Source organism: Python bivittatus, unplaced genomic scaffold, assembly GCF_059951505.1.
Source record: "Python bivittatus isolate LINGU-HERP-01145 unplaced genomic scaffold, Pbiv_v1 ctg000070_np1212, whole genome shotgun sequence".
In the NCBI taxonomy this organism is placed as follows: domain Eukaryota; kingdom Metazoa; phylum Chordata; class Lepidosauria; order Squamata; family Pythonidae; genus Python; species Python bivittatus.
This window is the reverse complement of record NW_028277034.1, coordinates 18,900,980-18,966,483: the sequence shown is the minus strand read 5'-3', so window position 1 is coordinate 18,966,483 and position 65,504 is coordinate 18,900,980. Positions and strand designations below refer to the sequence as shown.

Below are 65,504 nucleotides of genomic sequence, written 5' to 3'. Positions count from 1 at the left end.
TAAAATATTATTACAATATATATTGCAATATATTCATAAAATACAATACAATAAAAAGAATACAATAACATATTATTTCATACAATAAAAAAGCTAAGAAGGGAAAAAAAAGACCAGAACACATCCTCTCCAGCAGCCTACATCCAGATAATCAGTGATTAACACCAGACAAACATTCAAGCAAAAAACAATACCTTAATCAAGGAACTACCAAGGAGAAAACCACACCCCAACCAACACTGGCAGGATAAGATACTGTATATAAACAGGGAGCAAACTCCACACTCACTAGCACTGACGATGTTACCTAGTTGGGTAATGAAACGTCTGCAAGCAAACAACCAAGCCCAGAGGGCACCAAGGACTCCATGATAGATCCTTCTGCCTGTGCACTCAGGTAACTGGGACATCTGCTTTGAGTGTCTGTTTGAATGTTGGGGAGGGAAGCACTTGCTGTACCATGCCTGAGAGCCAGTTTTGTGTAGTAGCTGAGGCATCACGCTAGAAACCAGGAGACTGTAAGTTCTAGTCCTGCTTTAGGCACGATACCAGCTAGATGACCTTGGTCACTCTCTCTCAGGCCTAGGAAACTGGCAATGGCAAACCACTTCTGAAATCTTGGTAAGAAAACTGCAGGGACTTGTTCAGGCAGTTGCCAGGAGTCAATACTGATTTGAAGGCACACACACACACACACACACAGAGTTGTATTAATTAAGAAGTTAAGAAACTTCATGTGAGCATTATGTAAGGCAGTAGTTTCTGTGAATCTTCAAATGCTGTGTCTATAACTATTCATGGGTTCCAGGATACAATTCATGCATTTTATTTACACAACTGAGTTTCAGAGAATTCTGAATTGTCAATCTTTATCAACACAAACAAGAAAACTAAAACTGTTTTGCTCTTACACCATTACTGACTTTGACTCTTACACCATTACTGATTGTTTGCAGATCCTTCTATAAAGAATAGAGATGACCATTCTTCTTCCAAATAACAATTCTGCTATTGTTTATATCAGCCTTCTCTGCAGATGTTTGGGAATTCTCAGGGTTGGGAAGAATGCCATGCATCAGATACTGATGTTGTCTCATCTGTATCTGCAGCTGGGGGTAGAGCACTTTCCAGTAAATGATATTTTTCAAGAATAGGTAGTATATTCACTTTTCCACACTATGCATATTTCTAAAAATCTCTGCCATGTCTCCTCATTTTACTTTTCTAAATTAAAAAGCTCCAGTGGTGGGAGCATTTCTATGGGTTGTATTACATTTAAAAAGATAATCTGAGCAAGGAAAAAAAAAGAATTTAGCACTTAAAAGCTATGATTACACATAACATTTTGAGATATGGGAACAGTTTCCAGTGTTAAACATAGAAACATCCACGCTGGACGAGATTAGCATTCATCTGGTCCAGTCTCTTATTTCCACAATGGCCTTAGCTGCTTCTGAGAAGATTGCAAAAAGGCAATCGGTTTCTTCTCCTTTGTTTCAGCAACTCATATTAGAAACACACTGACTCTGAAAATTGGCATTTCCTTTGGGCTATCGTGATCCTGTCTTCTTTCCTGAATTTATATAATTCCTTTTAACCCACCTAACGTAGTGGCTGTTGCCTTACATTCAGAAACTGGTTTCTATGCATTCCAGAATGCAAACTGACCAAAGGACTGACACATATATATATAGCCTTTACACAATCGATAGAGAAGTAATTTTTTTTCTTGTCCTAAGTCTGCTAACATTCAATTTCTGGTTGATGAAAAGGCAGGGCCTGTCTGTCTCAAAGTGCAGCTACCGTCGATGTCAAAGTAGTTTGACTGCTCTGCTGATAAGAAATGAGGCACAGTTTTGCTTCACAAAATCACTTTGAAAAGGTACTTCTTTTGCAACTCTGATGAAGCAAAATGTCCCTTCCAAGATCTGCAGTGCCCCAAGGATAAGCCTCTGATCTGATTTTCTTACGTTTTTAGGCAAGAGGCACTGGGAGAAATGTGATTTTTTTGAACCACTATTTATAAGTGTTTAAGTGTTTATAATTTTTATAATTCCTATTACATGTCTCCTTAGTTGTCTTTTTTCTTCTTAAACTAAGAATTCCAGTAGGCCTTTTTTCCTAAGGGTCAAAATGCCACTTTGATGTGAAGCAGCCAGGAAGTATTTCAGTGCAGATGCACCATCAGTTTGTATCAGTGCCTTACAATATTGGCCACTTTTTTTTTAACCTGTATCCTAAATAATTCCCAATTAAGTACTATTTTCTACGATTTTAGTATAGATTTACTGTCCTCTACTGAAATTGTTGGAACTGAAAATGTTACTTTGAAAAACCCATGGATTCTATTTAGAAACACATTTTTCTTCCACAGTAATACATGATCAAGTGGACATTAAGCTACAACCATCAGTGAGTGCTTGGAAAGTTTGGGATCTCTTCAGAAGTCAAGATTTTGTGTAGAGAGGCCTCTTTTAAAAAGCAGCAATTGTGCTTACAGGTAGTCCTCATTTAGCAACCACAATTGGGACTGGCAACTCGGTCATTAAGCAAAGTGGTTGCTAAGTGAAACCACAACTGTGCGTACAAACTTCAGCTTTCCTTTGCTTTACAGACCTATGAAGGTCATAAATGGGGAGGATTGGTCAGCAAGTTACTTTTTCATCACTGTCATAACTGCGAATGGGCACTGTCTGAGGCAGTTGCTAAATGAGGACTACCTCTATTAGCTGTTCTGACAGAATTAGAGGGATACATTTCCCTATTTTCATAACTTTGCTTCTGCTGGGTTAAAGTAATAGCAGTCCTTTTTCGGTCTTTGACTTTAAATCAATAAAAGTCAGTCCTACAGTGTTGCTTATGGCTATCATGCTTTTTTAATACTGGGAATTAAAAGAGAAAGATGAGTAGGACATCTGCTGGCAATACATTGTAATTAGAGATGCTTAAATCTACTTCAGTTTTAGTTACATTTCCCTCTTGTTATCTGTGAAAATACGTATATTTGTATATTTATATATCAAATTATGCTTAATAAAAAGCCTTGTCACCACATGAAGTTCTTTAGACAGCTTTTATTATGGGCATAAAGATGCATGTAGATAGTTGGGTGCAAAAGAGCGTACATTTGTAGTAGTTAATTGCTTTATAAAACGAATGTATTAAAAGAACTTCATTTCAGAGGAATAACTGAATACAAAATCCATATTTCAGGAAAAGTTCTGCCCAAGTAAAATTTTTTTGTTTAAAAAAATACAAAGGAAAGTTGATAAAATTAATAAAAATTAATATATGGAAATGAACCAAATTTCTCATTTCTAATCTACATGTACCAATGGAGGTGAATAATCTACATGTTCCTGGCCAAAAAAGATTCCTTTAGGTGGCAGTCTTACAATCTGTCTGTCAGCTTCCAAAGTACAGGCATAATGCCCCACAAGTCAAGGAAATCCATCTGTGCAGCCCACTTATTCCTCTGGGGCAGTTTTCATTCTGCCACCACATTCATTCTGGAAAGGGACATTTCCGTCCACACCCCTGCTGTCCTCACTGTTGCAAGGCAAAAAAAAAAAAAAAGAGTAGGAGGTTTGTCACAGGTTCTTTTTAAAACCATACCCAGTTAGATTGACTCACACTCAAGACAGACACAAAAGCATTGAACCCTGGACCAGGTAGTTTCCTTATATCTCTCTATAAGGAATGGGGAGACTTTTGATTTTGTAAAACAAAGATATTTTTAAAAAGTGATGTATTAAACATATAAATATGTATGTGAGTGCTTCTTATTACCTCTATACTATACTCTATTTCTAGTACTATTACTTCTACACTATGATTATGACAATTAAAATTACCTCTATACTTTATTACTATTACTTCTATACTATTACAATTGCCTCTATAGTGTATTCTATATTATTACTATTATACATCAATGTTTCCTTCTTACAGAGGCTATTCTGTCTAATTTCTTCCCTCTGGGATTTCTTCTACTTTTTTCTTCTCTGTTGTTGCTTTTTAATAGCCAGCATATAGAATTCTTGCATCTTTCCAAGTTGTGCTTTCCAAGTTGTGCTGGGCCTCTATATTTCTTTTTTCTCTGGACCATCCACCCCCTCTGAAGGAAAAGCGCCTTCTTTCTTTGGGCTGCCGGATTTCTCCATTCACTGGTGGCTGCAGAGCTCCCAAAATGCTTGTCTGGTCTCTTCCCACACCTATGCCAAGGTTGCTGCTTTACTGGCAACTCTGCTGGGCTGATGTTGGGGGAAAGGCTCAGATGGGAGGACAAGGAGGGAGCACTGATGCCTGCAGTTTTGTCAAGCAGACTGCTCTTCCACAGGTCACAGTTCTCTTCTGCAACATCTTCTACTATTATCCTAACAGCTTCTGCTCACTCCATTTAACTCTTCTATGATTCACCAAGTTCTGTGCAAGGGGGAATAGGGGAACCCAAACTGTCCAAAACTGAGTATAATATATTTTCAGTTACTAGTTCAGATAGAGGAAACCAAAAAAAAACCAAACCAGAATTGCTGATGCCTAAAGCCATGTTAGTTTATTAGATGGAACAATTTAATGGGGTACCTAAGATTCCTGCCACATGATTCTGGTTTTCCCCTTTTCCTCTTTTGTATGGAATCATAGAATATACCAAACTGCAAGTCACAGATTATTATGCAAACTCACATATTGGTTGTATTTACATGTTCCATTTAACCATAGTTAATCACAGTTTACTCAATCTTACGTTCACATGACATCCTTAACCATACACTAACCACATCCTGTCCGATCACTATTCAATAAAACTGTCAAAAGACGAATGTTTTGCAGTGATATCTAGATAAAAATATAAATTAAATACATAAAGGTAAAGAAAGATAAGGACAAAACAAAAAACAAACAATACAATAAGTATCACTCGCAGCTAAAAATAATGCAACACATTAATAAAGCAACATTAGGACTAAAAAATTTAATAAATAATTAAATCATCCCAAAAACGTTCACTTGCTGTTGAAAAGGTTATAATGTAAGTGTTGGGAAAATTGTAGGAAGGATGTTACCCCTGGAAAAGTCTCTCTATTGTATTTACCATCTCTGTACAGTTGGGAGGGATCCAAGGAGAGCCTACTATTAAATAGTAAATACAGAAGGAGAAACTTTTTGGGGTAATTTGCCCCCAGCTGTATGGAATAAGATCTCCTTTAAGAATTGAAGATTAAACCAGTATTTTGATAATGGCAACAGATTACAAAGCACACCATAATGTGATTGCAGTGACCACACCAGTTTGACTGGTCTAGCTGCTGTTTCAGACCATTTTCAAAGTATAATGTCATCCAAGTAGTAAGCTAACAGAATATAGGTAATTATTACTTACTCAGTCCAGGTAGATGCATAAAGTGGACTTTCTACCTATACTGATAAAAAATGGGTAGTGACACTAAGGCCACCTGTTCCTTTAGTAACAAAGATAGATGTTAAAAATAAATTCCATGTATACACACAAAGGGTGAAAGATCTCAACATCCCTTTTGATTTGCTTTCTGCAAGGTCTTAACATTCTTGTATTCTTCTCTTGTGTGTTTGTTCATTCTGATTTGAAGTGGTCCAATCAGGTAATTTTGGTGCTTTTAGTAGAAGAAAAACGCACATCCAACAGAAGTTGGTGAACACATATTCAACAATTTCAATGATGGTAATCATACTGGCTCCACAAAATAAGCCCAGTTGGCCACCAATATCAGCTGCAATGAAAACAAGGAACTTATGAGTCTGGTATTTTGGTTAAGTGCAATTCTACCCTTATTTAATTGGAAATAATTTCTACTGAAATCAGTATGATTTCATACCATGTATTAACAACTTGATCTCATCTGCACAGGGTATATCTCTGGACTGTGTGCAATTTATAGTTCAGAATGAAAATACAAGGCAGCTGGCCATTTCCTCCATATTAACATAGGTATCTAACACTGAGATATGATACTTGTGCCTCCGTCCTATGAACATATTTGATGTCAATGAGACCAAAACCATAAAAACTTATTTGCTGCAGGTCTATGGGTTTGATATAGTTTGCTTATTCTTATATTCTCATCTATTCTTATATTAGAGTTGAATATAAACAAATTGAAATAAAATAAGAGCAGTAATTATACATTATTTAGCCTTATCTGAACCAGCAATAACACATCTAAAATGTAATTCTAGAATACTTACCTAACAGTTCTGATACACTCAGTGCCTTCTGCTGCTGGGTCATTTTGTAATTCAAATTGTGGTATTTGATGTCAATATATACAAGATTATGCCTAAGGATTATAAAGACATTATTGTTATTGTTGTCAGTTTAACTATGCTTTTCTTTCTAGACATGGACAAAGAATCAATTAATAGCCGGCAGCACCCTGGCTATTAGTGGCCTCTTATACCCACTTGTGCCCAGTTCAGATCGTGGGAAATCTGTGAATGGAGAGGAAAATTTTAAGTTTTAACAAAGTAGGCAAGTAGACAAATAACTTGGATTAGGATATTGATGATGATGATGCTTTACACAAAGTGTGGCATCAGCCTAAGAAATTTTGCTATGTGGATGGATCAGCTTCTCCATATTGACCCAACCAAGGCATATATCATCAAAAATAAGCAAGTTTTGGATATGAGACAGTATCTCATAAGTATCTCTCCCTACTCTGGTGGTAGAAATAAAGTAATCAGTGAAATAACTATAATAATTTCCTGAGGGTGATGGGCTTAGTTAGCATAATGGTAGAGCTCAGCCAGTCTCAGGATTTTAATTAAAATGAAAATGTAGTGTCTGGCATGCTTTGGAGTGTTATTCACCTAAAATTGGTTGTTCAAACCCAAGAATTGTGTTTCTAATTCCAAACTATTTTTTTTTCTAAATTTTGAATTTAGAACCATTACATTTTATCTAATTTTTGTCTCTGTAGTGAAGATTGCCTAAGGCAATGTTTCTCAACCTTGGTAACTTTAAGATGGGTGGACTTCAATTCCCAGAATTCCCCAGCCAATTCTGGGAGTTGAAGTCCACCTGCCTTAAAGTTGCCAAGGTTGAGAAACACTGCCTTAGGCAATACAATAAAGTTGCCTACTGCTTTTAGATATTTTGCCATCAGTGGAATTAATAGTATCCCCTAACAAGAATGCTTATGTATATGTTGAGATGCTGAAATTACAGCCACACATGTACACTTGAAATTATATGTATGTATGGACATATGCATTTATTTACACATGGCCACTCATTTTGCCACAGCAATCTAGGTGGCCAACAACATATAAAAACACATCAAAACAACATTTGAAAACCTATGAAAACAGCCAAGGTAAAAACCCAATCTACAATAAATTCAAATCACAACACATAGGTTCCAACTAATTTGTTGTTGTTTAGTCGTTAAGTCATGTCCGACTCTTCGTGACCCCATGAACCATATTGCGCCAGGCCTTCCTGTCCTTCACTGCCTCCCTGAGTTTGCTCAGTTTCATGCTCATTGCTTCAGTGATGCTGTCTAACCATCTCATCCTCTGCCATCCTCTTCTCCTTTTGCCTTCAATCTTTCCCAGCATCAGGGTCTTCTCCAAAGAGATCTCTCTTCGCATTAGGTGACCAAAATATCTGAGCTTGAGCTTCATTATCGATCCTTCCAATGAGCAATCAGGGTTGATTTCCTTTAAGATTGACTGGTTTGACCTCCTAGCAGTCCAGGGGACTCTCAAGAGTCTTCTCCAGCACCACAGTTCAAAGGCATCAATTCTTCGGCGCTCGGCCTTTTTTTATGGTCCAGCTCTCACAGCCATACATTACTACTGGAAAAACCATAGCTTTGACTATGCGGATCTTTGTCGGCAAGGTGACGTCTCTGCTTTTTAATATGCTATCTAGGTTTGCCATAGCTTTCCTCCCAAGGAGCAAGCGTCTTTTAATTTCATGGCTGCAGTCTCCGTCTGCGGTGATCTTGGAGCCCAAATAAATGAAGTCTGTTACTGCTTCCATTTCTACCCCTTCTATTTGCCAGGAATTGATGGGTCCAGATGCCATGATCTTAGTTTTTTTAATGTTGAGTTTCAAGGCAGCTTTTGCACTCTCCTCTTTCACCCTCATCAAGAGGCTCTTTAGTTCTTCTTCACTTTCTGCCATTAGGGTGGTATCGTCCGCATATCTGAGGTTGTTGATGATTCTCCCTGCAATCTTAATTCCGGCTTGTGATTCTTCCAGCCTGGCATTTCTCATGATGTACTCTGCATATAGGTTAAATAAGCAGGGTGACAGTATACAGCCTTGTCGTACATCTTTCCCTATTTTGAACCAATCGGTTGTTCCATGACCGGTTCTGACTGTTGCTTCTTGGCCCGCATACAGATTTCTCAGGAGACAGGTAAGGTGGTCTGGTACTCCCATCTCTTTAAGAATTTGCCACAGTTTGTTGTGATCCACACAATCAAAGGCTTTTGCATAGTCAATGAAGCAGAAGTAGATATTTTTCTGGAACTCTCGTGCTTTCTCCATGATCCAGCGAATGTTGGCGATTTGATCTCTAGTTCCTCTGCCTCTTCGAAACCCAGCTTGTACATCCGGTAGTTCTCGGTTCATGTATTGCTGAAGCCTAGCTTGTAGGATTTTGAGCATAACCTTGCTAGCATGTGAAATGAGTGCAATTGTGCGATAGTTTGAGCATTCTTTGGCGTTGCCCTTCTTTGGAATTGGAACATAAACTGACCTTTTCCAATCCCGTGGCCACTGTTGCGTTTTCCAAACTTGCTGGCATATTGAGTGCAGCACTTTAACACCATCATCTTTTAGTATTTTAAATAACTCAGCTGGAATACTGTCATCTCCACTAGCTTTGTTGTTAGCAATGCTTCCTAAGGCCCACTTGACTTCACTCTCTAGGATGTCTGGCTCAAGGTCAGTGATCACACCAGCGTGGACATCAGGGACATTAAGATCTTTCTTGTATAGTTCTTCTGTGTATTCTTGCCACCTCTTCCTAATCTCTTCTGCTTCTGTTAGGTCCCTGCCTTTTTTGTCCTTTATCATGCCCATCTTTGCACTAAACGTTCCTTTCATATCTCCAATTTTCTTGTAGAGATCTCTAGTCTTCCCCATTCTATTGTTTTCCTCAATTTCTTTGCATTGTTCATTTAAGAAGGCCTTCTTATCTCTCCTTGCTATTCTCTGGAAATCTGCATTCAGTTGCTTATATCTTTCCCTTTCACCCTTGCTTTTCGCATTCCTTCTTTCCACAGCTATTTGTAAAGCCTCATCAGACAGCCATTTTGCTTTCTTGCATTTCTTTTTCTTTGGGATGGTTTTAGTTGCTGCCTCCTGTACAATGTTACGGACCTCCGTCCATAGTTCTTCAGGCACTCTGTCTACCAAATCTAATCCTCTAAATCTATTCATCACCTTCACTGTGTACTCACAAGGAATATGATCTAAGTCATACCTGAGTGGTCTAGTGGTTTTCCCTACATTCTTCAATTTAAGCCTAAATTTTGCAGTAAGAAGCTCATGATCTGAGCCACAGTCAGCTCCTGGTCTTGTTTTTGCTGTCTGTATAGAGCTTCTCCATCTTTCGCTGCAAAGTATATAATCAATCTGGTTTCGGTATTGACCATCTGGTGATGTCCATGTGTAGAGTCGTCTCCTGTGTTGTTGGAAAAGAGTGTTTGCTATGACTAGCTTGTTCTCTTGACAGAACTCTATTAGCCTTTGCCCTGCTTCATTTTGTACTCCAAGGCCAAACTTGCCTGTTATTCCGATTACTCCTTGACTTCCTACTTTAGCATTCCAATCCCCTATGATGAAAAGGACATCTTTTTGGTGCTAGTTCTAGAAGGTGTTGTAGGTCTTCATAGAAGCGGTCAACTTCAGCTTCTTCAGCATCAGTGGTTGGGGCATAGACTTGGATGACTGTGATATTGAATGGTTTGCCTTGGATACGCACTGAGATCATTCTGTCGTTTTTGAGGTTGTACCCCATTACTGCCTTTCCCAGTCTCTTATTGACTATGAGTGCAACTCCATTTCTTCTAAGGGTTTCTTGCCCACAGTAGTAGATATAATGGTCACCTGAATTAAATTCACCCATTCCCGTCCATTTCAGTTCGCTGATTCCCAAGATGTTGATGTTCAATCTTGTCATCTCATGTTTGACCACATCCAGCTTGCCTTGGTTCATAGATCTTACATTCCAGGTACCTATACAATATTGTTCTTTACAGCATCGGACCTTCTTTTCGCTTCCAGATACATCCACAGCTGAACGTCCTTTCGGCTTTGGCCCAGCCGCTTCACTCTTTCTGGAGCTACTTGGAATTGCCCTCCGCTCTTCCCCAGTAGCATATTGGACACCTTCCGCCCTGAGGGGCTCATCTTCCAGCGTCATATCTTTTAGCCTTTTAACATTGTCCATGGGGTTTTCTTGGCAAGGATACTGGAGTGGGTTGCCATTTCCTTCTCCAGTGGACCACATTTTGTCAGAACTCTCTGTCATGACCTGTCTGTCTTGGGTGGCCCTGCACAGTATAGCTCATGGCTTCACTGAGTTACACAAGCCCCTTCGCCACGACAAGGCAGTGATCCATGAAGGGGTCCAACTAATTACTCAACCCCAAGCCTAGGAACATATCTATGTCTTCAAAGCCTTCTGAAAAGCTGGCAGTGTCAGGACCAATCAGATCTCAGGGGCATGGTGTTCCAAAGGGCAGGTGCTGTGACAAGAAAGATCTGCTTTCTGGGTCCTGCAAGATAGCATTCTTTAATCAGTGGGACCCACAGCATGCCTGCAACTCATTGGATGGGTAGAAACAATCAGAGAGGGGTAGTCCCACAAATCACCTGGTCCCATGCCATGACAGGTTGATAGGTAACAACCTGTACCTTGAACTATACAGTGGTACCTCGGTTCATGAACTTAATTTGTTCCATGACTCTGGTCGCGACCTGAATTGGTCGCGACCCGAATCAAATTTTCTCATAAGGTTCAATGTAATTACGGTTAATCCGTTCTGACCCTTCCGAATTTGGTTGCCAACCAATTTTGGTTGTGACCCGAATCAAATTTTCCCATAAGGTTCAATGTAATTACGGTTAATCCATTCTGAACCATATGTATTTTTTTTTTAAACCACAAAAATATGACACAAAGTACAGTACGAAGAGAGAGAACGCTAACCTTGCTCGACGCAACCTCTGGCATGGAGGACAGGAAGGTGGATGGGGAGGCAATTATTGCTTGGTGGGAGAGTTCCCCTCCCTACAGGAAGCCATGACCACATGTCACGGCAGGGAAAATGGCCGCAGATCCTGTTTGTCACCCGATCCAGCGTTCGTGAACGGAAGCAAAATTTTGCAAATGGTGCTGTTCATGACCCGAATTGGTCGTGAACAGAAGCGTTCGTGACCCGAGTTACCAGTGTACCTGGAATCCCATTGGGAGCCAGCACAGCTCACAGAGCAGGGGTATAACATGCTTGTGCTGCCACATTCTGGCCAGTTGCTACTTCTGGATGCTCTTCAAGGGCAGCCCCATGTAGAGAACATTTGTAATATTCAACTCAGGAGGTGACCAAATCATGAGTGACCATAAGCAGCAACCTCCCAGTCCAAGAAAGAGTGAAATTGACAAAACGCAGTTGTGCAACAGCCCTCCGTGCAACATTTGCTACCTGCTACCCCAACAGAAGCTATGAATCCAGGAGGATGTCTAAATTGTGCACTAGTTTGAAACAGTGCAATCCATCCAGAACTAGAGATGGAAACTCCCTGGCTCTGAGGACATCTAAAATGCTCTATCAATCAACTTTGGACAGAGTTACTCTCCTTTGATCACAAACTACCAGGGCCAATCCCAGTATGCAAACAACCAATATCGCAAAGTCTCTAGGAAGGTGGCTAAATTCTGTGCCAGAGCAATGGTGATCAGAAGCCATTGGGTCTAAACACAATACAGGTATGCTTAATTCCAGTTGCGAATAGGCTTTTTAGCTTCAATATTTTGTATTTCTTTTTTTTTTGTACTTCACCTGTAGATTCTTAAATAATAAAAAGGTTGCCTAATTTTGCCTAGCTCTGAAAATTCAGGATTCATTAATGCAACCATGTCTTTTTTCAGTAACATTTTCTCTTCAGAACACTTTGTCTTACAATTACTTAATAACATTCTTAATGGACCCCATTTTTTATGACTGTTGTCACAATAGAGATGCTACTGTTCTATACCTATGGCACACAACTATATTTTAGATAAATGTGCCTTTTTGCTTTTTTTTTTTTTCAAATCAATGGATCACAATTAGACGACCATTTATAATGTTTATAATGTTTGCTCATTAATATGTTTGCTAGATTCCTGTTGGTTAAGTACTTGGGAACAGAAACATTTTCCTGTAATTTGTCAAGCTTCACTGAGTAATTGCGAGATAAAGCTCCATTTGCGGATAATCAAATTAAAGAATAAATTAAATAAAATATTGGTATGAAACTCAATCTGCAAAGAAGATCCTTGGCCGCCCTGTTTTTGACATAAAGCAGGTAGAGCTTTGTTCACAGCAGTGGCACTGGAGGATCCTTTCTCTAGAATGGTTTTTGCAACTTTTCCCTCCCCATGGTCCCCACACTGAATTTCCTCTTCTGAATAAAACACACAGCTGTCTGCACAGCACTTGATTTTCTGCTTCTAGCAGAATTAACAGCACTTGGAGGATAGCAGTAATTTAGAATTACTATGGGATTGAAGTGAGGAAACAGTTAAACATTTCATCTTCTAAAGCACATAATTCTAACAAAAATTGGGGCAAAAAAAGTGTTGGGACCATTAGACAATTTAGCTTAGCCTAAAATATTACCAACATATTGTATCCAGAGAACAAGGAAGAGATGGGAATGTTTATTTACATCCACTTCCTTCTTCCACTGTAGCTTCCAGGGTCAGAGCACACTGAGAAAGGGCTGGGATTGCACTGCCAGGTAACATCACAGTCATGACGAGTGAGTAGATTTAAGGATCCTTTATTTCAATGTCTTCATATTAAAACACAAGTAAAAACACTCTTGAGACACATTCAGATCCTGGTGACCACATGACTATATCCAAGCAGCTTTCTGGACCAAGATTGAAGTGGTTTGCCATTACTTTGATTGGGTTCTTTTTAAGTCTCTGGTGGTCTCCTATATATGTACTAACCAGGCCAAACTCTGCTTAGTTTCTGAGCTCAACAGGGTTAGGCAGGTGCTGCACACTGAGTGAAACTAAACTTGAAATCTGTCCATGGTTTGACTACTGTATATGATAAAAAGAAAAATACCTGATATATTCTGGTTTCTTCTTCAGCTTTGCAGATAGAAATTTCAGGGCTTTTGCACTTGCAAATGTAGAATAGGAGATTGTGACTGGGTAATCTGTTTCTTCACATGGTACTGGACATGTTGAATTATGTGTTCCTCCTGTACATAATCCCATGAACTCTATTTTATCTAAAATGGGGAAAAAAATAAATATTGCACACACACACACACACGTAGGTATGCTAAATTAGGGTCTGGTTTATCTTTTTAGATAATAGGTATTCTTTGGATGTTTATGTTATCTTTTAAGTAAAAATAAATATTATTTAATTCTTAAAATGAATGTACTTAAAATGAACATTAATTAATATACACTTAAATGAATATTAATTAATTAATATATTTCTTTATTTATTATTTATTATTAAACTTGTATGCCCTAATATATAATTAACCGAGTAAACTAAAGGCTTTTTTATACAGGTTTTTAAGGAGAAGTGTTACTATTTTGGATGATAATTCCTGACTGTTTCCCACACTGGCTGGAGGTTAATGCAACTTGGATTCCAAGAGGGTTCTATTCATTTATAAAACTAATGTTGGTATTCTTTATTATGTACACCCAGTCCTAATTTTAAGCTGAAAGAATTGAAACTATTTTGAGAAAACTAAGATCCTTTATCTATCTGAGCCATTGATAAGTATGTTAATAAAATATTTACTGAAGTCCAACTGCACTCGTTTCATTTTTATTCTTTGCAACCCAGCAGAACAAAATTAGGTAAAGGGGCTCAAGATTCTGTATGTCCATTAACAAGTTCACTCTCAAAAAACTAAGTGGAATAGGACCAAATTTGGTATGATGGGAGAAGCTAGCAAAACGAATAAGTTCCAAAATTGACTGGATCCTATTTGGGACTGTAAAGAAAAACACTCCAGAAAAAAAATCCCTCAATGAATCTGTATGGGAGAGGCAATTGTACAGCTTCTCCTTATGCTGCCAAATGCTCCATTCTAAATACCTATCCGTACTGGTCACAGGAACTAGGGAAGAGCATATGGAGCCACCATGTGCTGTCCAATCTATGCATACACACATGACACATAGAACATATTATTTCTTTTCCGAGAAGAAAATATAAAGGTTTCCTTTGGCCACTGCTGGTAAAAGGGTCGGAAAGAATTCAAGAAGCCATGCCCTGCATGTTTTCCTCAATTGGTTATTCCCATCAATGTAACATGCCAGACTCTTGTTAACATGTTGCCTAATTCTTATTATTCTGTCTTGACAATGATCCTGCATTTATATGATTGGGATATACATATAGTTAGGAACATCCTAACCGAATGTGCTGTTTCATTCTAGTATTACATCTTACTGAACCTCAGCAGCATTGGTGCAGGAACTCAGATCATGTACCATCATTTACCCGGTGGCCAATCTTATCATCTCCATATCATAGTGATCTGACTAGATACAATCTGGGTCAGCTACAATGGGATTTATGAACCAGTTTTTAGTTTTGTGATACTTGTTTACTGGTTATACTCACACAATGTAGGAGAAACACAGCTGTAAAATTTTTCCAAGTCACATTCTGTGCCATTTCCTTTTCAACAGGTGCATGAAACAGTTGCAGTAAATGAAAATGAGAAATATAAACCAAAATATGAACAGCACATTCAAACCTACATTTCTATTCATCTAACAATTCAGCTTTATTTCTACTCACAGGGTGTGTATAATATCTCTCTATATAGGAGAAAGAAAAAGGGTAAAAGTATTTCTATTAACCTATTCTTTTGATGTAGCAAATGGCAATTTCAGCCATTCTTCCCAGTACTTATGATTCCTTTTCAGTTTTGCCTGAAAGTGGTATGCAGAGAAGGTCTAGGTGAGGCAAAAATAATTCCAGAATGCCCACTCTCCTTCCCATAACAGAGGCACCCCTAGACTTACGTGTTGCATTCATTGTTGTATATCATAATGTGTGTATTTCTGTTTTGAGGCTCACACATTTGTATTTTAATTTAAATATGTTGTAACTTCTGCCTCTTGATAACTTTTTTCTCCAGTCATGATACAATATTATTGGCTTTTTTAAATCCCCACCCTTTATAAAATAAGAAGTACATCTGCCAAGTTGCACCTGGTAGCATAAAAGGTAAACATCCACAGTGCTTTTGTATAAGATGACTCTTGCATTCTTGTAGACATCCATAGGTACTATAGATTTGGTGATACTGAAGTTTGATGTTTGGATTGCATTCTCCCCAAGGGTATTCTTGGATAATTGTCTGAAATGGGGGGGAGGGAAAAAAAAAGGAAGTCCCATGCTATGTTTAGAAAATAACATCTATTTCAACTGTCAAGTATTGACTGACCGACTTAAAAAAAAAAATCGCTATAAAAGAAACATTTTCAGTACAAACCATCTTCAAGTGCAAAGACTTTTGGAAACCTGTTAACTGTCCTGCCAGTTGTAATGGACTGAATTTTACTGCATTGTTCTTCTGGAAAACTAAGTACAATTGTCCTTAGCAAGGCATGTGTTCACAAGCACAACTGAATATACTGTGAATTATACCCCGTGTTGAAATAAATGAAAAAGCTATAGCGGGGACATGCTCATGTTGCTGTACAGCAGAATCAAAGTCCAATCTCAATGTAACTTTTAAAAATGCTGCTTTTTTTATCCCTTCCATTCTCTAACCCTAACCCTAACTCTAACCTTATTTGTCCCTAGGTTTTATTTTAAAACAGTTCATTATCAGGATTGAATTTCATTTAACAATACAGATCAAAGATTAACATTGCAGTCCTAAATCCTAAAGCTCTACAATCTCTTTGAGACTTATTCTTTACAACTATACAAAGGATACATTTTATTATTTATTCATTTAAAATATAAGAAAGAAAATAATAAAACATGAACTCACTGAACCCCATTTTGCATATCTAATGCTAATACTTACTTTTACCTGTTGGATTGCAGCGTGGGCATGCATCCCCACTGGTGTAGATACACCTAAACCATCAAATCGGGGAGGTTCTTTAGGTGAGTGGATAGCAAAGGTTATGCCAGCATCAACAAAACCAAGACTGGGATCATCAGTGAACTGATCCTAATATGATTTATTAGAGAGAGAGATAGTGAAATAGATGGGATAAGTTCCAGTGATCTATGAATCGGTCTGATACAAGACCAACTTGCTATGATTAATTAAAACAACAACAACATAAAGTACATAGTTATGAGGCAATTGCCATATTTTGTAATATGTCATTGATCATTATTAATCATCCCTCAGCTATACCTTAGGTTAAAGTTGAAGTTCTATACACACTTACTTGACAGCAACTTCTGAGCATTATTTAAATTATCTCAATACTCTCAAAATGAATATGAATATTTTTTTATTACGGTCACTGACCAGAATTACAAACAAAAACAAATGTAAAAAGTTCACAGTATACATTTTAGGTCTTTCTGAGTATCACACAAACTTCCATTCAAACTTTTGTATACATACAGTATCTCAGTATCTGGGCTGGAAACTGAAAAAGAAGTGAGTAATGTTTGAATATCCCAAATAAGATAAGAACTGAAGGGCACTTAGACAATGGAAAATATCCTGATAAAGAACGCAGGTTAAAAATATACAACCTACTGCTTCTATTGCTCCACAACCACAAGAGCAGACTCTTTCACCACACCTGGTAGACACCAATATGTAACTAATGTCATTTGTGCAATGACATCATGATACATGTATGATGGATTGCGATGAGAAGGTTCAAGGACAGAAGAATCTCCTCAGCCCACAGCTTGAGCATGGGAAAGCAAAGTGGATGACACTGGCACCACCCTAAGGAATTCGTAGTGTTTAGTTGCTGGCTTGGGGAGTTTAGAGTTAGTCTGGTGAGATTCTGTCTAGCAGGTGTGAGCTAATAAAATAACTGAGCTGTTCCAGTACTGTCTTGTGGAGTTTCTTGGGCTTAACCTGACTCGTGATATCATTGGTGCCCCCTTGCTCCCACTGCTGGCATTCTTGTGCCTCATTATGTGGAATTTTCCTGAATTTAACATACTGCAGTTCGGAAAGAAAGATATTTCAGCTTGCTATGCTGATTTGTATACAGAAGTTGTTAAGTTACAATAATATTAACTGGTTAAGGTAAGCAATTTATTCTATCCAAATGTAACCAAAGACACAGCTATTTGTTATTCTGAATCATTAATTCTTGTTCAGTGCTCACTTTAGCATGCTCAAATCATAAACCTAAAGGTGATCTTGTTGAAAAGCCATATGATCAGAATTTAGCCTCCAAGTAACTGCACTGCAAAAATTGATAGGGGTCCGCTAGTGCTAAAGGAGCAAGTCCAGAAGGAACTAGATTTAACCTGAACTAAAAATAGAAACAATAGCCCAAATCCTCACCTCATGTTACAATAATCTAGCCTGAAGTCTTAAAATGCCATGCATTTGAATTTGGAAAATAGATCTTAAAAATTGCATTTGACTATTTCTAGGAGGAGGAGAGTAGAATATAGACCAGGTTGGCATACTTAAGCAAGGCATCATTACTTTGAAGGAAGCCTGGTAGTGCAGCAATACCCTGCTGGGTATTTTTGGACCTGTATTTGATGTGCTGTTTTAGGGCTCCAGAATGATGAAAGACAACTTTCAGATATTTGAATCCTGGTTTGCAGGTGGCCAACTGCTTCAGTAGGTGGCCACCTGCAAACCAACAATAATGGTTATGTCTTATCAGAAAAAACTCATTTTTTTTAACTTCTGATGATCAATTTTCAGCTTAATGTTCTTAATGGCGATGTCATCCAGTTGAGCAGGATTGCTAGTTGTCTTAGGATAGTGGGATTTTTTTCCCGTCACTCTCTGCACTAAGGAATTAATATAACTCTTCAAGATTGATGTGTCAAAATGTTTTATTCCTCTTTTATTTCTCAAGTCTGACTCAAATGCAGCTTTAAAATCCAGAAACAGTACATAAACTGGAACCCTAGGCCTGGAACTGTACTTCCTAATTAGGAAGAATTAGGCAATAAACAACGCTGGATCTCCCCTCATGAAAATGTACTGACTCCTCTGAAATTTCTCTCTTTCAAATCGATTTGGTAGTTTCCATAACAAATGCTCAACGTATGTCCACTAGTTAATGTGTGGAATGCAACAGAGGTGGCAGCACCCACCCAACCTTCACGGATATAAAAAGGCTAAGCAGTGTCAGAACCTGGTGAATACTTTCTGGAATTCCCAGGGCAGAAGGAAAACAAACGAACCTTGAAAAAGACAACGGCAACATCTTCATAGAGTTGCCGAGAAGTCTTAGACTATATAGTTACTAGGAGCAGAAGTCAAGTGGAGGGAGATTTTACATTAGCATGTATGTGCTTGCAGTATAGAGCTGAAGCAATATACCATCACTTTCAAACTTCGACAGCACTGAAAGGCTGAGCACTGAGTTCAAAACTGTCTGACAAATTCATACAATTTGCCAGTCCCCAATCTATATCCTCCAGGCGGGTTGGATTGCAATTCTCATCTCTTCTCATCTTATTACTCTCAACAAGATCAACATGGAGACCCACGGACTGGGAATGATAGGCACTGAATCATTCTAATATAACTGAGGTATCAAAATGGAGAAAGCTGTTATAGAGAAATCATGTGTTTTGCTATGTATGGCTGCTGGATCATCAGACATAAATGAAAGAGGGGGAAAAAGGCATTTCATAGAAGCATAGGGTGGGACAGTATTTTGAGGGTAATCTAGTCAACCCCCCTGTCCATTGGAGGAATCTATCTCATCCTGGACAAATGGCTGTCCAATCTTTTCTTGGAAACCTCCAGTGATGGGACACCCATAAATTCAGGAGACAGACAGTTCCACTGCTTAATAGCTCTGACAGTCAGGAAATTCTTCCTTATTTCAAGCTTTGATCTCTCCCTGTTAAACTTCCACCCACTGGTTCTTGTCTTACCTTCTACCCTGTAACGGCTTGTACCCCTGACCCCACCCTTGATTTTTGCCTCCCCATGCTTGCTACCCATGGCAAGGAAATAATGACAAACAAGTGATAGCAGTTCAGTAACTAGTGGAGTTGCAAAAATGTCACATTCATGAGAATATCTCTACCTGTTTGACATCAAAAAGCAAACTCAGGCCTCTTCCAGAAATGCTAACCCTTCTTCTTGTAGGAAGGTTAATATGATTAAAAGTAAAGCAGTTCCCATATTCAGTAAAGACATGCTCAAAGTCCTTCCATGAAAAAAAAAAAAAAAGCAAATGAAAAATGGAGTTAGTATTTTCTCACAGAAGTTGAAGCTTTCAAGTTTTGCTATTATATGTGGCATCTTAGTACCATGGAAATCAGTGAACGAAGAGGTTTGTACTACACACAATTTTGCAAGTATATTTCTAATTTAAAAAAAACCGAAAGGTGAATTTCAGCTCTGGCTAAAGGTCACTGTTGAAAGTAGGCAATCAGTCCAGGTCATCATGCATAGGCTTGTAGTTAGGTCCCATCAGTGAAATTGATGTTTATTATGGAATTTTCAGTCATAATGTTAATTGCTTTTGTTTAGCATAAATAAAACTGGATATTAATGATGTGGAATCTCCTTGGGAATATGGGTGTGGGAACTGTTTTTATGAGCTCAATAATTATTACAGTTTGACCTTTTTTTGGTGGATGGGTGGGAATTCATTTTTGAACTAAAACCCCAGTTTTAATTTGTGAATTAAAAACCCTAGTTTTTAATTTTTTTGCTTCCATTCCTCACTAACAACACATGGTTATGATAGGTCATTAGCCAATGTTTGTATTATATCCATTAGACAATTTTTCTCTGAAGCAAACTGACCAGAGAAAAATTGGCACAGATCTTCCCCTTCTATTTTTGTACTTGTATTTCCTAGTGTTGTGAATGTTATGTATGTTTTAGCTAATCTACACTTTATTTTCATAATATTTTAAAATACTTTATAGTACTATATTATGTTTTAAAAGGTAGACTTGGAGGGCAAATTTGTTTTGGCTGAAAATATCATTTCTTTCTTTCTTTCTTTGTTTATTTAAACATATAGCCGTCCACCTCTCAGCAGTGACTCTGGGTGGTGCACAGATTAAAATCAACAAAACATAATGCCACAAATAGAATCCCAAACAATTACTACTACTGCAACTAATGATAGTAATACACAAATGCCCAGACCTTTCATTCTGTATATAGGCTTGGGGGAAATAAATTAGGTAGGTAGGTTCCTATAACACTCTAAACAAAAAGAATTTTTCTTCATTCCTATCTTACAATTCAATAACAGCCATGTTAAGTATCATATTATATATTTCTCAATGTACATATAAATTGAAGAGCTGAGCAGAGATTTATTTTTTTGTGTGCATTCTTAAACTGTATAGTTCATGAATTCCTATTTAGCAAAAATAAATTAGAATTATTTCTTCTATTCAAGCATGCATAATTTGTTTAATTTGAAGTACTATTTCAGTCATAAATGTTGCCTTTGTGCCCAGATGAGTTGAATAAATCCCACAATAAAAAAAAAAAAGAATTTGATTGTGTATATGATAGCATCAATATTTGCTTTGTGGAGTGTTTCACTAATGTATTTCTACACTCCTATGTATTGGTGAAACATTGAGCAAAAAATCTCCAACCTTGAGATATATTAGTGTGTATTATCACATTGCATTTGCATTTATAATAGTGCATTATGATCTTTGCATATGCATAGTCCTTTGCTAAAAATAAAAATATGCATTCTGATAGCTACATATGCATTATTCTCTTACCATGGTAGAAAGCTGTCTTTCAGATTTCAGACAATATTCTTTCAGACAATATTGTGTTTCAGATCATTAGATAAAGGCTAAATTTATTTCAGCATTTGGATAACTCACCATCACAATATCTACTCATTTTTAATAAAGGCAAAAATATTACCTTTGAATTGCATTGCTTCCCAAAAAATTCACAATTCAGCAATGTGCTGTTGTTGAGATAAAAACCATTATTTCTTGTGAATTCTTTGATGCTGAAATTTTGATTCCCTTGAATAAAATCTTGTAGTTCTTGGCTAAACTTATCATCAACATTAAGCATACGAAGAACTCCTGACACTATGCTCCACAGGAAGAAAACGATGCCCAGGTTAGCTACTGCTTGAGTTTGGAACCTATGAGCATAAATCAGAAATGCAAATATAAGTTTTGAATGTTTAAGTAGCCCAAGGCTGTCCATACTTTTTTTTTCTAAGTAAAGATGGATTACAAAGAGTTTATTTCATCTTACACTTGCTATAATATTGAGATCTTTAATTCTTATTTAAATGCATACTCTAAAATGCTAGAATTGATAGCCTTGATGGCTGTCCAGTTGTGATCTTTATAGCTTAAAATCATACAGGACACAAGGAAGAAAATAGTGCCTTACCTGTTCAGATTACAGAATGTTACAGCAGGAAATTCAATCTTCTCCACATATTGAACTACAACTGAGGTGGTGGTGGGCCAGCTGAAATAATTGATGAAACGACAACAGATCTGCCAGGCAACTAAGACAATGGAGCCCATGACTACTACCATCCATAGGAACTTGCGTGTCTTGCTCTTGGTATGAACAATATTGTGCACCCCATGGAAGGAAGTGGAAGTTGCAAACTCATAATCATATTTTTTCCTTTCTTCTAAAGATGGTAGAGTCTTTCTTGTGAAATAGAACCTGGCTTTTTCCAGCAATCCTTAACATTTAACAAATAATGAAAAAGGTCTTTCAGAATGGATTTGGTAGAATAAAGGATACTGTTCTTGAAGCCCCCACCTTAATGATAACATAGTGTGGCCATTTTTCATTATTTTGTGTATTATTCTTGGGGTCTACATATTAAGCATGTCTCTCCAAACAAATATTAAGAAAATAAAGTATCAATGATAAAGGATAGCATTATTTAATGCAAAAACTTACAAGAAATAGTACAGAGACATTTTCCTGTGAATCCAGTTATTTTCCTATTATTTCATTTGTCTTCATAGTCTCCTTCTCATTCTGCAACCCAAGCTTGTGCATGATGAGTTAGATGTAAATACCGTATGGCATTCTTTTAAGTATATGAAAAGTTGCAACTGCAGTTTACCTACATATTGTACTCAAAAGAGTTAAATATTCAAGATATTTTTAACAAGACAAGTGTTTGCAATTTTCATGATGTCCATAGAAAGTGAATAATGCCAAACGGTACCCGCTAATATAACTAAGACAAGCCAACTCAGTATAATAACTGTCACAGCGTACCTTTGCCATGAAAGCACCTTAATTTTCTAAGCTTCTCCATTAGACAAATATTAGAAGACTCAGCTCTAGACCATGGGCAGTTAATTGCTTTTATAACATCAGGAAAGGGGTGGGGATTATATTAAATATACAAGGTGCAATTTGCCTGTCTCTGTTGCTACACTCATTATATATATTTTTAAAGGTCACAAGAAGGCTAAATGCAGGAGTCTGAGCACACAAAATATCAGATAAATAAAAAGGTGAGAGCCACCTTTTTAAAGGTATAAATAATATTATAATTAATGAATCAAATGTTAATTACTAGAACATCAGGCCAGAATGCAAAGATATATTTTGTATGCAACTTGGTACTTTTGATCCAGTCATTTGTTTTGTTTTTTCACTTTTTTTTCCCTTTTGAAGCTTCTTAATGCAATTGCATAGAAAGCTTTGCGTGAATTACAGTGCATTAGCTGGCAGCTTTCCCCGTGAATGCAGAATGTTCAGCTGTTGTAATTAGTACACAGGTTACCACATGATTTGCATAGATTATTATTCAGGTCACAGTTCTATCATAGAATCAGGAGAGTTTTGTGATTGGAAGAAATCTCCATGTATTCTGATGAAGTTCAGAGTCTGTTTATAAAACATGTGTGTAGATGTACAGTATGTGTAGAAATCAGTTGTCAGGTGAAAACACAGAGCAAATCTGAATAGAGTTCTGATATTTTGCATAAATAGGGATTTTTATTATACAAGAGGAAGCCTAACAGTATGCAGTGATATCACGATTGCTCTTCTTAATGCACAAAATAAATATAGGAAAGAGAGAGGAGCATTGCACTCCAAAATTCTCCCCTTTAATATCTGCAATTCATTAAAATTCATGTTGAAGATTACAACTTAATGACATTAAAATGTATTATTTATTCTACACAATTTATTTATTGAATCCAGTTGGCTTCCCTTTGATTTACTTATGAAATTTCACAAAGCTCAAACAATGAATCGAACACGAAAATTCATGGCCATGAATAACACTAGAGGGAGCTCAGTAACTACCCATTGGAAATTCACGTTTGTGTCCTATTTCATTCTGGGAAACTCAGAATGAGATGGTGATAATTTAGTGTAATTCTGAGGAGTAGTAATTATTTGCATTAAATGTATCTTTTTACTGGAATCAGGATGGTGATGGGGGAAACTCCTTTCAAGATAGGGTGTGCCTTTGGCAGCTAGAGGGAACGGAACCAACTCAGTTCGATTTACTAGCTGTGATTTTCCCGAATAGCTTAGCTATGGCAAGTTCATATCTTAACTACTTCTAATTACTATTGTTAGAAAGATAGCCTTTCCCAAGCTGGCACGTACCCATGTATGATTTCATTCTATTTCATTGATTTAATTAATTCATGTTGAAATTCATTAAATTATCTGAATAATTTAGCTTAATTACTTAACATGGACTATTGTGGATCTTTGCTAATATCGTTAACTGCTTGCAGTTGTTATGAAATAGAGCAGTATAAAAAAAAGATAAATACATAATTTCTCGGCAAATCATTTATAAATCAAACAACAACAACAACATCCCTGCCTTCAAAATCAGAACTGGCTATTGCATGGCTTCTTCCCCTGACACCCCCTGCCTGAAATGTCCATGGTGTTAATGTAGATTATGTGACTCCTCCATATATCATGACTCTCTGGATACAGAAAGCAGAAGTAGCAGCATGGGAATTGTCATAAAAGTACCTTGTAAACAATGCCATAGTTAAGTGACATTTTTATGACAAGGCATAGAAAAAGGTATGAATTGGGTATTTAAAAAATCTGTATGTGGTTTTTATCCAGGGACTCAGGATTCATAAACATAAATGCATGTTTACAACTTACATTTTTTCACTTTCTCAGCTAAAAGTTGTACTCACTCACCCATTCATACAACCAGGTATGCCTACACAATTCAGAGTCTAACAGGGTAGGCTAAGCTGAGTTTCAGAAGAATAAGGACAGGACACTCATTGTGCATAGTGACTTGTCCTAAATGATAGCTCCAAAGGACTACAGTTTCTATTCTGGCACTTTTCTCATGATAATTTTCTACCCCAGTGCCATTGCTAGTTCACATGGGAACCATCTGCTGTTTTGGGAATAATTTTTGTTTTGAAAACTATCTTGTTATGTTGTTCTCAAAGTCTTCATTCTGCTACTTTTCCAGATATTGCATAAGCTGACATCTTCCTGAACAAAACTTTCTGCCTCTATGGTCTGCTTTGAGTGAGTCTTGTGTATTTCATTCTTTACACATGCATATTCACATTATTATTACACTGTGGCATCATGCAATGATTGGTGTTACCGCTAATAACAATATACTGGCATTAATGCACTAATACTAGTTATGCATGGCTAATTGTAATTTATTTAAAAACAATTTAACCTTAATCCAGTGAGCAATCTTTCTATAGCCAGGAGCTGTATTTTCGATATTTAAATTTTATTTAGCCTCTGAAGATAGCTGGGCTTGTGGCTGGTGATGTAGTGACATCAGGAAGAATGGGATTTGAGGCTATGAGATGCAAAAGATTTTGTATCTTGGTGGCTAAAAGATATATGGCCTAATCTAACATACTTTGTGGGGGGGGGGGGACAGCAAACATTGGGAATGAGGGGCACCTGCAGAAATGTCTGTCAAAATGACTTAAGCAATGTTGCATCATTGCAATGCAAATCCCATTCCTTTTGTACCTGTGTGTACATCCTGACTTATATACAAAAGGGGTGATAGAACTTGTGCTATGATGGTGGAATTCTGGTTCTGTCATTTGCTTCCCCTTGACTCCCTGCAGGTGTCTCTGAATACCTGTAGCTGGTGCACTAAAGGCTACCAGTCCCTGAACTAACTTTTATTTTTAATGTAGCTTCCAAAAAATATTAGTTGTGCTGAAGTTTTCCAAATAAATGCTAACATACCGAAACTTTTATAATAACTTTATTAAAGTTTACAAATACAAAGATTAAAGACTATTACAAACTAAGAGAAATATAGAAGTGAGGAAAAGAAAAAGAAAAGTGCAAAGAGAGAAAAGAAAAGGAAAAAGGAAAAAAATAAGAAAAGGAGAAATATAAAAAAAAGACTTTCCCCTACCTCCAGACAAATGTAAACAACTTCAGTAACTTAACACCTTCTCTAGTGTTTCAATCATAAAAAGATCTCTTCTTCCCATATCTCATCTCTTATTAATAAACAAATTGTAAAAACTCATCATTCAGTCCTATTCAGCAAAAGTCCATTAAGAGTACCAGAAATAATAACATGTTTGTTTTGACTTTAATAAAATAAATCCATTTTGTATTCCAATTTATCACTTTCTCTAAGAAATAAAGCAAAAGAAATCTCTCTCCATTTATAAACAAATCTTTAAGGCCTTGTCATTCAGTCCTGTTTTTTTTTTAAAAAAAAATCCATTGATAGCTACCAGAAACCACAACATATATATATATTAACCCTGATCAAATAAATTCACTTTATATTCCTTCTATTTACTTTTAAAAACTTGTCTTTAATCCCATCAAATAATATCCCACAAATTGAATTCTTATCATTTTCTCTGTCTCCTCTCAGAAACTGCTTTAGTAGTTTAACATGTCCCTTTTTAAATCCAAGATAAGAATGCAATCCACGTCACTCTTCTGATTTATTATTTGTATGTCCCCTTTAGATACTAAAACATCAGCCAGTTGCATTCATAAATCCATTGAGGTATCTTTTGCCATATCACTTTTATAATCTGTATTTTTAAATCTGTTTTCAAATCCTTATCATCTTTTTCCATATCAATTCTTGTAGCCTGGCATTTTTTTAGAATCCATTTTCAAATCCACATTGCAGTCTCTATTTCGTCCAGCAGAATCTGTTTCTCTTCTATAACTTCTGTTAGATCTATTTTTATAGTGGTAGATAATCTTGAAAGTAATTTCTGAGTACATTGTTCCCAAACAGCCTCAATTTCTTCTATAGTCAAATAACATTGCTCCACTGTATTAATAGGTCTTTTCACCTTTAATTGTAATCCTTAATTCTCTCTGGTTTCCTCTAGTCAACCTTCAAAGTCCCCTCTTGTCATATGTTTATTTTCCAATCAGCAAAACTTTCTCACAGGAGGATTTCTTATAATTAATTTCAAAATCTTCATATATACTTTTATAAAATTTTAAACAACCCACAGGAAATATTCTTTCAAGTCCGTCTGGCCCCTTAACTTTCCAGAATCAATATTCTAGTTCCTTCTTTTGCTGTTTTCCAAAAATTAAAATTTTTATTTTTAATCCTTAACCTTACATGAAGCTTCTTTCATCCAGGATAGAAGGAAGCTCTCCCGGCATAGTAAAGCTTGCTCTTCAGAAGGTTCTTAATGCCCAAAAGATCAATAAGAAGCAATTTCCTAAGGTAGTTAAGAGAGGAAGTGGGTGATCCCAGTGTCCATTTGAAGGTGCCAAGCCGCGGCTTAGGCAGGATGATTTTCCCCTGGCTCGCAGAGCTCTCAAACCCACCAGAGGTTGCTATTCTGCAATCTCTTTGCAGGCAAGTCTCTGTATAGAACAAACTTGTGGGTGATCCTAGTCCTCTCCTTGATCCAGAGAGGGGTTCCGAGGAGCCGATCTATTCACTGGCTCCTCTTTCTGCTGTAGCTGTGAGCTCCGCTCTTGCAGAGCCATCTCCAGTCCTCCATTGCTTCACCGGAAGTCCACTTACATGAACTTTTAAATCTTTAAATGAAAGACAGCTGCAAAGTCTTATTTGCTGCTACTTTTCCAACAGTAGAGATTTCTTTCTTGACCAATTATAATTTGACTTAAATTCATATTGGATATTGTTTACAAACCTAGCCACACTCAAAGCATATATCAGATAATCCGTTTCTTTAGGCTTCAGTCCCATTTATTTTGTACTTATAGCCTGAAAGTTTAAAAAATCGTTGGCAGTCTTATATTGTTCAAGAATCTTTCTATTGCTGAAGAGGGAGTATGGAATCATGCTGGGGAAAATTCTGACCCATCTTCTGGAAAAGGAATGTTGAAGGAACCAGAGACCACCAGTTCCACAGCAACTAAAAGAACACACCTGAGGCTACATTATATAAGGGCCCTTATAAAAAAAAGAAGGAAAAGCCAGGGGTAACATTTCAGAACTTTCTCTGTAGCTAATGCTTTTGCTGTGTAGTTTGTTGAACCTTGCCCTTTATTCCTCCCACTGAAAATGAGTATGTGATTGGATTATTAATATTGCATCAGCTGTTATCCGTATTTGCCTAACCTTCAGTTATTGGATCTCCCATTTACTTAAAGCAGCTATTAATCGTAAATGGAGGTTAAATGTAAAGGGCAATGTGTCAGCGGAAATTACAAAATATGCAAGGAACACAGAAAGTATACACACACACACACACACACACACTATACATATAGACATATATACACATCCATACAAATTTCTATGCATGCAAGATAAGATATTTGTCTAAAACCCTCTATAAGTACTACAGGACTTTTATTTATTTTGATTGAAAATGAAAATCAACAAAAGAGACTTTGGCAAGATACGTACTTTTTTTTTTTTTTTTTTTGCCCAACTGCCAGTACAGGCCACTCACAATTTCTTAAGTGCAGAATCAAACAATGTTGTCCTCCAACCACTCCAAGCACACTACAAAGGCATCTCGTGCCTGTATTTCAAAGCTCTGTTTCAAAAGTACTGTTTTCCATCGTGAGCCATCTTAAGATTTTCTGAGCCGTGAAGTGAGTCTACTGCACTTTCCCAGCTCCAAGTGGCTGGTCTCTGCCTTATATGGCCATTTGATCCTGGGCTGTTGGGCTACTATGTCCTCAGCTGCTCAGTAGCTTCCTGTTTTTCCGCTTCCAGTTGATGTCCAGTAAAGACCATTCTCCTGGCAACCATGATTTTCTCAACATTTCTGCCAGCACACTTCTGTTCCACATTATTTCTTCCAATGGGTATACTTTCAGTTTCTGTCCAGGCTGGGTGAAACACTTTCCTTTCTTCCCCACCACATGCCCAATATACTGAAATGGTTCTCTTCTCTCCAATTCCTGCCACAATTTGCAGTGTAGGTATTTTGGAACAAAGCCTCAGCCTGAATGAATGCCACTTTTTTGCTTCTATGAGAAACCATCACTATTTCATTGCCACAAAGTTTCTATGGACTCAAAATGGTATAAAAGAACAAGATGTTTTCTTTACTTTATTCAGTGTAGCACTGACAAAGTGATGGTCACTTTGTCCTATATGGAGAGGAAGGGCAGGAAGCAGGGGAACAACCAACCAGGGCTTGCTCTGGCCATAGTCTGGACTGAGCACCTGCCTGGCCCTTGCCAACCCACTGTAATCTGGACTTTAATTTTTAAAGTTAGCTTCAGGAGGAACCAGGAGCAGCACAGAAGACCAGCAGCTTGGTGGTGTGTACAACTGCCTTTTGAGTATGCAAATGAAGAGATCAATAGCAGGCAGATTATATGAGTAATTGTTCTCTTCCCAGTTAATGACCCTTGAGAAATAATTAAATGTGTAAAGATGGAAAGTGCTTTTAAAAACATGAGAATGAACACAAGAATTTACAGTATAAAGCTTCCCACATTTCATTGGAAGCACTTGCACTCGTGGATTAATTGCAGAAAACCTATCAGTAATAAAGCATGAGATTTCAAGGTCATCACTGTATGAAGCATATAGGTAAAGAAAAGTAACTGATCTGCAATCCCTTTTCTAGTCTTCCTATTGTAGTAAATTTTAGGAAACTTTTTATGTGACCTAAAGCAGGGTTGAACAATCTGTGGCCCATGGGCTGCCTGTAGCCCTCAGGATACATTTGTGGACCCCCAGCAACCCAAGAAAAAAAATCACTTCCTAAATGGTTGATTTTCAGTAGAAAGCTTTCCCACCTTCCTCCCCTGTCCCCAAATAAGGGAGGGAAGCAGGAAATCTTTTCAATCTCCCAATGGCTCCAAAAGTGGCCCCAAACTGAATTGCTGTCATCCATCCATTTGCAGTCAAATTTCAATGGCAAGATTTTGGTCATTTGAAACATTGTGGGTGGTGTGAATGGAATGGAATAAGGATTGCTTATTAGGGTCTCCCTTTCCTACTTTATAAACCCTGAAACAGCCCTCTCCTGAAGTGGAACCAAAAATTTTTAAGCTTGCTGTTTCAAGTAATGTTGCCATGTCATAAGGACTTCAGTGGCTCTCTGTTAGAGAATCAAGATGTAGCCCCCAACCCAGTAGATATTGTCTCTCACTATGGTAGATCATCATTGTTTTTTAAAGTCACAGTTGAATCTTCTGACTTCATGTGTTTCATACAGTTTCAAGTATGACATAGTTCCAGATAGTCAATGAACTTTATCATGTATTTCCCCCTTGGATGAAGAAGTTTTCTTTCATAATAGTCAGTGTGTGTGTGTGTGTGTGTGTGTGTGTACTTTTAATCTTCTATTTACTTTACTGAAGCCAATTGTTGCTACCACTTAATAGATCTTTGACCACAAAAACAGGCATAGCCAAATACGCTACAAAAAAATACAATCCAGCCTGACTTCTCCTTTAATCTGCCTTATATGAAATAGGAATTATCTGGGAGACATCTGATCACATCAGCTGAGGAAAAGGTGATCAATCTGAATTCCCCTCTTTATGCAACTTTTTCCAGCCAATGGTGGCATTAGAAAGTGGACATGTCCATAACAAAAAAGTGGGTTGGTTCATGTATAAAAGAAAAAGAAATCAAAATAAAAAGCGGAATGCTTTCAAAGTGTTAAGGGTTTAAAACATTTTAGAGATATAATCTGTCGCTTGTTGATGGCAAACAGTGTACCAGATATCAGTAGAAAATAGTTCAAGTTGAATTTCACTTACTCTCAGAAGGAGACTCTAGGGGCCATGCTAGATCATTGGGCTGATACAAATAGCTCATGGACCATTGGTTGCCCATCCCAAGGTTGTCCCTTCCTATTTAGCCAATGTGCTGATTAGTAGTGATGAGCCTCAGCCCATCCCATGTTCCAATTTCTGTTTCCCTGGTAATATCCAATTATACTGGCTTGCTGAAGCATGTGCCTTCACACATGCCTGCATCTAATATGTTTTGGCTGAGGAACAGCAACTCATCTCTAACATTTGCCATAGAGTAAGTCTCCATCTTGCTACAAATGTCCTGGAGCATAAATGATTCTAAGATATAGGAGAAATGGAGAGGGAAATTGCATCCTATTCTTCTGGAAACAATTACTTCATTACTGAAATGAATGTCTTTTGCAAGCTGTTCAACAAGTCAGCTAAAAAGTCTCACAAAAACAAGATTACTGATGAATTGCATACATGTGTTTTCTTTAACAGAGTTATATCCTAAAAGAACTGAGAGAGAAAGAATCAACTTGATTCTTGACTAAAAGCCCAGTTTGCTTCAGTCAGACAAAATATTGAATTCAGAGTATTTCTGAAAAGGTTAGGCTGCACTTTTAATGTGAAATGTAAACAAACCCTTCAACTTAACTAAAGCAAGGAACTTGCTGTTTCTATTGGTTTAGCTGGAACATGTTTTTTTCTGCCTCTTTTACTTAACGATCAAGTCAGATGATCAAAAATGTAGGTTTACTTTGGTTTACATCCAATCAGAACCTGCCAATGCCAGAGACTTAACTTCTATGGTGAAAGTAAAGGTCCCCAAACTGGGAAAGTGTTTACTCTTTCCATTTTACAAGCAGTGCCCATAACAGGGCCAGTAGGAGATGTGGGCTGCTATTAAATGTTTTTATTTATTTACAGTTTAAGATTTGCTTTATGGCTCACAAGCAAAGGTAAAAAGGTCTTGCTCTCTTATGTAATTGCCTAATTACAAAGCAAGAGAAAAGCCAAACCCTTTCTTGGCAGCATGGGCTGAAGGTAGAGCTATGCGCACTATGAGATTTCATGGCGGAATCTTCCCATCAATCCTAATATAGGTAGTCCTTCTTTAATGACAGCCTCATTTAGCAACTGTCTGCAGTTACGATGGTGGTGAAAAAATAACTTTGCAACCAGTCCTCACATTTACAACCTTTGCAGGTCTGTAAAGCAAAGGAAAGCTGAATTAAGATCGTAAGGACAGTCACAGCTTTGCTTAATGACTGAGTTGCTGGTCCCAACTATGGCAGCTAAATGAGGACCACCTGTACTGATCTAGAGTGAAGGATTGAATCATATACTCATATAATTATAGGGTTGGAAGGGAACTTGGAGGTCTTCTAGTCCAACCCCCTGCCCAAGGCAGGAGTCCTCATACCATCTTGGACAAATGATTTTCCAATCTTTTCTTGAAAACCTCCAGCAATGGAACACCCACAACAAGCTGGAGGCAAGCTGTTCCACTGCTTAATAGTTCTCAGTGTCAGGAAATTCCTCCTTATTTCTAGGCTGGATCTCCCTCTGATGAGCTTCCACCCATTGCTTCTTGTCCTACCCCCAGGTCCTATGGAGAATACATCAATGGCCTCTTCCTTGTGGCACCCCTTCAATTATTGGAAGACTGCTATCATGCCTCCCCTCAGCCTTCTCTTCATTAAGCTAAACATACCTAGTTCTTTAGCCATTCTGCATAGGATTTAGCCTCCAGACCCCTTATCACCTTTGTTGCTCTACTCTTTCTAGGGCCTCAGTATCTTTTTTGTATTGTGGTGACCAGAGCTGGATGCAGTATTCCAAATGTGGCCTCACCAGTGCGGTGTAGAGCAGTACTATCACTTCCCTTGATCTTGATACTATCCCACTGTTGAGGCAGCCCACGAGTATGTTGGCTTTTTTGGAAGCTGCAGCATACTGCTGACTCATACTTAAATGGTGGTCCGTGGTCCACTAGGACACCTAGATCTGTCTCATAGGCACTACTGTTGAGCCAGGTACTGCCTATCCTGTACCTGTGCATCTGGTTTTTCCTGCCTAAGTGCAGGACCTTACTTTTCTCTCCACTGAACTGCATCTTGTTGGATAGGGCCCAGTGCTCAAGTCTGTCAAAATCCCTCTGAATCTTGAATTTATCTTCCAAAGTGTTAGCAATTCCCCCCCAGCTTTGTGTCATCTGCAAATTTGATGAGTGCTCCTTCAATCTCCTCATCTAGGTCATTTATGAAGATGTTGAACAGCACTGGGCCCAAGACAGAACCTTGAGTTACCCTACTGCACAATTTCTTCCATGTAGATGTAGTTCCATTAAGGACGACACGCTGAGTGAGGTTGGTCAGCCAACTGCAAATCTATCTGGTAGTGGTACTGTCTATCCCACAGTGTTACGTCTTACCAAGAAGTAGGCTGTGGTCTACTTTATCAAATGCCTTACTAAAATCTAAGTATACTATATCCACAGCATTTCCTTGGTCCACTAATTTTAGTGGTCACTTTATCAAAGAAGGCAATAAGATTTGTTTGGCATGACCTGTTCTTAACAAACCCATGCTGGCTTCTAGTCATTTCTAGGTGCTCACAAATCCACTGCTTGATTACCTTTTCCACTGCTTGATTACCTTTTCCAGAATTTTCCCAGGTATTGATGTCAAGCTGATTGGTCTGTGGTTTCCTGGATCCATATTTTTCCTCCTTTTAAAGATTGGAACCATATCAGCTCTTTTCCAGTCCTCTGGCAATTCCCCTGTGCTCCAGGAGCTCTCAAAGATTTCATTCAGTGGTTCTGAGATTACATCTGCCAGCTCCTTCAGTAACCTGGGGTATAAACCATCCAGTCCAGGAGACTTGAACTTGTTCAGAGCAGCTAGGTGTTCTCTAACCAATTCCTTACCTATCTTAACATGCATTCCTCTTCTGTCTCCCACGGTGCTGATTTTGACAGGCTGGACTATTTTTTCCTTTTGCATAAAGACAGATGCAAAAATGGAATTAAGCAGTTCCACCTTCTCCCTGCTGTTCATCATCTTCTTGCCATCTTCTCCCGCTAGCGGGCCAACCATTTCCTTGAATTTCCTCTTGCGCCTTATGTATTGAAAGAAACTTTTTTGTTGTTATTTCTGGCATTTGTTGCAAGTCTTAGCCCATTCTGAGCCTTAGCCTTCCTGACTCCATCCTTGCAGATTCGGACTATTTGCTGGTATTCTGCTCTAGTTACAAGGCCCTCTTTCCATTTTTTATAGTTGTCCTTTTTGTCCCTCAGCTTGACAGAGAGCTCTTTGTGCAATTATGCTGGTCTCGTCAGGTGTCTCTTGTTTTTCTTTCTCTGTGGTATTGTTTTTGTTTGGGCCTTATTGTTACGGGAGTAGTAAGAAAAAGAAGTTCAGTTCTGTCCTATTTCATAGTTTCCTACTGAAAATTAGCCTTCAGGTTGCTCTAACCTTTTCTGGAGATAAAATAATGTTCGTTCTTTTCAATGGTAGTGAAGTTAGTTAGAAGAAGTAATCTTCAGAGTCAAAAATACAAGAACAGAAAGAGTTAAAAAGCTCACCATATCTGGCTGAAATCTTCCACAAATAATAAGAGAACTATAGTAAATATACAAATTGACTTTGAAGGGCTGTAAATTGTGTTTCTCTAGCCTGGTTCCTTCCAACTGCTTTAGAACGGCAGTCTATAGAATTTTCCATTATTATCAACGAAGAACAAAATATTATGGCAAAGTTGCAACTTTTTTTTCAGGATAAGGTCCACATTTGAGTGATGCCAAGGACCAAATTAGAGCTAAGAACAACAACAACAAAAAATCTTATACAGTTTTATGTACATTTAAATGTAATTGAAAATAATACAATTTAATTAATAAATCCCAATTAATATACTTAATTATATATTTTTTCTGTCTTTCCTATCACATTAAACATTTCAAGCCCATTGCAACTTTCTCCAAAGCTTTCTGGTCCACAGTCAAAGTTAGGGGGTGTACCTGCAGCCCTGTGGACCTAGGTTGTGTCTCACTGCACTATGGCAATGCTTGGTTCACTTGTCAGTCTTCTCCTTTCATTTTATCTCATGTTTGGTCTCAATAGTTGCATCTCATTGAGTGGATTTTTGTAACAAAGTCCCCCGTCATTTAAGTGCAAGTCCAGCAGTCAACAAAATCTTAAACAGCTTTCCATGGAAATTTAACTGTATTCTGCAGTATCCTGCTCTCCCCTCTAACAGTCTGAAAATGACCTTGGTTCCAGACTATCTTGAGTAACTGGATAAGTGTGATCTTTCTCTAGTTGCTGAAAACCATGATATATAGGAATGATAAAGAAGTTACCTGTGACAAATAGGAGTCAGGATGACTACTGAGGCTAGCAACTTTTATCTTAGATTTATGAAATTCTATCATTTTTTGATTCTGTCTCCACACAACCACAGAACTTCTTATTAAGTAAATAGAGGATTTTGCTCTTAAAAATTACACATAAAAAAGAGCAGAGTAAAATTTTATTGTAAATTGAAATCCCTTTGTCTTAATATAATAAAATATTTCAGTATTTTGAACCACATTATTAGCCAAATGGTGTATTGTAATAATTTCAAGTCCCAATGAAATATCTAATAAGTACTGTAATAACGGCTGGAAAAATATGCTTTCATTATATGTTCTCAAGATCTCATTCAGCCTTCAGTGTTCCAGCTTTGTAGGACATTACTGGCCATGTCTATAATTTTATTAACTATTGCATAAAATTTATTATTGAATTACCAGTTGGACAACTTTTTTCACTGATTCCTAACATTCCTCATGCCAAGATTTTGAAACTACCTTCAAAATTCCCCTGATCACCATATCCTATAATGAATTTTGAGTGAATGTCTATACTATTTAATAGTTGCTGAAATTGTTGCTCCAAATCTTCTGGAGATTTGTTCATACAGATATTTCTGAGAACATTCTCTCAGACTTCATACCAACTATACCTTTGTGGACAATTAGAATATCAATCAAACATAGCTGACAAGAAAAATAACGTTTAAAAATAGTTCTTTAGAAGATGATAGATAGATAGATAGATAGATAGATAGATAGATAGATAGATAGATAGATAGATAGATAGATAGAATTGCTAATTTGGGAAGGTTACTAAATCCCTTTCTGGATTTTGCAGTGAGTAGATATTAAAATTAAAGTTGCATAAGTGTTATATAAGGTCAAAATAATAATGAATTACAGCTACGGTTGCAGAAAAGTGAATTTTATTTACTCAGTATCTGAATGTTAATTTTTTAACATAATTCCTTGTATGTTTCTCTATTTTTTGTATTCTGCATTTTTCTATTTTTAATACAATTGTTTCTTTAAAGTTGCAGTGAATTTTAAAAAATTAGGTTCATGCAGACAGCAAAGTGGGAAGAGGTGCATGGATGCTACATCTTCTGGACAATGACTGATAATGTCCCAAATGATGTCTGTATACCCCTTGATAGGTTAGAAAACAAGAGATTTTTGCGGTATGCTCATGTAATGTTATATTGAGTTTATAACAAATAACTCAATGGGATCAGGCAGTTAATATCTGATATGCTGGCTTAGGTTGCAGCTGCTTATTCTTTTTAAAATTTCTTAAAACAAAATGTAATTATTCACTTAGAAAAGTGGAACCAACATTTAACACCATAGGCCCATGTAGCTTTTGAATACATTTCACAAATAAGCAAGCTAAGTGTTCTTGCAGTTTAAGACCAATGGGATGATTGACTACTTTGGTCAATTCCTCTCTCTGTGTCTAGATAAAGAGAGGGAAAGATCAGTAGGATACTCTCTGACATATCAAATATTTAGTATAATTGAGATGTAGTGAAAGGACATGATGTATCATTTCAGCAATTGCTCTGTTAATGATTAGATGGAATTGAGTAACAATGTGTAACAACTTGGATTTGGAAAACTAGTGGAAGAACTCAAAATCTCTTTTGAAGCTGAATATTGGGGCATATTTTTGCTCAGAAAGAACTAACAAATATTCAAAATATTTTATTTCATTTAAATTTGGAAATGTGAACATTTGATTGCTTGAATTATCACTGGAAAACATTCTCGTTTCAGAGCTGCCTTCATATTTTGAACCTAGGATTTATAAACAAGACAGCTCTCTTCTCACATTTAAGTACACTGGCTTTTATGCAAAGAATTCCAGTTTATATATCATTTCCTTCAGCATTGTAGATATCTGAAAATAACTGAAGACGTGGAAATTGCAGTAAAACTACTCCTGTTACCTGTGATGCTTGTGAGTATTTTTGTAATTCTTGTTTGAGCTGAATGACTGAATTGTTCAATCAACAAGACAAATACTTCATGAAGTTAATTTCTAGATAACCACTGAAGCTGAATGGCAACAAGGGTGGGCAGTCAAGAAGGGGGTTGGTCTAAACTGTTGATCAGATTACATAAAAGAATGCATTCTAGATCATGAAATGCAATTTATTTTATCTCAGGAGATTGGAACACAGTGATATTCGATACTGGAGTCATGAGTGGATGTCCATTTTGGAAGAACAAGTACCAGTGAGTACATTTCTCTTTTTTGTGAATAATAAAGAAACCAAAACAGATATTTGGATAAATAAAAACAAACAAAATGGATATATAAGCAACTATAATAATAATTTTTAAAAACCCTAGAAGCACCTGATTTTTGGAACCGTATTTTTAATTTTTTTTTGCAGTGCTTTTAATTGACAAAAAGAAAAAAGAATCAATCTTGTTGCCTTGTTAAAATTCAAATCATCACAATAGAGTAACATACATAGTTCTCTTCTGTTGGCAGTACTTAGCTCTGTTATCATTTGTTATTTCATAGATTTAACTTTAATAAACTGTCTTTGGAAGATGAGACAGATGACAAATCACAGGAAGGATTAAACAAGGCTAGCAAAGGTGGTCTTATCTATGGAGAGTACCTACATGTAAGTATGTGACTGTGGTCCTGTTTCAAAAATGACTGGTTTGCAACTGAATATTTCTCTAGCTTCTGTAGCAGTTTAGATATTCTTTATGATTGTGAAACCCTTGATTATTGAAATGAATCTTCAAAAGACTTTCACGTTTTAGCTACAGCTACTTGATCCGTCTTGATAGCCCAAGCAAGCAAAAAGCACCTGCCCCCCCCCACCCCCAAGTGGTTCACCCAAGTGGTTGGGTGGCTATGTGTCCTACTTTATAAAGGTCAGTTTTCAGTTTGAAGACTCCCTCCATCAACTATAGTTTTTTGAAGACTCTCCATTCTAAGTCTAGTTTATAAAGAACCAACCATCAATAGCATCTTGACTGCATAATGTATAGACAAACAGGTTACCTGGCATAGTCTTCTGTGTTATGGTGAGATATATGGTATTTAACTTGTGTGTGGTAATGTATTTCCTTTCTTAAATGGTGTGAAGGCTATTTTATCTACTGTAGGTATCTTGTTCAAAAAGAATAATCAGGAATAGTCTAGCATTGTGACGTAATGTGGTCTAGCAATTTTCTCTTTTCCCCCAGCAAAATATGTTTTGATTATTAGCATATTGGAGTCATAACAGGTAGAAGAATATGTTAGACTTTGACAGTTCTACTATAGATAACAATCATGGATTATTTAAAAAACAGTAAGGAGGCAGTGAAGTCTTGATGAGGCAGGAGGGAAATACCATCTTATGCTTTTATTTTTAAATTGATCATCTTTTTTCCAGCAGGGTTTCCCTGCCAGACAAAAATCAATAGGTAAAAAGTTGATCAAAAAAGCTCTACCAGTAGATGTGCAAGTTGAAACAAACCTGTTCTTATACAAAGCCATAATTCCCTGCACTAATGTTATGGTGAAAGTCACTTTTTATTAGCTATTGGGATTTTCCCTCCTCCCTCTCTCTTCCTGAAAGTTATTTTTTTCCTGCTGCTGCTGTGGGTAAAACTACAACTGGAGAGAGAACATTTTTCAGAAGAAAACGGCCTGTTTGATACTTAATTGCATTCAAGTGGGGGGCCCTGCAATAATTTGTTCATGTTAAACAGTGCTAGCTCAAGAGTACATGGCTTCCTTAGGCCACATTGATTAACAGCACCACCTCCCTTCAATGTGAACACTTACATTTTTAGAATGATTCCGAAGAAAGGACGGCACTGACGCCTCCTAATCTCTGCTACCCTGGTCACCCTTAACCTAAGGCCAGCCCTGTGAAGCATATATGTTTAAAGACATTGTACGTGTGGGTTCTGCTTTAAGGTTGTTCTTGTTGTTTTCAAAATATAAAAGACTGAACATCAACACTGAAGGGTGCATACTTAATAAAGACGTTCATTATTTGATACCAAATTAAATGACATTATCTGCAGAACTACTGAAATATCACCTTGGTCTTCTTTCTTTTAAAGCTGGATAAAATATTGAATGCTCAGGAACTTCAGAGTGAAAATAAAGGAAACAAAATCCATGATGAACATCTCTTTATTGTGACTCACCAAGGTAAATCCTGCTGAAAAAACTATGTAGTCCTTCCAGTTCATCTTATTATCTGATGATTACAAATACGTGTTTGCTTTTTAATAAACAGTGGTGTTGCTCTACATAATGTTTTAATATAAGTAAAAGCATGTGTGCATTTAATATAACACTTTTTAGTTTCAATAACTACATCCCATCTGAAAATGCTGATGGGGGAATACTGTGAAATAGTCTTCAATTTTGGAACAATCCCTAGATTTCTTAAAACTAAAATAGGTTGAGTATAGGCAATCTTTCTAACTGATGTCAAAACTGCTAGCAGAGAAACTGAATATCCACGCAATACAAAGGAAAATGCAAATAAACTGAAATTCAATTCATTAATTAATTATCAATGTTGTGCTTATGATCCTATTTTGTCAATTTTTCTGTGATTTTTTTAAGCATGTACATCCATGCACAGGGACACCAATCTGATTTTGCATGTGTACAATTATTTTGTATTTATGTTCTATGCATGGTTCCTGGTTTCATTTAGTTTGATTCATAACTTTCCTTGGATTGGTTTACTCTGGTATGTAGGTGTTTCTAGTTTTGTTTTGCTAACTTTTAAAAAGTATTTTTAATGCAGTAAAATTCAATACATGCATTCTCTGTATTTTTAATGAAAACTACTCCTCTTGCTACATACTGCATCTGTGCATGTGCATATATGAGAGTGTGTGTGTTTATGTGTATATGTAGTGTATGCCTATTTTACAAATATTTGCAGTTTTGGACAACATTTTAACTGAGAACATGCACGTTAGGAAGCATTGACCCATAGCCAGCTGCAGAGAGGGAGGAGGAAAACGATGAAACATGCGTTATGATATCATGCTGCAAAGTCTATCCCTTTTACATTTGTGTTGTGATGTCACATGCTAGTACATAAGAGGCAAAGCTTTCATTGTGACATCACAAGATACATTTTGAAATGTTGATGAAAACATTTGCTGCCATTCTGGAATGGAGATGTTATTTGCAGAACATGTAATGTCACTCTACAGGAAAACCATGGTGAGATTCTTTTACAATCCTAACTGATAAAAAGTTGTACTGGAAAGTCTAAGGTTCAAATCTTCAATTAACTACAAAACCATCCGAATAATCTTTGGCCCAGTCATTTCTCTTCAATTAAGCTATTTCACAGAGACATTGGAGAATAAAAGAAGGGTGTGGGGAGAAAATTGTCCACACTGATTGGGAAGGAAGGTGACATAAGTGGAACTAGTTGATCCATTTGCTACTAATGTTTATTAATAAGAAAGGATATCTGTGAGAGCACCCTAGTCATTAGAGCATCTGGCCAAAATTATGCAGCCATAAAATGCATCATTTGACTAGTAACAGCAATCATACAAAATTAGTAATTTATATACAAAGTGGCAGCACCTTGAATTATCCGTCTGTTCTCAGCCTTCTCACGCTAAATTATTCTTTCAGTAAGGGCACAGGGAAAATTCATGAACTTTAAATGACAGATAGATTATTTATAACTAGGGGCACACTTCTCAGCTATATGCTTCTCGTAGTGACAAACTTTTTCATATTATAATTTGTCTATATAGCAATATTTGTATAGGGGACTGCAATGCAAATTATGGATGGTGATTACAGGATGTAAAGCTGCTGGAGAGCTGATGGTTGCAAGTTTATTTACTGTTTAAATATTCAGATATGATTATCATGTTGTTTTCTGGCATGCTTGGTCTGCTCTTTATTATTACTGCGAAAGTGCAATCTGTGACCATTTTCTGCACTGCATGATTACAACTAGCTTCCTTTATTGCTTTGACATTGTAAACTCTTCAGATGTACATCAAATACAGTTTCAGGGACAAATGGGATGGTGTTTCTTTATAATATCATACTTTACCTATGAGGCTTGTATGCACATAGCTTTTTTGTATTTTGACTTTTTCAAATAAGATGTTTGATTATTTGGCTTAAAGAATGAGATTAGGAGTTCTGAGAACTGATGTGATTCTAGTCTGAGCCTCTGTATTCAGAGTGATGAATGTATGAAGTGGAACTAAAGTGGACAGATCTCTTGCTCTCTATACTGAAACTGTCCTCCTGAACGATCAAATCTCAGCCAAAGTATTGAATTGGGCAGAAAAAGCAATTGAAAAAAATCCAGGAGAGAAAAACTGATAGCTACATTGTATATCTGCTTGCAGGCAATCTTCAGCACCTTTTGCGTATATATAAAAAAAATGTTATAAATACAGAGGTGAGGAGTCTTTGTTCATTCGCCTTTATTTATTGCTTGAGAAGTGAAACTAATATTCCTTTCAACTTTAGCTTATGAATTATGGTTCAAGCAGATCCTGTGGGAATTGGATTCTGTTCGAGTGCTATTTCAGAATGGTCATGTAAGTAGAATAGAACTGTCTTATTTAAATTCCTCTTTGGATTCTGATTCTTATTAAATGCAAATGGGATATTTGAAATTCAGCTTGTGGAATTTGGATATTCTGAACATCTACAATAATCACCAATTTTTGAAAAAAATATGGGTGCCAGTTAGACAATCCTAAATCTCTTATGACTTAAGAGCACAGTTAGAATACTTTGGGCTGCACTCCTGTACACACTTGCCGGGAAGAAAAACCATTACTTGGAAGGAAATCCCAATGTACTCACCGTTACATACTTCCAAAGACAGGAGGACAGGACCACACCAGGCAACAGGAGGTGGAAGTATGGAAGTACTGAACCTGTGCCTGGAGGCTGTTCGGGACTAACTGGATGGCAGATTGGGTAAAACAAGCTCAGATTAAACTCTAGCAAGGTGGACTACTTGTAAAGGTTATCAAATGACTGTTCTAATTCAAGCGGCCTACGGTGGGTTGTGGCTTTGTTGTTGTTGTTCTGCCTTATCAGCCAAGCATAAATAACTTCTTTTTTTATATACATATATACTAAGGTGAGAGATGAAAGGAACATGCTGAAGGTGGTTACTCGAATGCAGAGAATTTCAATAATCCTTAAATTGCTTGTGGAACAGTTTTCTATCCTAGAAACAATGACAGCATTGGACTTTTTTGACTTCAGGTATAAAAACTTCAGGTCTTTGATTCATTTATGTGTGGCAGTTCCTGTATTCCTAATGGTCCTCAAAGTTTTAAAATGAATGTACAGGCAACAAAATACTGAATATATTTCTATCAGAATGAGTAGTAATGATACCAGTAACGTATGTGGCATTTCACAGAATTGAGGAAATTGAGGAAAAGAGGTCTATATCCTGACAGGATTAAAAATCTAGAATACATTAAAGAAAAAATTATAAAGAAGAGAATGATGAAGGCAGGGGAAAACAGGAAAGAATGTAGGCATATTCAAACTACATATATTTAGGCTTAATTGCAGGTTTAACTGTGGCAAACCTGTGGTAAGCAAAATAGTTGCAGCATTCCTGGATGGCATCTAAGGATCCCTCAAAATCAATGCACGTTAACATATTTTTAAAATGGCCAAATCTCACAAGATCACCAACTCACATGAGATTTTAATGTTCCTTAATGGGATCACTGAAATTTCACAAATTTGGTGATCTAAGATTTCAGCCGTTTTAAAAAATGTTTTTTTTGGGGGGGGGGGGTTCTATTGTAGCAAAATTGTTCAAAACCTGAAGAAGTGGTCAAGCTCTGTAGGGTACCCTGCTAGCTAGGAATTATGCTAAAAACTTCATATAAAATGTGAATGAGTTAACTTTTTTCAAACCCCTGAGGAAACCTATGAACACAGTAAGAGTACTTCTATCCTTATTCAGTTGTTTTGAATGGTATTCTGTATGTATTAAAACAAATATTAAGTAGTGAGTTCTAACTTAATTCCAGGTTGTAGAAACACATAACTGTACAGATATATTTGGGAATAAGCCTTACTTAACGTGTGAGTCACTTCTGATTAAGCATATCAAGGGACTGGGAGGCTACTAGAATTGACCTGATTAAAATCAATGTGACAAGTTAGCCAGGACAAACATAGGTCCAATTTATTGCCATGGGTATGATTCCATGACCAAAATTGGGATCCAGGCCAGGGTGCCTGTTTGAGCAAAGATTGGCTATTCAATAACTTCACCATTACTTGATGCAATAAAATAACACAAGGAAATCAAATATGCCTTTTTATGCTGAATAATAAGGTAGTGCTCTTTCTCTTATCCTTACAGAGATTATCTGAGTCCAGCTTCAGGATTTCAGAGTTTACAGTTTCGATTATTAGAAAATAAGATTGGTGTCCCTCAGAGTTTGAGAGTTCCATATAACAGAAGACACTACCGGGATAACTTCAAGGGAAAGGAGTATGAATTATTGCTTAAATCAGAACAAGAGCCAACGCTACTACAACTAGTGGAAGTATGATTTTTTTTCATTTTCTACTTGCCCAGCCCTGCAGAGTTGTGATCACAAAGGAGATCACAACTTTTTCTTTAAAAAAAATCAGTAAAGTTTAATTTTGCCACACTGGATTAGGAGTTCAATAACATTTGGCATGCAGAAATTGCCCAGCTCTGATTTACAGGGTTGGGCAAATATAGGTAAAATACAAGGAATTGAAAACTGGGTCGGTGTTCTGGTGGGGTGAAGGGAGTAAGGCTGCTTTTCCTAATACTTTGTTTTGTCCAAGGAGCTGCTTGTCTATGCTATGCTTTGCTATTGGCTAGTCACTGAGCGCAAGCCTGCTATTCACACATTGCAACCAATGCTATCACTTGATGTTTCACTTCATTTTGTTTTATAAGGCATGGTTGGAAAGGACACCAGGACTTGAACCAGAAGGATTTAATTTCTGGGGAAAATTTGAAGTAAATGTACTTAAAGGACTAGAACAAGAATCTGCAATGGTACAGGTACTTATTCTAATTTACCATGTTGTCCTTGGATAGATTAATATAGCCAGATTTCTAGTGGTGACCACCAAGTGCAGCACAACTTCCTGGTTGCAGTTCTATGAGAGAGCACATATATATGAGTTGTACCACCATGTATACATGAGTTTGTATATGGATCAATTTAAGCTTGCTGACATAGCTGTATTTATGCATCTGTGAGTACAACAAATAGGCACCCATGGGCTCTGACTGCTTTTGTTGAAATAATGAAAGCAGAATTGCACTGCAAGCTTTGACCTTTTGGATGTGTGGACAATGCTGTGACGCATTTACCAGAAGGATAGGTCTTATATCATGATGGCACAATGCTGCTTTTGTCATTTTGCCCTCCTTGACCATCCTGCAGATGCTACTGGTGGGGGACGAGAACATGTATCTTGCGGTGACACTGCACAAATGTCTTCTCAAATAGTTCAGTTCCCAAAAGTTGGTGTGCCGTAGATGAGAAGCATGACTTATTTTAACATCTTCAGCCACTGAACTGAATAATCTGACAAAATCTAAAATCCTCATTTGTATATTTTTTAAACAGATCTAATACTCAGATTAATTCAGGAATGGTTGTGTGGTTACAAGCAAACCGGTGTTTTAAAGAGTGAATAGGGGAATACATTATTCATAAATGTGATCACATTCATATTATATTATAGAATCCTTCTTATTCATTTCTGTGCCCAAGTTCATTTTAAGATTACAGCTGTGCATAGAGTCAATAACTGCCACCCGTGTTTAGGATATAGCATGCTTCCCCTAACTGGTGCCTTCCAGATAGGTTGAAAGCTGCAGTCTTGGCAAATCTAGAGAGTGCCATATTAGAGAAAGCTCATGAATTATCAATTGACTCATCAGCATAGGCAGCCAAGTCTACAAAAGTTTCCATCTCATGCAGACATTTTTGTGTTTTTTCATCACAAAAAACATGGGACTAAATATTATCATGAATTAAACAGAGTATTTGTGGTGGGCGGGGGGGGGGAATCTCTGGATATATGAAAGACAATGAGAAAAATATTCCCCATAAATATAAGCATAAATAAATTAAAAGTTTTGTTAAAAAATAATTGTCTTTGAAAGGCTAAAGAAGACTCAGAGGAGAAAGAAGAGCAACTGGCAGAACTTAAGAAACAAAAAGAAGTACTCATATCATTGTTTGATGAAAAACGCCATGAACATCTTCTTAGTAAAGGTAAGCATACATATTAGTATATGCAGAACTGAATTTTCGGTTCCTGATAGACTACGTGAAACTATCTGTATTTGAATTTGTATATTATTTTACACTTTTTAATTTTTGCAGGTGACAGAAGATTGTCCTTTAAAGCAATGAAAGGGGCTTTAATGATCTACTTCTACAGGTGCACAAAATTTGTATTTGCCTCTGTAAATGATTTTGCTAGTAGTAATGTAGTTTCATTGGTGAGTGTTTCATTTTTGTTTTAATGTCCTTAACAAGCATGGTTAGTATTTTTGAGTATGATGTGTACTGAATACAAGCAGTCCTCACTTACCAACATTCGTTCAGCAATCATTTGAAGTTACCATGGTGCTGAAAAAATAATTTTACGGCCTATTTATGACCATTTACGAGAACTTCTCAGTGTCCCTTAGTCATGTGATCACCATTGCAGTCAGTACATGTTGTCCTGTGCCTGACCTGTGATTTTTAATTCCCCCCACCCTTGCAAAGCAGAGATTGGAGAGGAAGGGATTGCAAGAGAGTAAGCTGTTTGCTCTTCTATATATCAAAAGCAATGAGATCGTGCTGGCAGCCTGGGGCTGGGAGCCATGGGTGCACTACGCAAACAACTTACAGTACTCTCCTGAAATCTCTTACTGTCCAATTTCTCTGCTCTACAAGGGGGGTGGGGGAGCAGGCGATTTCTGTAGGCAATCTCTCCTTTGCCTGACCTCTGGATTCCACCTTATCTAAAGCTATTAGTCAAGCCTTTTGCAAACTCATCTCCCCAGCCCCCATGTAGAGTATAAGAAAGCAAATGGAGAAAGCTGCACTAAGTATTTGCTATGATAGGGTGATGCTTCATTATCTAGTTTCTGTTTATGCTTATTTCAAAAGAATAGAAATAGGAGTAAAATCGTTATCTGAGAAGCAAATTATTATCTATTTACTGTTTTCTGCTGGTTATTTTTAGCTATTTAACTGTAGTATGTCTCAAATTGCTTTAGCACGTATATTTATCCACTTGGATTTTGCTTTTTTGCTTTAATATAAACTGATACATGGGAATTCAATCAACCATCTTCTTCTTTTCTTTAAGAGAGGAACCTCGCTTCCAGGTTCCTTTTCAGCTTCTCACTTCTCTTATGGATATTGATGTGCTAATGACTAAATGGAGATGTAAGTTCTCTTTGAGTATTCCTTTGATTCAAATAACATTACTTTCATCTCACAATGCTTCTATAGCCAACATGAAATAAGTTTTCAAGGTTGACAGTCTAGGGTTTTGTAACAGATTAAATATTTATTCCATCCTGGGGTGCCCTAGATAGGGAAAAGCTACAGGAAATGAATAAAACTGGCTTATAACTACAGGCATAACGGTTTCAGTGATGGACCCATAAATTTGAGAGTACTCAGATATTGCCTCCACCATGAAGTTATTCACATTTAGCAAATCATTTTATTTCAACTTTACTTCTGCTCATCTGGAATGGGGGATAATATTACATAACTACCTTATGGGTTTTTTTTTGTTTAAATACACCAAAATACTATATGTGATACTATATTGTGTAATAAATATACTCCAAGGTTGTGTTCTATTAAACCCTGTAGAACATATTTTTAAAAAGACCTTTATAAGCATCCACTTTGAAATAAAATAGGCAAGCATCTATTTATTTATAAAGAAAGTAGAACATCCTACCATAAAAGTTAAGTCTGTAGAACTGATCAAACAATGCTCATTTCTAACAGTGTTGCATAATCTTGATTTCTGTATGCTTAGATAACCATGTGTGTATGGTGCATAGAATGATTGGCAGCAAGGCTGGGACTGGAGGGTCATCAGGGTACCAGTATCTACGCTCCACAGTGAGGTAAGTCTAGGAAGCCAACTTCAGTTTTTGTCATTTATAAATGACAGGGCACATGTCATGTTCATATCATAAATGGATGAAAACATGGAACAAAGATTATTTAGCATCTACATATTGTCTTCTGAAAGTGAGCAATATTTCCAGAGCAGATGTCATGTTTTTAAGTTTCCAGAGGGAGTTCATACTGATCTTTTTGTAGCAAACCACCACAATATGCTGTGGGTGAAGTCTCAACTTTTGTACACATAATTATGTCTTCTCCTTGTGAATTTAATTTCCCTCTAACATGTCTGATTTCTGTTCCTCCCTCCTATCCCAGCCTATGAATATGTATGCAAGCATGCACGTGTGTATATACATACCGACATATTCATTCCTCAAATACATTCTTCATGCTACTGATCAGGAAGCATACATGCAGAGTAAATAGGAAGAAAAAAAAGGCACTTTTTTACTTTCTCTTGAACACTAGTAAACTGACTGAAAGCTTATCAGGATTAATGAAGGAAATCATAATTAATGCAGCAAATGTATTGCCATAACTTATTTTGAGAATCACTAACTCAAGCTGGACCAGAAGGTTTCTGTTGGGAGTGGTCCAAATTACCTTCATGCCCTTAACAGTTAATCACATCAATAGCTTATTTCATGCAGCTCTTTGAGAAAATAAATTAAGTCACTGATGATTTGAAATGTGGGCAACATCTGTTTGAATGTAGATGAGAATTCAGGTGGTGGGATGGAGTGGGGGTTGATAGCTGATGGGAAACTGGCTTTCCCCCCTTAATTTGGTTATACTGTGAGCCCCAACCATCAGGCCCATGGATTATGGATCTTATAATCAGACAACATTTGGAAGCCCAAGTCTGGTTATAGAGAGCTTGCTCTAAGAACTGCATGCTAACGGAAGCAAATTCTGATGGTTGTACTTTGGCTCAGTTGATGCATTTTTAGAAATTTTGTTAAATAACATTAAAATGAATGAAGCCTTCCTAAGCAAGAGATATCTAAGAAATTATGTATAATGCTACATTTTCATAGTCTGCTAGTAGGCTTTCAGTTTGCTAATTGACTTTTTTCCTTAAAAAACAAGAAGCTTAACAAATGAATCACCCCAAGAAAACCATCTTTATTATTATTGCATATTCAACAGACATGTTCAGCCCTGGATTAACCATTAAGCAAAATAAGCACATGCTTAGGGCACCAAGGAAAGGGAGCACGACAGGATTCTTTCCCCTAGCTATCATGCTGTTAACACTTTCACTGTCACAACAGTAGCCAGTTTTTTTGTAATTATCCTTATCTGGAGTGTTTGACTTTAATCTGCATTGTTAAAAAAAAATCTTTGGCATGGTAACTAAAATTTAAAAGTCTGGTTGATGGTATCGTCAGGTATCACATTTGTTTCTGTCTCATGGCAAAAGTTTCACTTCTGTTGAGGGGCGCCACTGTTGGGCCTTGCTTTAGGATATCCGTTGGCCTTAATCTGCCCATGGACACGCTAGTTAATCATTAAATAATATTTAACATGGCAGCACGAATTAGGATGACTCTTTTTGAACTTAAGCTGGATTCTTATTATGGGAACCAAATGGAGTTATTTGTGCCCTTCGCCTTTGATTATGGCAAACCAATTCGTAACTGCGTAGAGTGGCACAACTGTCCTGCACAACTCCTAATATTAATTATAGCAAAATGTTAATCCTGTCTTAATTTTACCCAGTCATAACAACAATTAGCCAGTTATATAAAGTCCCTCCTTATTCAGAGAGACAATGTATCCTTGACGAGTTATGACTAATGAGAGGTCACCATTATCACCATGTAAAACTGCAAGGTATATGGCTGCGGCAGAGAATGCAAAATGCTGCTTCTCCAGAAAGTTCAGTCTAATCCAGCAAGTTTATTCTTATGTCTTTATGACATGTTTTATATTCCAAATAACATTTTCAATTGTAAGAGTTCACCCTAAAAGGACAACGAAAGGTTGAAATCTTCTGGACTATAGGAGGTTCTCCCAGAAAAAGTAGGAGTTTTAAGATTTCCTCCCTACCATTGGAGAGATCCACACTTGTGCATACCTAAGGGTATCATTGTGCTTTTAACGTTATGATGATAAGGTGTATTGGGATCACTACAAAGCTCATCACATTCTAGCAGTTTCCCTCCTGTTAAAGTGAAAGTGACCATTCTCAACTCTTAAGCATTAGAACTGGATGCTAGTACATCAAAACTGAAAAGCCTTCGAACAAATCTAGTGTTACAGGTTGTGCCTGCCAGAAACTATAGAATACTATGGAATATTATTTCTCTCATTTCATTTTGTTTTTCAGTGACAGATATAAAGTCTTTGTTGATTTGTTCAATCTTTCAACTTACTTGGTGCCAAGAAACTGGATCCCAAAGCTGAATCCAACACTTCATAAATTCCTTTATACAGCAGAGTATTGTGACAGCTCTTATTTCAGCAGTGATGATTCAGATTAAAAGCTCTCCTTGGACAAGCCTTATAACCCCCATGTTTTCCATATATTCAGCTTCACCTTTGATAATGGTCATGATGGCAGAAAAATCTGGAAGTTGTGGTGTCAACACACCTAGAAGCACTGGATTGGAAAAACTTATAATATTGTGTAGACTATTAAATAATTTATGTATATGTTTATTTATGCATAATATACCGTAGGTTTTAATATATAACTATTTCAGTTAAGTCATTAGAAATAAAATATAGAGATGAGACAACCAGCTCATACTTATCTGTTTTATTTGATTTAGGCTGGCCATTTCTGATTACTGTGTTAGGCTTGCAATAAAGATACGATTTTAGGTTTATTACATTTTTAAATTATGTCTTCAAATTTCCTTGGAAAAGCTTACCCCTGAAAGCAGTACAAAAATGTTGGGCTGGAGAAAGGAAGAAAATTGCACTATACATTAAAAAAAAAACCTGGAAGAAATCAGAGATTTGTACAGGATTGGCAACAATATGCCAGAGGGGAATTGAAGGAAAATGTTATGAGCATGTTGCAAAATTAAATTTTGAATTAATGTTTTTTTTAAAGAAACCTTGTGCCAATTTTGTTATATAGAAGTTAATTGTATCAGGAGAAACAGAACATTTGAATAGAAATGGGATACTTAAGAATTATGTGGGATAGGTCAAGAATGATAGGTCAAAAGGGATAGATCAAGAATGAATGGGCGCTGAGTGAATGTGGACTGAATACAAAAGTAAGTGACCAGTACAAAAAGTTGGGATAGTATGATCACAGAGAGAGAATGAATGAAGACTGAATTGCAAAACAAATGGGTGAAGGAAGAATGATTTGGTCAAAAAAAAGATGGAGGGTATAGTTGAAGTTGGAGAAAAATGGTTGGGTACAGTTGATGAGATCCTCAAAAACAGAGAAATTTAAATAACAAAAGGCAATAGATGAAGGAGTGTATGGCTATAATCAAAGCAAAATAATTGCAAGATAGAAAGGTATAGGGAAAGGTTTCATGTAAATTAGATTTAGTTGTGCATCATTTTTGTTTCTTGTGCCTTTACTTTCTTTGGAACATAGTTTCTTACTTTTCTGCGTTACTTCAAAAGGAAATAATTTACTAGGTAAGCATGTATGTATGCAAGTTATAGGAGGCCTTATCAAACTTTACTGATGATGAAATAGACTTGCCTTGCTTTAGGAAGAGTCAGCTAACCCGCAATTATAATAGATTTCTATCTATTTCTTTCCCAATTATTACTGAATCAAAATAGGAAATCATAATGGGTAGCAACTTTTTAAGTTAAGATGCAAATAAAGCAAGTTTCTTTTCTATTTATCTTTATTGTTAAAAATCAGATGATATTGCAATGAATATATAGAAAGATTTTTGTATGACTTTTTGAGACATTTAATTAAAACTAATTATTAAGCTATTAGAACTATTTCAACTGTGATCAACCATTAATAGCAAAGACTTCAAAACTCTATATATGTGCAAAAGACTTCCACCCCCCGCCCTCCATTAGCCAAGTTGGCAATTCTAATTATTGTAGGGTTCTATTCAGTTCAGAATCAAATTCATCAACAGAGACGCAAAAACTACATTGGAATATGCCTCTAATCCCCAAATGATGTTCCAGTAGAATATAAAAAGTCACAAACCAGAGTGGAAATAAATCTCAGTAGCAGCAGAGTATCAAAGAAAACATAGTTTCTGAAAGAGTATTTTTTGAAGTTGTTTCATACATTCTGCAGCATAGGCAATATGCTAGCACAGTGCTTCTCAACCTTGGCAACTTTAAGATGTATGACTTCAACTCCCAGAATTCTCCAGTCAGCCATGCTGGCTGGGAATTCTGGGAGCTGAAGTCCACACATCTTAAAGTTGCCAAGGTTGAGAAATACTGTGCTAGTAGATCAAACAGTAATTCAAAACTTTTGGAATAAGCAGATAGGAATAGTGCATGTGGTGCATCTTGTGAAGACAACACCTAATTCTGCGGGGCTGGCTGGCTGATTCTTCCAGGATCCAAGAACTGATATTGTCTGAATGCTGGCAACAGTCCTCTCTTGACAACAAAATTCATTGTTATAAACTAGTGCCTGCGATATTTGCCACAGATCCTTAGCAGCCATTTCACACAAATACAGCAGAAACGGAATCAGCAATACCTAGAAGGCAAGAAAACCAAATGACCATTTCATCTTTAGAGAAATCTATTGTGTCTGTTACATAAAAAAAGTATGTTGACATTTCTCTTGCTCTTAACCTGAGTAGCTTACAGAATAACAATACAACATCCCCAAAAAATATAACACAAAATATAAACATGAGTTAAAATAAAGACAATAAAACATTCAAGTTAATACACCTTAAAATAACCCATACAAGAATTAAAATCCACAGTAATACAACCATTCACAAACATCAATTCACTGTACACAGGTTCTTCCTTGAAACTTTGACAGCTGCACATTCTACTCTCAAAGGCCCTCCAGAACAGTTCACTTGTTACCACCTTCTACAAGGCCACCACAGTTGGGCTAATCAGACACCTAAGGGGACTATTTCACAGTAGCGGAGCCACAATGGAAAAGCACTGCTTCCTGGCTTCTGCCTTACTTCATAGAAATAAAGGATCATTAAGAGCTTTTCCTGTGATGATTCTTCAGCCCATACCCTTCAATACACATCACTGGTGTTTCCAATAGCTTTAAGCATGCCGACTTTTTCAGGGAAACAGTCTTAGTCATTTTTCCAAATGAACAAGAAGTACCTCCAAGTGAATATATACTAAGACCAACATGTAAATAAAAGGATTTATAATTGCATGACCACAATTTTGTCCCAATATATGACTGAAATATAATTTTTAAGAAGCTGAATTTAAGTGTAATTAAGGGTCTAAGTTATACTCAGGAAGGCATTTGGACAGTCTCCAATATTAGATATTAGATAACTTAGTTTTCCAGTGTACAAGATACCTGCCTGAAAAGAAAGTTTTGTCTAGGGGATCATTCATGTCTGCATCCAATATAAATCAGAACTTACCGCAAATATTAGAACCCATTTTAACATGAGCATAGCCATTTATTCCCCATGTTCGTCCCCAGGAGTTCCGTACGATCCAGTAGGGAATGCTACCTGTAAAATGATTTTGTTAAGTATTTAAGTATTTGTCTTTAAAAAAGAAAAAAGATGTCTGAATCTGGTTTCTTAGGGTAGCCAACTCACAACACCTCAATATGCACATGTGTATTAAATGCACAGATGCAGATTATATACAATGTCAAAATACAAGCTTCATAATACAAAAGCTGGAGCAAAGGGATTAAACTGAGAAATTAAGCTTATAATGTGATCTCAGGCATAACAACAGCAATTTGTTATAGGGTTTGTACATATGTATATTTATCCAGCCACAGAATGTATGTAAGGACTCCTCATATATAGCAAATGTAAACTATTTTCCACTGAAGTAAATAAATAAGTAAATAAACTCAGTAAACTAGCAAATTAAAGTTTACCTGTTCTATCAAAACCGGTTATAACTACAGCATGATTTGGTTCCCCACTAGAACAATGATGTTGTATGATACCACCAAGATAATCTTGCCAGCTAAGTGCATCTACAATTACTGCCAAAGGACCCCATTTAATCAGCATCTTCATCATTTCATCTTCCTGGCTGCTGCAAGACACAGAAATAATCATACACAGTCAGAATGCAATCAATCATCAAAACACTACTCTGCAATAAAACAACTCTGGTCAACCAGTATCAAGAAGTTGGCCATTCCTGGGTCTATTGAGAATTGGAAGCAACTTGTGCCAGTAAAAATATAGTAGGAAATATTTACTATTACTGCACCAATGATTAAATAGAAAATTTTGTTGTTCCAATGAAGCAGAGAATATGGAATATGTATAATCACTTCCATAAATTTGATCCAAATCCAGTAAAACCTTAATGGAATGGGCTGGGGGAAGGGGGGGTGTCCGTTAAAGGCAAATGTCTGTTAAATGCAAATTTACATAATGTATGAAAAAAATTATAATTTACAAAACGTTCAAAATTTATATACAATTTATTTCAATATGTTATGTAAGTGAATTATGTAATTCGGGTGGACTGATTCATCAAACAAGCTTTTCCACTATTTGGTGATGAAGTCAAAAGCCAGATTTTGTCTGCTGTATCCAAAGTCTGCCGAATTGGGGGGGGGGGCAAGGAGGCAGTCTGTTAAATCAAGGCTTTTTGTATACACATACTTAACAGAGTTTAGTTCCCAAGCAGAATGCCTATCCAATCTGTCTGTGGTTTCACAATTGCTTGAACCACTTGTTGAAAAGATGCATGTAACAGATTATTCTACATGAGTCTGCTCTATATCCATTCAGCAGCCACAGCTGCATTTTCAGACAGTTACAAAATAGAGGAACTGAATGTTTAGATCTGATTTTCTTCTCCTCAACTTGGGGAGTTCCTTTGCTTGCCTGAATAGGACTGCTTGCTAATACATGTATCTACTGGGCAAATCTATTTAGTCTCCAAAGAAAGATTTATTTGCTATACAACTTCTCACACAGTTAGGAATTGTACCAAAGCCCATTATTTTTATTATTTATTACAGCATTTATATGCAAACAATTCCAAATAACTCTGTGTGCCTACATAACGTTTTTTTAAAAAAACAATGTCAAACATATTAGCTGTAGAATAAAGGCAGCGATTTTTAAATACTTTATCGATGTGTGTTACAATAGGCACAATTTTCTTTGAACTGATTATTCAAAATTGTAATGATAGATGTTATTTAGCTACTAAAATTGTCAATTCTAGCGTTATTTGAATAAACGCTTTTATTCAACATGTAAATGTTAGTTGAAAATCATTAACAATCAACCAACAAAATAAGTATTTTAAAATATTTTAAAATATACTGATTGGAACAAACAAAAAGAAAATGGATACTTTTCATTTATACACTGGTATTACTTAATTGTTTATACAGATTTATGAAGAAATAAATATTGGTTTTCAACTATTTGCAAACATTTGTGATTTCTATTCTGGTTGTTTTGGTGCAGTATTCAGCTATATAACCCCAAATAGCCTTGTTGTTTTTGAAGATGTTTTCAGTATCACTATTTATTCTGGCCACACAGGAAAAGAGTCAGTAGACTGTAAACAGTACCAATTCCTTTTTATGGACAACTGGGTAAATGTATAACATGTATCTGTCTCTTCATAGATTGACCTGATTTGAAAAAGATGGTATTTCCCACATACTTTTCTGCATTAACAAACCATTCTGCTTTGTCATCAGTAAGTGTCCTACATTTAAAAGCAGGAAGAGAATAGTATTAATTTTTTTGCCACAAGTATAATGGATAGAATTTATTCTGACTGGAGTATCAGGGAACTCATTTAAAGTTCTAAGAAGGATGGAGAGGGACAGAGTCCAAACTGCTAATAAACTGTGAAGTAGCTTTGTATCATCTCAAGAGTAACTGTTAAGTTTTTACTGTGTTAATGATGTTCACTCATTGTCAAGCTAACATTTTATACCTTTGAATACATAAAAGGATGCAGACATTTTAAACATTATACATATATTTATGTCACTCAATACACCAACTCCATATTGGTAGGGATCCAATTTTTGAACATGACTCCCACCATCCCTCATCCTTATCTATATAGATCAGATGGAGCTGTAACATCTAGAAGGCCAATGCTTTCCCACCTTAAGCAGTCAGGAGGAAGGTATAAAAATATTCATTAAATGTTACCTTAGATCATATGCAACGTAATCTGTTATTGAGATTCCAAAATCTGAACGTCTGAAGTAATGGCACAATTCTGTATGAGCTTTAAACAAATACTTCGAATCTCTCACCAGTCTCACACGTGTCTTCAGGAAAATAAATAAGACCAATGACTCATGATTAAATATCAATATCTTTATGCTTTTCAAAGTTATCTTTGATAGGTTCTTTGCAAAAGGGCCAAGGTAATATTGCAGTCAAACAAGTGAAATTCCTTTTTTATTGTATTACATACTATGAACAGAAAGAGATCAGGATCCCAGAACTGTTCTTAATTCCTGTTTTCTTGAGGATTTTGTGGAAAATATTATTTGAAGAACTCATGTAGTGCCCTAGGCACATTATCAATATAGCCATTGCCAATCCACTTGCTTGCAAATTCAGTGAGGCATTTGGAGGAATGCTCTGGACTAGTCTGACATTAAGTTTAGCCAGAGATATGTTTTTAATAATTCTCAGATTTCACTTCACAAAACCTGTTCACTTATTAATAGAGATTTTAAAGAAATCAATACCTGATTTAGCCAACTCAGCGCACTAATGATTGAACCACCACTGCAACCATAATTATTGTATGAACAGTCAATGACTTGCTGTACACTGAGTTCTTCCAAAACATTTCTTTTAATTGCATAAGCAGATTCTATTCCACTAACAACACTGAAAGCCCAACAGGCGCCACACTGAAAAGAAAAAAAGCATGTGCATTATTCTTTGAACAACATAGTTTAAGAAAGCATGTTTATCATACATATTATGTTATACCACTGCATGATATGGTTTTACAATGTTTTTCTGGTTATATACTGTAATCAATCTACAGGTAGTCCTCGAGATACGGCTGCAATTGGGACCGGGATTGCCATTGCTAAGCAATGTGATCATAAAGTGTGATGTCACGTGACCACATTGCTTAGCGATGGCAATCCAGGCAGTCCCAGTTGTTGTCGTAACCCAAGACGCACAGATCATTAAGCAGGGAGCTGAGAGAGTCCCAGGTAAGGAACGCGAGGGTGCCACAGAGGGGTGGGGGAAGCCCTGGGAGGTCCAGCGCACGCCACATGCAAGTCAGGAGAGGAGGTGCTTGGTGCAGTGTGAGCTCAGAAAGGCTGGGGAATGAGGGCGTGGGGTGCATTGCAGGGAGGCCACGGAGAGGGTTACATTGATGCTTGTGTGTGATTGCAGGGAGGCCTTGGAAGAAGGCATGATCTCTCACATATGTTGTAAGGATTAAATGAGGATGAGGGAAAGAACCATGCAAACTACCTTTAGCTCCTACATAATAAACATAAATTAAGTAAAAGCTACACCATGCAAACCTAATGTACAATTTATCACATCACTGCCATGGAAATAGAGAAATATCCTTGCTAGCACTAATACTACACTCCTCATATTACAGTGCAAGGCTGCCATAGAATTAAAGTCTGTATGTACAAATTTAGAAAACTAGGATTAAATAAAAATGAAATTCAGAGTTTACCTCTCCTTGATATCTCACTTCGGTAACAACATTCTTGTCCCTCCAATCAAACTTTGCTGGCAAAGGTGAATCTGTTCCCTGTAATGTAACTTGAGGAACGTATCTGGGAACTTTAGAAGGTCTACTTTGTAGGTAAATAGCTTTAAAATAAAACAAATTATTTATTTATTTTGGCTTTGGCATAGCTACGATCAGCACAGATAGCTTGTTTTGAAAGCAAGACGCTAGTATCCTTTCAACTCAGTTAATACCAATGTGACCATTTTTCTCTTAGAGATAGGAGGGCTGATTATATACTTAGCTTTCCAGCATTATGGAAGCTGTGGTCCAACATATATGGAATATTGTTCAAGAATGCACTCTCTTTGTTTTTCTGAAGCTGCTTATAGACTAGCTGGATAATATCAAATCCCCAGAATACTTTCATTCAAGATAAAGTGGTACCACTGGCAAAAAGTACACTTGGTCATATAATGCTCTGTACCTTTAAATTCTTCAGGAAATAAGTGAGAAAACTGATTTATTCCATACAAAGCAGTAATATTGTCACCGAATGATAATGAATTCCAATGCTTAATTCTCTTAATGGTTTCCTGGAAAAATAAATATACAATATATATAATTATAGCCAAAGAATTCTCAAATAGCTACACTGAAGCCATTCCACACACCTCTGCTTTCTGCCTACTACAGACTTTTGAACCAAACAGGGATGACAGCACTTGCAGAAATTAGTGAGTCAGTTTTTCACTGTGGGACCTTTCGTTAGAATATTTCTGCATCTCAAGTCAGCCTATTGTCCTCAGTTCTTCCTAATGCAGCTCTCTTGCATAGCTTTCCCAACCGTTTAATTTTTAAAAAATATATATTTTTATTTCTAACACATTTAAACCGGCCAATAGCAGTAGCTCTCTGGGCGGCTTACAATAAAACCTGCCCGACTCAATCGGACTTCTATTTAAGACCAAACGAGGGGAAAACGGATTAGCCATCTCGTACGAATCCCCACGTTAATGTAACGACTGTCCTTGCTTCCTAATCCCCGTGTATTTAAATGACAAGCTCTTGGGAAGCCGGGCCGCTGGCTCTGCAACTCCCGCATGAACCCGATCTTCAGAGGCGAAGCCTCGCAGCTGAGCGAACCGGGCTGGCGGAGGAGGGTGCTCGGTCCCCCGGAGCGCAAAGAGCAACGCCGCAGGCTGAGAAACTCTTAGGGCAGAGCGATGCAGCAAAAAGCGGCGGAAAAAGCGCGAGGAAGCCGAACAGCCGAGCCTGCGGACTGAGCCTGCGTCCGGAAAGGGTGGGGAGCGCGGGTGGGTTTCCCGCAACGAGGATGCCAGGAGCTTCTTTTGCGCGCGCCCTTCCGTACCTACCCGCAGGGCGGCTTCCTTCTTCCACTCGCTCCCCTTGGGATTGAGAAGGAGGAGGGAGAGATTTGCTGTGGCAGATTCGGGGCGGGAGCCATCCCCGAGAAAGGGAAGCAGGAACAGGAGGGCGCACGGCCGCAGGATCATGGAGAGCGGGCCGCGGCCTGAAGCCGCCCTTGGCCTCGGATTTCCCTTTCGCTTTGCTGGCCCCTCCTCCTCCTCCTCCTCCTCCTCCCGCTCCTGAGCTCAGCCTGGGGCGAAGGCCCGGGGTATCTTGGCTGGAGCAGTTCTTTGTACGCTAATTGTTCTTATCGCTTGAGTACGTGGAAAGGTTAGAAAGATGCCAAAAAGAAAACAAACAAACAAACAGAAGCATGTTATAGAGCACACATACACAAATATAAACAAAGCATTAAACCTTGACCACATGCTGATCATCTTTCCATTTTTAATTTTTTTTTTACTGCCTTTGAGTCAGTGTTAACAGTGGAATCCTTGGGGTTCTCTGAGTGTGGTTGTTTTCGTGCGGACGTTTCGTTACCTGGCAGTGCTAGACTGAAGATGTTACCTTGCCAGGTAACGAAACGTTCGCAAGAAAACAACCACGCTCAGAGAACCTCAAGGACTCTGCAGTTCAGCCCTGAACCACATATTAGCTTCTATTGGTATCAGTGTTAACACCTGGCAATTGCTTGGACATGTCTCCCTGCAGTTTCATTGGCAATATTTCAGAAGTGGTTTGCCATTGCCTGTTTCCTAGGGCTGAGAGAGAGTGACTGGCCCCAGGTCACCCAGGTGACTAGAAGTTACAGTTTTCCTGGTTTGTAGCCTGATATCTTAACCACTACACCAAACTGGCTCTCTATGTTGCAGGCGAAGGGCTGTGGAGGAGTGTGAGCTGGGTCCGACTACGCTGAGCCAGATGGCACCTTTCTATCCACCTGCCAGCTTCTTGCTCCTCACTGTCTCCGGCACTGGTGGATTGCGTGCTTTTTGTTGTTGACCCAGAAAGGGAAGTATGACTGATTGTACTTTACAAATGATCTACTGTGTGAATAACAGCCCCTCAGATGTGGTGCCCTTGGGCAGTGCACAGAGTGAACAACCATATGCAGCAGTCATACTTTGGGTAGTGTTATGTGAACCCTTACAGCAAGGCTGTCCTGACTGAAGAGGTTTTCCAGGGAGCTCCCACTAGGCAGAGCTGTCAAGTCCACAAAGTCCAAACCCCAATTCAGAAGAATTCTCATGAAACCAGGCCTGGTTCAGATAAATGCTCCTTTATTGTGTGGTACATGCAGCTTGAAACAAAACATTGCTAAAACTAAAGCCTGGGTAAACTTCCCTCTATTTATCCCCCCTCCCCTTGTTGCCCTGGTGCCTCAATTCCTTTTCACCTGGTGATGACCTCTTTCCTTCCTCCCATGGATACATAGCTCCTTCCTGTCCATCAGGCCCGCACTGGCCTTGCCTGCAATCAGGTCCGGCCTCATTGCCCATATAAGGTTAAGCTCCTCACCATCTCCCATTACTACTCCTATTACAACCATTAACTACTAGCCCCCCTCCCTAGTCACAACTGGCAGAAGCAAATCTATCAAACTCCCATTGACTGCTATGCTTTGTAAAGTAACAATTGTTGGTTGATGCAGGTTCTGACATGAGCACTTCTTTCCACCCAATGTCACTCACTATGTCTACATCCTAGAAGATTCCATTGTGGACCCACAGAATTGAACTGTGACCACATTTACCTGGTACATTAATCATGCACATCTAGTGCAGGAGCAAAGTGTTTACAGAGGGAACACAGAAAACACTAGCTTGGCAGAAGCCCAGCAGAAACCTGGGGGTCTGCCTGTCTGTTTGGTGTTTCCCATGTTATGTAAGAGTTTGGCTTGGCTAGATTCAAGAGCAATGTGACCAAGAGAATGATAGTGGAATTAGCCTGTACCATGTGTGTTCATGATTTTATCTTTCCACCATAATGAAGATGACAGACAATTGTTTAAAAACATTTATAAGGTGTTCTATGTTGTTGTTGAATTAGCTTCCTGATAATATCATAGAATTAAAGTTTATGAGGGTTGGCAATATCTAGTTCAACTCCCTGCACAGTGTAGAAATTTACTATTGCAGCATCCCTAACAGATGGCCATCCAGCATATGCTTGAAAAACCCCAGTGAAAGTCCACAGTATTCTGAGGCAGTCTATTCTATTGTGAATTGTACTTACTAATAGGAAATTCTTCCTGATGATCAGCCAAAATCTCCTTCCTAATAATTTAAACTTACTGTTCCTTTTCTCGCCATATGGAACAACACTGAACAAGTCTACTCTGCTTTCTTTATATGACAGCCATTCAAATACTTGAAGACAGATATCATACAGTATATCCCTCTGTAGTCTTCTCTTCTTCAGGCTAAACTTACCCAACACCTCCAAGTATTCTTCATAATTTTTTTCGTTGAGTCTCCTCCTATCTTCTGGACATGCTTCACTTTGCCTATGTCTTTCCTAAAATGAGATGCCTAGAAGTGGATACAGGACTATGACATAATATAGAGGAACAATAAATACTTTGGTAATTGGCACTATATTTATGTTAATGCAGTCTAATCTTGCATTTGTGTGTGTATGTGTATGTGTGTTTTGCTAGTGCAACATACTGTTGGTTCATGTTCAGCTTGTGATTCACCAAGACACCCTGATCCTTTTCACATACACTGTTACTCAATATCTTGTTGGCTTCTGCCCACTGTTCCAGCTTAACAAGATCTTCCTCCACCCTTAAACTGTCCTGTAAGATGTTTATTTTCACCCCTATCTTTGTGCTGTCTGCAAATATGCTGAATAATACAGGACCTAGAACAGAGCCTTGCAGTACATCAGTTGACACCTCCTTATCAGTTGATATGAATCTATTGACATATACATGTTGAGTGTGATTGTTCAGCCAACTCTGTATCTATCTAATGGTAGTATAGTCCAGCCCACCTTTTGCTATCTCCTGTATTAGTTTTCATGGGATATTTTATTTAATGCTTTACTGAAGCCTAGGTACACTGTATTTACCACTTTCTTGTGGTCTCTGTATCCAAAAAGGGGAGTGGATTGGTTTAGTATTACTTGTTCTTGATGCTGGCTCCTGACAAGCCATACATTGTTTTCTAAATCCTCACAGACCAACTGTTCCAGAATTTTGTTCAGTGTTGATATCAAGTTATTTGGTCTATAGTCACTGGGTCATCTTTTTTCCCTTCCCTTTTTGTTTTTGAAGATAGGAATAACCTTTGCCCTTTGCCAGTTCTCTGCCACTATGCCTGTCCTCCTTGATTTCTCAACGATTACAGAAAGGAGCTCCAATATGATGTGCTTCTTCAAGGCTTGCAGATATAATTGGTCTGGTCCTGGAGACTTATTACTTTTTCTTAGTAGTCATATGCTCCCTAACCATATTTTCCTTGGTTTGCCACTAGTTCCTTGTGTCAATTGTTCTGCTTTAGTCCCTTTGAATACAGTTTCCCTTTAGGAAGAAGACTGAAGCCAAGAAAGAATTGAGGAGCTCTAGTCTCTCCACATCCCTTGTCACCATCTTATCATCTTCTCCAAGCAATGAGTCCACCCCTTCCTTTTTTCCCCCTCCTACTACTGACCATTCTATTGTTTTTAGTGTCCTTGTAAGCCTAAGGTCATTTTGTGTGTTAGATTTTTTTTTTTACTTTATTTATTCAAATATTAGCAAATTGCTAGTATCCTTCCTTAGTGATTGCTCTTAGCTCAACTGAAAGTTCCCTATGCATTCACTATGGTTTCCTAAACTGCCCCCTATTTTTATTTCTCATTCAAATTTTATTTCCAATATATTATTTTTGAGAAGTTCCCTCTTGCATTCCTTATCTGAAGGTTTCTATCCATGGAGCCTACCTAGTATTTCGCTAAACTCGTTGAAATTTTCTGCTTTAAATCTAATGTGCATGTAACAATAATAATAATTTATTAAACTTGTATGCCGTCTGACTCCCAATGACTCTGAGTGGTTCACAACAAAGAAACTACAATGAAACTGATAAAAGAAGGTAAGCATGACAGACAAGATGAAATGAAGCAAGGCCTGGGTGAATAGCCAGGTCTTCACAGCTCTTCTAAACAACAGCGAGGATGTGGGTGGGGCATCTGGATCTCAGGAGAACTTCATTCCAGAGGGCAGGTGCTGTTACCCAGAAGGCATGCTTCCAGGGTCCTGATAGATGCTATTGTTTAATTGAAGGAACCTGGAGCACGCCAACCCTGCAAGATTGAATTGGCTGGGCAGATATTATGGCAGTCAGGCAAGAGAGCTTCCCATTGCCCCTTTTCCAAAAGGAAGTTGGTCACTGTAAACATGCCCTTTGGCCAACAGCCCATGATGCAGTAAGAAATAATGATAATTCACCTCTCTTATCACCATGATGTAGGCTTGAGCTCATACCCCTGCTTATTCAGTTTCATTTATCATCTTTTTCCACTGGTGCTCCACTCATCTCTTCTGCCACTTCATCTTCTGAAGGTGCTTGGTATCCAGAAAGCAATCTGGTATCAGCTGACAGAGGCTGTTCTAGGTAAATTGTGTCACGTGCTTGGGTCACCATCTCTTGCTAGTGGCTAACCAGACACTCAACAGAACTGACTGCAAGATTATTGGGAGAACTTTCCGGAAACCATCTGGATCCATGAGATATCCGGGGCAAAGCATTTTTATTTATTACAGAAGTCCTGGGTGGCAGCCAATCTGAATCAATACAATCAATATTGATAATAATTCAAGAGGTTTAGAAGTAATGAGACTGGACCAAATTGGAACTTAAAATATGTTTTAATTGGATATATTACCAGTCTGCAGTTTTAGGCAATCCAAATTCTTTTTGCAATAACTCAGATGGTTTAAAAGCTTGTTTGTCAATAAGCCAAAGATTAATACAGTACTTATTTAGAATTCAAAATATATGCAAACTAAAGAGCATCAGGATTTCTAAACTCAGTTTCTCATGCTGCAATGGCTACATGCTAATTCTGTAAGTCTAAAGTTTCTATTCTATACCTGTGGTTTTTAAAAATGTCAAATATCAGTGAGTTCAAGTAGGATTAAGTGTGCTTGCCTCTGTGTTGAATTATGGCTATTATGTTAGAAATCAGTGATGGGTTACAAAATGCACATGCACAACATTATTACCTCACATGGGTATAAATAATTTGTGATATTCGTTAATATTATACTTGTAAAAGGTAGCATTGTAAGGATTATTAGCCCTTATATTTCTCTCTTCATTCGCAGTTTTCATTAATGGATTGGTGTACTTTGTTCATATTAATTTCTCAAGGAAAAATAATTCAGTTGTAGTTTTTTCCCCCCCTTTTATTCTCAATTTAAACTCAGTATTAAGAATGTTACTCTTTTAATATGTTTGCATGTTTTAGAATGGCTAGATACTCTATAATAAATAATATTTGTTTTGAATTGAATTGTTCTAATTACATATTATTTTAATGATTATCTATTGTTCTGTTGATGTGGTTTTCTATGGTCCTATGACTGAGAATAAATTACGTATGCAAGGTCAATTGTAAAATTTAGTAAGTAGAAATCATTTTCTTACCAGACACTTGGGGGCACCATTGTATTTTAAACACATAAGTGTTGAAGGTTGTTCAAAATTGTGGCAGAGGTACATGGATTACAGGCTGAATCACAAACTGAGAGGAAAATCTAGAGTAAGGCTAGCATTTTTCTGAATTAGGCCTAAATATAAACTAAACAGCTATATCAAATATATTTTGTTTGCGAAAACTGAAAGAGGACATTAAGACTAAAGTATGACTGCTCTTTCAATCAGCATTAATTTTAAAGGGAGGAATAAAATGATTTTTGTCTGAAAAATGTAGTCTGATTACTGTAGTTCAGGAAACTGACATGGAGGCCCTCTATGTTAATGCTGCTTATAGATGTTTGGCCTACTAATATCCAAATGTAATTTATGTTTCAGTTACTATGATATATCTGAATAATTTAAATTCTAATAAAATGGTTAGATTTTTAATTAGACTTAAGAGCTGTTCAGAAAGTAATATAGTTTTGGGGTCATGAATATAATTAATAACAAATCAGCAGGAATTTTATCCCATTTTAAGCAATTTGCCTGGGCACTTTAGAAGGCTGAAACAAAAAATGAATCTAGATTTTAGCTGTGTTGAAGGCAGTTGTATAATTGATAGTAGTAATTTTTTTTTTTTTTTTGGATTATGCATACCTATAAATGCTAGTGAATTGTCTTCTGTTGAGTATAACTGTCTAGGAATGGTGAAATCATTATAGTTACACCTAGGGACTGAATGAATCCTAAATACCTCCAGATAACATAATTATATACATAAAATATAAGTGCAGATGATGTTATCTGGGAGTCATACCTCTGCCTTGCATGATTTTCATTAAGGTGACTGGTCCTTATCTTTCCTATGGTGATGATTAGTAAAAGAAACTGGTTAACTACCAGTGTTCTTTGTATACTGAACATTGTGCAGAGTCAACTAGAATGGGCTGTAAGGTTCATGCTGACTTGATGAGCTAAACACAGATTAGTTTTTGAAATCTATCATTGGCTGAAAAATTCTTATCAGATCATTGACAATTAATCTAGATTTATTTCAGTTCTTTGCTGCATAAAGTTAACATTAGCTGGCTGAAAACCACAATAAGGCAAAATCTGCTAATAGGGTTTTTGGTTACATCTTCTAGTCATTCCTGTGTTACTTATATCTCAGAGTAATCATGTTGCAGAGCAACATTAAAAGGTAGGTAATAAAAATAAAATGTAGTAACTTGGAAGTTTAGAAAATATTAAGAATTTATGTGAAGACTTCAAATTAAGCAGAATCAAAACATTATATAAACACTCAAGTAAATGTGTAAACAAATTTAAAATGGCCTTTTAAAGAGGCCATGGTTTTGAAAAGAGAATATGATAGTCAGCAGTAATGATTTTTAATACAATAATAAAAGTTGTTTTCAATCTTCTCTAACAAAAAGTTAAATATTCTTGATTAGAATAGTAAACTGCTATGCTTAGCATGGTTATCCCAGAGTTTACCACTGCAATAAAGAGGATAGGGATAAATAAGCCAGGGAAGAAAATGATGGTAAGTATCAAAAAGGGGACTTTCTCTGTTATTGGTATTTTTCTGAGTGCAGGTTGTGAGAGCCTTGTCACT

At 37.2% G+C, this 65,504-nt stretch overlaps 3 protein-coding genes across 3 annotated transcripts; 1 reads left to right on the top strand and 2 right to left on the bottom strand.

Annotated features, from left to right (window-relative positions):
- Positions 1 to 5,008: 5,008 nt before the first annotated feature.
- On the bottom strand, positions 5,009 to 22,203 carry ASIC5 (acid sensing ion channel subunit family member 5). The gene is given in 9 exon segments (XM_088133245.1): positions 5,009 to 5,750; positions 6,226 to 6,317; positions 13,342 to 13,510; positions 14,875 to 14,931; positions 15,472 to 15,619; positions 16,298 to 16,447; positions 19,485 to 19,607; positions 21,314 to 21,545; positions 21,803 to 22,203. Coding segments are annotated over 9 exon segments (1,563 nt in total). The 3' UTR covers positions 5,009 to 5,559.
- A 14,349-nt stretch (positions 22,204 to 36,552) lies between these two features.
- TDO2 (tryptophan 2,3-dioxygenase) lies at positions 36,553 to 49,567 on the top strand. The gene is made up of 13 exons (XM_007437876.3): positions 36,553 to 36,879; positions 37,088 to 37,157; positions 37,453 to 37,558; positions 39,003 to 39,093; positions 41,419 to 41,489; positions 42,044 to 42,171; positions 43,298 to 43,484; positions 43,871 to 43,978; positions 45,095 to 45,206; positions 45,318 to 45,375; positions 46,297 to 46,376; positions 46,987 to 47,077; positions 49,414 to 49,567. Exons 2-13 carry the CDS (start codon positions 37,123 to 37,125, stop codon positions 49,565 to 49,567), a joined length of 1,221 nt encoding a protein of 406 aa, XP_007437938.1. The 5' UTR covers positions 36,553 to 36,879; positions 37,088 to 37,122.
- A 1,322-nt stretch (positions 49,568 to 50,889) lies between these two features.
- Positions 50,890 to 58,459, bottom strand: CTSO (cathepsin O). Its single transcript, XM_007437873.4, has 8 exons — positions 58,262 to 58,459; positions 57,373 to 57,481; positions 56,889 to 57,028; positions 55,921 to 56,088; positions 55,370 to 55,491; positions 53,101 to 53,264; positions 52,625 to 52,717; positions 50,890 to 51,744 (listed from the first exon to the last, which is right to left on the bottom strand). The coding sequence occupies exons 1-8, from the start codon at positions 58,400 to 58,402 to the stop codon at positions 51,710 to 51,712; spliced, it is 972 nt and encodes a 323-aa protein (XP_007437935.1). The 5' UTR covers positions 58,403 to 58,459; the 3' UTR covers positions 50,890 to 51,709.
- Positions 58,460 to 65,504: the final 7,045 nt, after the last annotated feature.

What these genes read in the sequence shown, in the direction of transcription:
- TDO2 (XM_007437876.3), top strand. Translation starts at nt 37,123, where the DNA reads ATGAGTGGATGTCCATTTTGGAAGAACAAGTACCA. An exon ending in TTTTGGAAGAACAAGTACCA is followed by an intron (nt 37,158 to 37,452) that starts GTGAGTACATTT and finishes GTTATTTCATAG; the next exon opens with ATTTAACTTTAATAAACTGT. An exon ending in TTAATGATCTACTTCTACAG is followed by an intron (nt 45,376 to 46,296) that starts GTGCACAAAATT and finishes CTTTTCTTTAAG; the next exon opens with AGAGGAACCTCGCTTCCAGG.
- CTSO (XM_007437873.4), bottom strand. Translation starts at nt 58,402, where the DNA reads ATGATCCTGCGGCCGTGCGCCCTCCTGTTCCTGCTTCCCTTTCTCGGG. An exon ending in ATTTCCTGAAGAATTTAAAG is followed by an intron (nt 57,029 to 57,372) that starts GTACAGAGCATT and finishes TTTATTTTAAAG; the next exon opens with CTATTTACCTACAAAGTAGA. An exon ending in CGCTGAGTTGGCTAAATCAG is followed by an intron (nt 55,492 to 55,920) that starts GTATTGATTTCT and finishes ATTTTCCTGAAG; the next exon opens with ACACGTGTGAGACTGGTGAG.